The sequence below is a fragment of the Miscanthus floridulus genome, chromosome 14 (assembly GCF_019320115.1).
Source record: "Miscanthus floridulus cultivar M001 chromosome 14, ASM1932011v1, whole genome shotgun sequence".
Lineage (NCBI taxonomy): Eukaryota > Viridiplantae > Streptophyta > Magnoliopsida > Poales > Poaceae > Miscanthus > Miscanthus floridulus.
The window spans coordinates 35,412,997-35,485,085 of record NC_089593.1 but is presented as its reverse complement, the minus strand read 5'-3'; the positions used below and the strand labels follow the sequence as shown (position 1 = coordinate 35,485,085).

Here is a 72,089-nt window from a genome sequence, read left to right as displayed (position 1 = left end):
CTTGCATATATCAACCTCGCTACCGGATCCTCCTATACTAAGCCGTCTCCACGCCACCCGAGAGCACAGCACACCTCAAATCCGGCCACATTCCAGCCACGAGGGTACACGCTACTCCCGCCATCTCTCCACTCCCAGTGCGCGGGCATTCGTCTTAGTATCGGATTAGCCGAAGTAGGCTTACCGGAGTATGTGACCAGTACTACAAAGTGTCTCGTTCAGAAGATCCACAATGAGTGGCCTTTAAGCGACATAGTCGGCAACATTACCCAACATTCAAGATAAGTCACCCGACTAGTCTCTAATTCATTCTACATTCTTTCTTTCTTTGGCCAGTATGCCATCTTTGATTGTATCGAAACTTTTACTTTGAAAGCCTACCATAAAGCATACTAAGCATACTACGCCTTTATAAATGAAAACATCTTCAAGGATGGTAAACAATTATCAAGGTAGGTAATGCATCAAGTAGGTAACATTTGAATTAAACAACTTAATGCAATAAATAACATAGGTGATAAACTTTTCAAAGTAAACAAGGTAATGGCTTAATGCATAAACCGGGGCTTGCCTTCGTTGACGATTTCCGGTTCCGGATTAGTACCACAATTATCAAATCCCGTGACAACCGGGGATTCTTCCAGAACTTGCTCAACTAGAATCGTTTCGTTCTCGGGTTCTACACGAAATGATAACATATGCTTTAACATGATGATAATGTAAACATGATGCTTTCACGACACATGAAATGTAAAAACACCCGCAATGGATTTTATTTCACGGTACAGTTGCAAGCCAACAAAACCAACCTGTAACCCTATCATTAAGAACCACACATGTGACTTGACCTAATGGATCTTGGAACCCTACTAGTCACAAAACATGACCAAAACAAGATCCAACACTAATCAACACTTAGGGTTTCGACGAGTTAACTTGTTAATGACTTTTGTTATCACATGAAATGTCATTAAGATTTACTAATTACAAATTAGATATTAGTTCAAATACTAATTAAGGTACTAAGGATCATTATAAGTTAATGACCCAAGGTCAACAATCAATTCTAAAGTCAAACAAATCCTAATTGATTAAACATTAATTAAATGAATAATTAATTAAATAATTAAGTCTACATTAGGTATAAAATAAACTTTGTCCAATTAAGCTCAAATTTTTATGTAAGCTTCCTCATGATAAATTAGTGTACCAAAATAAATTTCATAATTTTTGGAGTTATATAGTGACCTACAAAAATCATGGAAATTGCATTTTTCAATTAATGGACAAATATTTGAACATTAAAAATTTATTCAAATTCCAAGTTTCAAATTTTTAAATCATACTAGAACATGTACAGAAGCTACACAAATTTTCAGAATTTTTGGATGTGTAAATAAATTCCTACAAAATTGCCAAATTGCTGCACTATTCAAAATCAGAAAAAAAAATCAGCACTGTTCTTCTCTCCTCAGCTCACTGACAGCCTGCCCGCGTCAGCGACACAACGAAGACGCACGGCGGCGCGGCCACTGGCCAGCAAAACGCGCCGTGGTGATCTCCGGCGACGGACTGCTCCTACATGATCTACACCAAGTCGCGCATCTATCCCAAGCCTCAGAACAGAGGACACACCGGAGGAACCGACGCCGGCCATGGCGGCTCGGACCCGACGGTGGTCGATGTAACTAGGGCTACGGCGCAGTAGAGTCAAAGGAAGAGTGAGCAACACTCAGGAGCTACAGTGATCATGATGGATCGGTGAGCGGAGATGGTCTGGAGCAGCCTGGCCACGGTGAGGCAGTCGCGGCGGAGCTCGACCGGTCACGGGGAAGACGGGTTGCGCCGGGCGATTCCGGCCAACACCAGCGACGAGAGCAAGTCGAGGAGGAGCACAAGACCAATGCGATCGCGTTGACGTAGCTGGGAACGACAGACGCGGCTCGACGAGGCCTACGGCGAGCGGCGGAGCTACGCGGTGGCGGAGCAGAGCAGAGGGAAGAATGGAGCGACGGCGGCGACGGTGGCTATTTATAGCCCGGAAGAGGCGTCCGGTGTCGCCAACGCACGGGCGGTTCGCCACGGTGACATCGTGCGTGTCACGCGGTGGAAAGCGGCGAGAAGGGCGGCGGCAAGCTGACCTCCGCGTGGCGCCGGCGGCAAGCAGTGAGGTGGAGGTGAATTTTTGAAATAATTACAGAACTGCCACTGCTTCCATTTCTCAAATTACTCCAAATTTTCTAAAGAAGTTGAAAATCTCCAAAAATGAAAGTTGCTCAACTTTTCAAGTACTACAACTTTGGTTTAAGAAACATTTTCAAATTCTGCCTCCATTTTGAAATTTCACATTTGGGGTACATTTAAAGATTTGAATCATTTCAAAATTACTCCAAATTTTGTATGTAAACTTGAAAAACTTTGAATACCAAAGTTGATCCTTATAAAATAATCTCCAACTTTGCTTTTTGCCTCAACCCCAAATTCCTCATGGATTTTGAATTAGTTAAAAGGGGCAAAAAGGACTTTTATAATTTGAATGTGAATTCAAATTTGATTTGTCTTCCTTTTACTTAGATTTTGATTTTTGACCAGTAACATGGCCCATTAGGGTTATTTGAGTCAAATGACACTATGGCCTCACATGATCACATGAAATTTGACCCTTGTGGTCATGATCTGTATTTAGGGTTTTTTGAAACACATCACATGAAATAACAACATTATGAAATAAACCTTATTTAGTGAATGCATTCAAAACTTTATACTATATGAATGCTTTGCAATGCACATGATGACATGTCAAATTTTAGTATTAGGTCAAAACACCAGAGGTGTTACAACCCTTCCCCCTTAAAGAAATCTCGTCCCGAGATTTAAAACTTAAGGCTAAGTAATGGAAAAGGAAATGTGTCAAGCTAACACATCATAACTTTATTCAAAAGGCTAGTGAGGGGGTTTTCCATTCTGTTAACAACAAGACAAGTTACAATATAGACAAGGTATTGCAACTAGATAGAAGCGAAGAAGTCAGGAAAGTTCTCTTCTAAGTAATCCTCGGACTCCCAAGTAGCTTCATCTTCAGTGTGTTGATTCCATTGTACTTTGTAGAACTTGATCGTACGTCTCCGAGTGACTCGATCTTTCTGATCTAAGACTCTAATGGGGTACTCGGCATAAGTCAAATCAGGTTCTAGTTCTACATCACCAAAGTCGATCTCTTGGTCAGGTACTTGAAGACACTTCTTTAACTGAGATACATGAAAGATATCATGCACCGCTGACATGTGATCTGGTAGCTTGACGCGATAGGCGACTGGTCCACATCGTTGTTGGATCTGAAAAGGACCGACATAACGGGGCGCCAACTTTCCCCGAATCCCAAAACGATGAACTCCTTTCATCGGTGATACCTTGAGGTAGACATAATCTCCCACTTTGAATTCTAGCGGTCGTCTCCTCTTATCAGCATAGCTTTTCTGTCGGGATTGAGCTATCTTCATATTAGCTTGTATGAGTTTAACTTTCTCTTCAGCTTCCTTGACCACATCCGGTCCAAAGAACCAACGTTCTCCAGCTTCTGACCAATTTAAAGGTGTTTGGCACCTACGGCCATACAGTGCTTCGAATGGTGCCATTTTAATGCTCTCTTGATGGCTATTGTTATATGAGAATTCAGCTAAGGGAAGGCATTCATCCCATTTAGCACCAAAGGAAAGAACACATGCTCTTAACATATCTTCAAGAATTTGATTTACCCTTTCAGTCTGTCCGTCTGTTTGCGGATGATAAGCAGAACTACGGATAAGTTTAGTTCCTAAAGACTCATGTAGACTTTTCCAAAACTTGGATATGAACAATGACCCTCTATCAGAGACAATGGTCTTGGGTGCCCCATGCAGACTGAAAATTCTATCAAGATAAAGCTTTGCATACTGCTCCGCTCGATATTTATCTCTGACTGGCAAGAAATGAGCTATTTTGGTTAGACGATCAACAATAACCCATATTGAATTGTAGCCTGCAGATGTCCTAGGCAACCCTACTATGAAGTCCATACAGATATCTTCCCACTTCCAAGATGGAACTGGCAACGAATGTAATGGACCTGCAGTCTTCATATGAACTGCTTTGACTCTCTGACAAATATCACACTTGGCCTACATATTGAGCTATTTCTATTTTCATTTTGGTCCACCAATATCTCTTTCTCAGATCATGATACATTTTGTTGCTACCCGGATGAATGGAGTATCTTGTAGAATGAGCTTCATCAAGAATCTGCTTTCGCAGCTCCGGATTTTTGGGTACTACCAACCTATCCTTGAACCATACGACATCTGATTCATCAATCTTGAAACATGTTGGTTTTCCAGATCTGACTTTATCCTTAATATGGGCTATGCCCTTACTTTTCTGTTGAGCAGCAATGATCTGATCTTTGATAGTGGACTCAACTACAATATTGGACAGGGAACCTTGTTCTATGATTTGTAAATTCAGATGCTCCATCTCTTGACACAATGTTCGCTGCATAGGTTCTACAATTAGGCAATGACAATGACTCTTGCGACTCAGGGCATCGGCAACCACATTAGCCTTGCCCGGATGATAATGCACTTCTAAGTCATAATCTTTGATAAGTTCTAACCATCTCCTTTGCCTCATATTCAGCTCTGACTGAGTGAAGATGTATTTCAGACTCTTGTGATCCGTATAGATATGACATATATTGCCCAATAAATAATGTCGCCAAATCTTGAGTGAATGGACAACAGCAGCTAATTCAAGATCATGGGTGGGATAATGTTCTTCATGCTTCTTGAGTTGTCTGGAAGCATATGCTATGACTCTGCCTTCTTGCATAAGAACACAGCCAATACCAATTCCAGATGCATCACAATAGATATCAAATGGCCTCTCGATATCAGGTTGTGCTAATACTGGTGCAGTTGTCAACAACTTCTTCAATGTCTGAAAGGCCTCTTCACATTCTGTTGACCATACAAACTTTGTTTGATTTTTCAACAGTCCAGTAATTGGCTTCGCAATTCTGGAGAAGTCAGGGATAAACCGACGGTAATACCCTGCCAACCCCAGGAAGCTACGAACTTGATGAACAGTTGTAGGTGCTTTCCAATTAAGGACTTCTTCTACCTTGCTCGGATCAACAGCTATACCTTCAGCAGATAGCACATGACCCAGAAATTGTACTTCCTCCAACCAAAATGCACATTTGCTGAATTTGGCATATAGTTGGTGATCTCTTAATCTTTGTAGAACAATACGGAGATGTTCCGCATGTTCCTCTTTGCTCTTAGAGTAGATAAGAATGTCATCAATAAACACCACGACAAACTTATCCAACTCAGGCATGAAAACTGAGTTCATCAGGTACATGAAATGAGCCGGGGCATTGGTCAGCCCAAAAGACATGACTAAATACTCATATAGTCCATATCGGGTAGTAAACGCTGTCTTTGGCACATCTTCACGTCTGATCTTAATCTGGTGGTAGCCTGATCTTAAGTCTATCTTTGAGAATACCTTAGCTCCCGCAAGTTGATCAAAAAGTAAATCAATTCGGGGTAAGGGGTATTTGTTCTTGATGGTGACTTCATTTAATGGCCTATAGTCAACACATAACCTTAAGGTTTGGTCCTTCTTCTTCACGAAAATAGCAGGACATCCCCAAGGTGATGAACTGGGTTGAATGAAACCCTTGTCTAACAACTCTTGTAGTTGCATTTTTAATTCTGCTAATTCTTTCGGTGGCATCCTATATGCTCTTCTGGACACTGGTGCTGTCCCTGGTTTCAGATCAATTCTGAACTCTACGTCTCGGTCTGGTGGCAGACCAGGCAGGTCATCGGGAAAGACATCCGTAAACTCACATACCACTGAAATTTCCTCGGCTCCTTCAACAATAGTTGCACAGACTGTCTCCACTGTACTCTTAGGAAAAGGAAGTTGGATGAGAAGTTGGGTTTTGCTGTCAGGTGCATTTACCCTTATTGTTCTATGCAGGACATCTATGATAGCCCCGTGTTGAGTTAGCCAGTTCATACCAAGGATCACATCTATATCTTGATCCTTTAATATCAGCATATTGGTAGGGAACTCATAACCTCCCAAATCAATAGGTACATGCTGAACTACCTCCCTTGTACAGATTCGTCCCCCAGGCGACTGTATATGATAGGGTTCTTTTGTTTCCCCAATAGCTATCCCATGCTTCACAACAAATGTACGATTGATGAATGTATGGGATGCACCAGAATCAAATAAGGTAATTGCAGGATGCTTAGCAATGGGAAACATACCCATCATAACTGGTTCTCCTTCTGGAATAGATTCCACTTGCGTATAGAATACCCTTCCAGTTTTCTTCTCAGCCGGACCCTTTTGATGGTTCTGAGCATTGCCCTTGTACTGATTTTGAGCTTGATTAACAGGGGCTTTGGTTGCATCAGGATTGTTCTTCCTAGGATACGGACATTCTCGGGAAAAATGCCCGGGTTTACCACAATTATAGCATGGAAAATTGTGATTCTGGGGAGTAGCATTGCGGTTTGCATTATTGGCATTGTTCTGCTGCTGTGGTGCTTGATGATGTATAAGGTGTATTAGTTGCAGGGCGAATGAAGATTTGCTGCCTGCTTTGGCCTTGTTGTGGGCGGAATGGCGTACGGCCATGATTCTGAGGATGGTATACTATCTTCTGACGCTTGCCACTTGATGATCCGGAAGCAAATATTTTCTTCTTCTTCGCCTCCTTGTGTCGGCGGTAATTTTCTTCCGAAGCGATAGCAATGTTGATTGTTTCATGGTAAGTTGCATTACCACAGGCTGCCATCATTGTCTGAAGTTTAGTGTTCAAGCCTCGAAGAAAATGATTCTTTTTCTTCCTGTCCGTATTCACATACTCAATAGCATACTGAGACAGGTGGTTGAAACGCCCAACATAATGCATCACCGGGTGCTCCCCTTGCTTAAGAGCCAAGAACTCTTCCAGCTTCATGGTCATCACACCGTCCGGAATATAATGTGCCCTGAAGGCATCCTTGAACTCCCTCCAGTTGATTTGGTGACCAACGGGCTGTACTGCTACCAAATTTGCCCACCAAGGCACCAGCAGCTCCTCGGAGTTGCTGTGCCGCAAACCTTGGTTTTTGAACCTCAGTACAGTGGATCAGCTCGAACTTTTGCTCTATTGTCCTAAGCCAATCATCAGCTTCTAAAGGTTCGTCTGCCTTAGAGAACACAGGCGGACTGTGTGTCAGTAAAATCCACATAGGTTGACTCGTCGTTTCCATTATTACGACGGCCACGATTAGGGTATGGTGCCTGCTGGTTCTGCGCCAACTCCCTTAACTAGCCTGGCATTCTCTGCCGTTGCGTTGACGAGTGCAGCTATGGCATCTGCCATAGTCGAGGGCATTGGTGGAGGATTTGGGCACTCATCATCATCATGCGAGCCACTAGCACCAGTTCGGGTGATAGGACGAGGCATCTGTTAGAGAAACACATTTACTTACATTATTCTTTATTGAAAGCTTTTAAAAGGTTGCATGCTACAAAGGGTTCTTATTTAATTACATGTCTTGTATCCCACAAGACAACCCTGGTTTTCTAGGAAAGCAGTAAAGGAACTACTACTACTCCAAGCTTTCAGTCTTCGGCATCCGTGCCCGTATCAGATGAAACCTCATCTTCATCTGAGAAGTACACTAACTCCTCAGGGTCCTCCTCCTCTTCTTCATTCTCGACTTCTCCTGGAGCTACAATCATTTCTTCATCGGTAACTTCACCATCCCCATGAGGAGGATGAAGTTGAGCATACAGCATATGGACATTCTCATGAAGGATGGCATTGTCCATCTCCAGGTCCTCTACATAGAACTCCAACTCATTGACGCGTTCATTGGCCGCATCTTCTCGTGTCCAGGCTTCATTCCGCAGCTCCATGGTCATGGTGATGCCCCTTTGCATTTCCGCCAGCTCTTCTTGGTCTTTGGCATGAGCTCGACGAAGAGTGTTGAGCTCCTTGTTAAGGTTCTCGACGTTGGCGGGGTTGCTCGAAGATCCTTCCTCTCCTAGGTTCTTGGAACTTCCTTCACCAAGCTCGTGATTTCTTGGCGCCAATTGGTGACGCGGGACTCCATGAGGTCCGGTGGACTTGCGTGCGGTTTTCTTGGTCTTTGCCATAGCCTGAAGAATTTAGGGTAGGACTATAAGAATAGCTTGAGGATAACGGAGGTTAGCAAGAATGGGATTGACATTACTTACCCAACCACTATTAAGGGGAATTATTATGCAATGTGCTCAAGCATGATGCATGAATCGATCTTACGAATCTAAGTACAAAAGATTAATATAATCATAAGTACTAGATTTTCATAATACATAGGACAAACCTAATCATATTATCCGCCACAAACTTTTCAAATAAGTCAGGATTGAGTCTAGATCAAAGGTAAGAAGAAAGAAATTGAACTTTCAAAATATCATGTTTACTTTCATTGATCCAAATCATTTTGAAGGTTTTCCAAAGTAACCTACAATGATCTTAGATGGGAACTGCTCTGATACCAGCTGTGGCAGAACCTCCTAAGGAATCGGGCCCACATGCACCTATCGTTGTCTTAACAGACCTCGGATAGCGTACACGAGTTCCCAACAACTCAACAGGTCTGTCGGGTGTCCTCGGGAAACCCGAATCATCCACGTTTCTCTTTTCAAACAGGATCCCAATCACAGTCATTGCAGATTACAACAGTTTATTCAAATATATATCAGAGTAAAAGATAGCGGAAGTCTTAAGATAGCATTATTACAAACCAGTTGTTTTCAAAGTTACAATACCATAAGTGTCATACAACCATAGTAGCGGGATAATATTACATTAACTTTATTTATCATACAAACTAGTGCCTTGTCCAAAGGCCATTCATTACTCCTCATCATCATCGTTGACTTCAAACACTGACATGCAGCAGGGACCAAAACAAGCCTGCGCATGCGACTCACCTGCAACAAGGGTTAACAAACCCTGAGTACAAAGGTACTCAACAAGACTAACCCGACGTAACGGGGTGTAAGACTTTAGAGATGCAGGGATTTGGGGCAAGGTAAGGATGTAGCAAGATTCAAAAGTTCTTTGCCAAAAGCTTACTATCCTTCATTCTATTTTCAAGTTTACCACTAAGTTCTTTTAGTTCATTATCTCAACTAAATATACATTTCCCATATTCCATTCCTTCTCATTCCATTCTTTTTCTCATATTTTAGTAATTCACCAGTACTACATTGCTTCTGTAATGAATCGAGTCTCCATATCCGCGGAGCACCGGCAATTCGAATTGATTCAAGTCCCAGCTGGGGATTCCTTATCACACGACATATGTAGAACTTAATCTTGCATATATCAACCTCGCTACCGGATCCTCCTATACTAAGCCGTCTCCACGCCACCCGAGAGCACAGCACACCTCAAATCCAGGCCACATTCCAGCCACGAGGGTACACGCTACTCCCGCCATCTCTCCACTCCCAGTGCGCGGGCATTCGTCTTAGTATCGGATTAGCCGAAGTAGGCTTACCGGAGTATGTGACCAGTACTACAAAGTGTCTCGTTCAGAAGATCCACAATGAGTGGCCTTTAAGCGACATAGTCGGCAACATTACCCAACATTCAAGATAAGTCACCCGACTAGTCTCTAATTCATTCTACATCCTTTCTTTCTTTGGCCAGTATGCCATCTTTGATTGTATCGAAACTTTTACTTTGAAATCCTACCATAAAGCATACTAAGCACACTACGCCTTTATAAACGAAAACATCTTCAAGGATGGTAAACAATTATCAAGGTAGGTAATGCATCAAGTAGGTAACATTTGAATTAAACAACTTAATGCAATAAATAACATAGGTGATAACTTTTCAAAGTAAACAAGGTAAGGGCTTAATGCATAAACCGGGGCTTGCCTTCGTTGACGATTTCCGGTTCCGGATTAGTACCACAATTATCAAATCCCGTGACAACCGGGGATTCTTCCAGAACTTGCTCAACTAGAATCGTTTCGTTCTCGGGTTCTACACGAAATGATAACATATGCTTTAACATGATGATAATGTAAACATGATGCTTTCACGGCACATGAAATATAAAAACAACCGCAAAAGATTTTATTTCGCGGAACAGTTGCAAGCCAAAAAAACCAACCTGCAACACTATTATTAAGAACCACACATGTGACTTGACCTAATGGATCTTGGAACCCTACTAGTCACAAAACATGACCAAAACAAGATCCAACACTAATCAAACACTTAGGGTTTCGACGAGTTAACTTGTTAATGACCTCGGTTATCACATGAAATGTCATTAAGATTTGCTAATCACAAATTAGGTATAAGTTCAATACTAATTAAGGTACTAAGGATCATTATAAGTTAATGACCCAAGGTCAACAATCAACTCTAAAGTCAAACAAATCTTAATTGAGTAAACATTGATTAAATGAATAATTAATTAAATACTTAAGTCTACATTAGGTATAAAATAAACTTTGTCCAATTAAGCTCAAATTTTTATGTAAGCTTCCTCATGATAAATTAGTGTACCAAAATAAATTTCATAATTTTTGGAGTTATATAGTGACCTACAAAAATCATGGAAATTGCATTTTTCAATTAAAGGACTAAATATTTTAACATTAAAAATTTATTCAAATTCCAAGTTTCAAATTTTTAAATCATACTAGAACATGTACAGAAGCTACCCACAAATTTTTAGAATTTTTGGATGTGTAAATAAATTCCTACAAAATTGCCAAATTGCTGCACTATTCAAAATCAGAAAACAAAAATCAGCACTGTTCTTCTTCTCCCTCAGCTTCACTGACAGCCTGGGCCCGCTGTCAGCGACACAACGAAGACGCACGGCGGCGCTGCCATACTGGACGGCCAAAACGCGCCGACGGCGAGTCTCCGGCGAAGCGGATAGCACCAAAATGATCTACACCATCATACGAATCTATCACAGTCCTCATAACGGCAGTAGGCACACCGGAGGGAGGCCCACGCCGGCCATGGCGGCTCAGACACGACGGTGGTCGATGTAACTAGGGCTACGGCGCAGTAGAGTCAAAGGAAGAGTGAGCATCACACTCAGGAGCTTACTGTGATCATGATGGTGGACTCGGTGAAGACGGAGATGGTCTGGAGCAGCCTAGCCACGGTGAGGGCAGTCGCGGCGGAGCTCCGACCGGTCATGGGGAAGAAGGGTTGTGCCGGGCGATTCCGGCCAACACCAGCAACGAGAGCAAGTCGAGGAGGAGCACAAGACCAATGCGATTGCGTTGACGTAGCTGGGAACGACAGACGCGGCTCGACGAGGCCTACGGCGAGCGGCGGAGCTACGTGGTGGCGGAGCAGAGCAGAGGGAAGGAATGGAAGCGACGGCGGCGACGGTGGCTATTTATAGCCCGGAAGAAGGCGTCCGGTGTCGCCAACGCACGGGCGGGTTCGCCATGGTGACATTGGCGTGTCACCGCGCGTGAAAGCGGCGGAGAAGGTCGGCGGCAAGCAGACTGCGTGGCGCCGGCGGTGAGCGGCGATGTAGTTTTTAAATTTTGCATTAATTACAGAACTGCCACTGAGTCTATTTTTCAAATTACTCAGAAATTTTCTAAAGAAGTTGAAAATCTCCAAAAATGAAAGTTGCTCAACTTTTCAAGTACTACAACTTTGATTTAAGAAACATTTTCAAATTCTGCCTCCATTTTGAATTTCACATTTGGGGTACATTTAAAGATTTGAATCATTTCAAAATTACTCCAAATTTTGTATGTAAACTTGAAAAACTTTGAATACCAAAGTTGATCCTTATAAAGTAATCTCCAACTTTGCTTTTTGCCTCAACCCCAAATTCCTCATGGATTTTGAATTAGTTAAAAGGGGCAAAAATGACTTTTATGATTTGAATGTGAATTCAAATTTGATTTGTCTTCCTTTTACTCAAATTTTGATTTTTGACCAGCAACATGGCCCATTAGGGTTATTTGAGTCAAATGACACATGGCCTCACATGAACACATGAAATTTGACCCTTGTGGTCATGATCTGTATTTAGGGTTTTTGAAACACATCACATGAAATAACAACATTATGAAATAAACCTTATTTAGTGAATGCATTCAAAACTTTATACTATATGAATGCTTTGCAATGCACATGATGACATGTCAAATTTTAGTATTAGGTCAAAACACCAGAGGTGTTACAACGACCCCGTCCCCTCGATTTTGAGGGACCCGGGCCGACCCAAATCTAAGCGAATATTCATCTCAGGGACGGACCCATCCCTCTTTGCCTGCGAACCAAACACCGTTAAGAATGGGTTCACCCCGTCTCGTCCTCGTCAATCCTTCCAACCAATCAGATGGTTAGGTCCTCCAGAATGTGGAGTGATGCTACAAAAATTGGGCCACCACGTCAAGAGAAGGCATCAAATCCTACATAGCTGCAGTGTTCTGTATATACTGGAACCGATGCCATTGTTTTGTGGGACCCACAGAGTAAAAAAAAGAAATAAAAAACAGATTCACACGCCTTCCTCTTGTAGTCTTGCTCTATCCTCTCTGGCTCTTTTCCCGACATGCACACCTGGGGAGCACGGTTTGCCATAGAAATAATATATTTTACTAACTGGGCATCGAGCGGGCATCGACGCAAGTAGGTGTGCCGCTCCCCATTTTGCCGGCACTGTGCTAGTTGTATTGGGAGGAGTGATGCTACAATCCTCTCTCTCTCTTTTGGGCATCACTCAAGGCATATAGTGTGGAGGGCCTTATCTTTTCATCGGGTCTTGTCTAGTCCATGTGTGTCCATTCAAAGCCGCAAGGTCGTAGGCACGCACGCAGGTTTCGCGAGGTGAGCGGCGAATGGCATCTAGCGGGCATCTCTCGGTGCCTTCATGAGAGTGCGAGCAACGTTTCAGGTGTCTACGCGGCGAAGCGGCCTGACGTGCACGAATCGAGCGTGGCTCCGACATCTCCCGGGCATGCGAGGGGCAGCTCTGGCGGATGGCAGCTCTGGCGCTTGCGAGTCAAGGTCAACCCTAGTGACGGCTCGTCGGTAGCTCTGGCGCATGTGAGTCAAGGTTAGCCCCAGCGACAGCTCGTTGTCTTCCTCCGATGTCCAACCCCCGTCGTCTTCCTTTGTCCTACTCGTACAAATCAAGCCACAGATTCGGCCGCATGCTCTCCATGTCGCTGAGATAGAGCTCCTTTTGGCCGCGTGCTCTCTATGTTGCCGAGATCGAGCTCCTCACGGTGCCCCCTAGGCAAACCTCATTGGCTCGCTGCACCGTAGGTTCCATTCACAAAGGTCGACCTTCTTTTTGTCGAGGACCGCCGTTGTTGGTCATGGATATCCTGCTCGTAACCCACCCTCACCGGTGGGATAGAATCACTGAGAAATGTTGAGTGCATTTCCCTATCCGTTTCCTTCTCTATTTTCCTTTCCTAAGAATCAAACATGGGATATGGTTTCCCATAGGGATGAAAATTGTATGGGAAAATCTCGTACCACCTGGCCGTACGAATGATCGAATACTCTTTACTTGGAAAAAATGAAAACAGAAAATTTCGTGGGAAAAATTTAGTAGAAACGGGAACAAATTCGGATGAACTATTTTAACGACCGTTTTCGCGCATCCTATATTTTAGCAAGAACGTTCCCATTATAGAATACCGTATTTGAGGTTCCTGATCCCAATGGCTCAGCAGCCCAGAGCTCAAGCCTCTGTGGGCTGTGGCCCAGCCCACTTAGGTGCCCCCTTGACTCCTTCGGCCTTCCCCAGCTGGCACTTTTCAACATTGTTAGGGTTCCCAGCCGCAGCCGCAGCCGCAGCCCCAGGCCGCACTGCCGCAGCCACCAGGCGTCCAGCCCCCCAGGTCCCCTGTTCGCCTCGCCGGAGTCGGTCCGTTGGAGCTCGCCCCTCGCCCCCAAATCCCGACCGCGCCTGGTGCCCGCCAGACGGCCTCGGCGGCTGCCGCGCCAGCCGCCAGCGCCAAGTGGTGGTGCGCACCTTTGTCCTGACCCGAGCCCCTCCCCTTCCTCCGCCTCACTCGCGCCTGGTGCCCACCTCCGCCTCGACCTGAGTCCTGACCCGAGCCCCTCCCGTTCCTCACTCGCGCCGCCTCGCGCACTCGCGCAGGGCGCAGGCAAAGCGCCGCCGCCGCTCAGCGCCGAGAGGAGCAGGGGATCCGAAGCCTCAATTTGTGATTATTTATTGTCCTTGCCACACGGGGCCTCAATGGGTGGATGCTGACCGTGCTGTCCCCTTCACGCGCGTGCCGCCTGCTTCGCGTCTTCTCTCATCTCGAAGCTAGGGTTTTGCCCGCCGCCGCCATCCGACTCTCCTCATCATCGTCCTCATCCTCATCTTCCCCAGCCGCAGCCGCCGCCCCGCCTCCGATGGCGCCGGCGTGGTCGGCCCTGCGGGTCCGCGAGCAGTTCATCACCTTCTTCGAGTCCAAGGCACACACGAGGTGGCCCTCGAGTCCCGTAGTCCCCGTCGACGACCCCACGCTGCTGTTCGCCAACGCTGGGATGAACCAGTACAAGCCGGTCTTCCTCGGCACGGCGGCGCCGGACTCGCCGCTCGGCCGCCTGCGCCGTGCCTGCAACACCCAAAAGTGCATCCGCGCCGGCGGGAAGCACAACGACCTCGACGACGTGGGCAAGGACACCTACCACCATACCTTCTTCGAGATGCTCGGGAACTGGTCCTTCGGGGACTACTTCAAGGAGGAGGCCATCGGATGGGCCTGGGAGCTTCTCACCCAGGTACGTACTCCTTTGCTGCCCAATTCATTCTAATTGAGTGTTGATTGCTTTGAGGGAGGCTAGTGAGTTGGATTTCCATGAGATTGTTCGAGGCTGCAGATAGATTTAGGAGGGAGCAGCTTATGGTAAGGAAAGTTGGGGCCAGTGCACGAAACATGGGTTTTAGTCGTATTTCAGGGTTTCAATGATTTGGTAGACACAGGATGATTAAAGTGGGGTTTTTTTATTTGTGTGGTGATCTGGTACTCCAATGGTCAGAGGCACTTTTCTGGACTCTATATGATTATATGAATATGAGAAATATAACAAGATGGACTTTTTTTTTTGTTATCCATGTACCGATTTGGAAACTTTTGTGATAGATGAATTGGTTGTTTAGAGCTGAAATTCCCACAAATTCATAAGAAGCATACTAATTTTCGCTGATTCTGAGCTTGGCTATCTCTGTTTAAATTTGAAAGGAAATCTGCTCTATTTTTGTCTGCGTGTAATGGTTTCAGTGATGGTGTTTCTGAGCTGATTGTGATGATCAAATTGCACTTTGAATGATTATAGTCCGTTATAAATAGGTAATTACAGGAGTGAGTACTATGGTCTCATTGAAATAGTATAGCCTTCGGTAGCAAATAAACTGGAAATTAAATGATGGGAGATTTGTATATGTACTCCCTCTGTTCCAATTTATAGGTCGTTTTGGCTTTTCTAGAGACACTACTTTTACTACGTATCCAGGCATACGGTATATCTAGGTGCATAGCAAAAGCTATGTACCTAGAAGACCCAAAACAACCTATAATTTAGGACAGAGGGTGGTACAAATTACCAACTGGTTTATGAAAATAATACCTCCCACCTTTTTATGACCTACTGATTGCTATGTCATGTATTCACAGGTATATAAATTGCCCACTGATAGAATTTATGCCACATACTTTGGTGGTGATGAGAAATCTGGTCTTGCTGCTGATACTGAATCGAAGAACATTTGGTTGAAATATCTACCGAAAGAAAAGGTTCTGCCTTTCGGCTGCAAGGTATAGTGCATGTGTTTATTGGTCACAGCGTTTTGCATTGTAGGCCTACCTCTTTTTATACTCTTTCCTCGTGCTACTGTTGGGTTTCATCTCTAGCCTAGCCCAACGTGCTTGGGACAAAAAGGTTTTGTTGTTACTAGTCTTAATATTATTTTTATTTTCTATTTGATTGATTCATAACAAACAATTGAAATGCATTGCTTGAACAGGACAACTTTTGGGAGATGGGTGACACTGGTCCTTGTGGGCCATGTACTGAAATTCATTTTGATCGTATTGGCAACCGTGATGCTGCTTCCTTAGTTAACAATGATGATCCAACTTGCATCGAGATATGGAACCTTGTATTCATTCAGGTCAATATGTCATTCTTTTATCTCTCTTATTTAAGCAGTTATCAATCCTCAGTGCCACATTTCATACTTCCTTGTTAGTTCTTTCTATGTACTGATGTAGTGGTTTTATTTTCAGTTCAATAGGGAGGCAGATGGCACATTGAGACTTTTGCCAGCAAAACATGTGGACACTGGGATGGGCTTTGAGCGTTTAACTTCTATCCTTCAGAATAAAATGAGCAATTATGATACAGATGTATTCATGCCAATATTTGATGCCATCCACCAAGTATGTTTCCCATCTGCATGCATCATACTTCAAGTTACTTTTATTTATGTTTATGCACAGGTGTGCATCTAGATATCGTATTCTATGGATATGCATTGATAATTTTGTACGAACATGTAAATGCAGTTGGCTGGTGATGGAATTCAGCCATACTCTGGTAAAGTAGGTTCTGATGATATTGGCAAAGTTGATATGGCTTACAGAGTAGTTGCTGACCACATAAGAACCCTTTCTTTCGCTATTGCTGATGGTTCTCAACCTGGTGTGTGAACTCATTCTTAAACACTTTTCCTTTTCCTATTTCAATTATGCTTCTAGGGCTTTGTTATCTATTGCAGAATGGTATTGCCCCTCTTAATATGAGTCCATCTATAGGTAATGAGGGAAGAGAGTATGTTCTGAGGCGCATACTTAGGCGAGCTGTTCATTTTGGTCATCAGAAGTTGAAGGCAAAGCAAGGATTTTTTAGCTCGTAAGAAACAAGCCGTTGATTTGTGTAATATGCCATGCCTTTATCTAGAACAATATGTTTGCATAACTCTATTTGAACACGGAATGCTACAAATATATGTTTAAGAGGGATGGATGTTGCCATATGGTATGACGACAAGGATAAGCTTTGTGCTCTTTATACAATTGGTAAAGTTACTATGTTTATTGTGAAGTAAGGCACTCAAGTGAAAGTAAGATTTTGGATGTTTGTGCACAAAAGTTTTCTGCCTTGTGATACTTTTACTCTTGGTTCAGGGTATGCATTTTTTGCCAGTGTTGTTTATTTTAGGTACTGGTGTTGTATTTATTTTATTCTTGCCCCAGGATAGTTCTACTGGTTGGAATATATTTTCGGAGACTTAGTAATGCCTTTTGTTTTGCCAATCTTATTTGCCGTAACTTGATTATATGTATAAGTTGATTAGCCCTCCACTTCCGTATTGAAAACAACACTATTTGTTACTGGATGTTGTATTCTTGAGTATCAAGAAAGCTACCTTTTTTATTTTGGACCAATTAATTACTAAATATATTCACCAGTTTTTATTCGGTGGTTGCTGTTTCTTGGGTGTACTGAGTACTGGCAGCATATATTCTGTAAATGTTTACTATATTTGACATCAATATCAAATTGAGGTGAAATGAGGTTGAAGGTTGATACATGATAATTAATTCATGGATGGTAGATGTATAGGTTCCTTTTCTTTGTGAAAAAAAAGATTTTCCCATATAAATCACTTGCTGACTGCAGTGGGTTATATTTTCAAAAATACAGTGCCGTAGCATTTGTGAGCTGTGATATGTGTCATGAAGGTGCAATAACATATAAGTATATGTTCAGTATTTGGAGTAGTTCTAGGATTTGAGCATCAGTATTAAGTATATTAGATATACATGTATGGACATAAAATAGCTAATGCTCCATATCACTATGTATTGTATATATATTACTTTGTAATGCTACTAAACCTGGAAAATGGATCTGTCTCTAATAAAACATCCAATCAACAGCTCTGCTTTAATTTTTTTTAATATGCATATCCCTTAGAGTGCTGACGTGATTTACTATTGAAATTATAATGTTCTTGAACAGGCTTGTAAATGTTTTTGTCCAATTGATGGGTGATGTATTTCCTGAGTTAAAAGACAATGAAAAGAAGATCAAAGATATTATTAGAGATGAAGAAGAAAGCTTTGAGAACACTCTAGCAAAGGTAATATTAGTTTCCTAATTTTTTTTTACTGACTATAACATCCGTTTATTATTTCATTAGAGCATGAATCTTCTATTTCACTAGAAGCATGAATCTTCTATTTCACTAGAAGCATGAATCTTCTATTGTAGGTTTTATTTTCTGGTATTGTTTGCCTCTATTACCACTAGTGCTGTTCGTGTATTTTTCAGGGTTATGAAAAATTTAAGAAAGCTGCAGATGCTGTTAAGGATAATGGTGGAACTGTACTTAGTGGCCAGGTAAGTGATTTTGGTTTTTGAATTTCAATGCGTTATTTGTTTTTATTTTCATTTTCATTTGAAGATAAAAATGCTTTGTTTTCTGAGGTAGGTGGGTAGGGCACCTCTATTCTGTTATACTATTTGCAGGGTTCTTCCTTCTGTGTTTTTACAACCTGTACTGGTTGCCCATTGTTAGTCTGCTGTAGCAACAGTTTGCACTGAATAACCCAAGACATCTAAATCGGTATTGTGGCATCATATTTAGTGCCTGTTTCTTTCAGCTGTAGATTGTGAAAAGCAGCTTCTAGATGGTGGAATTGCTAGATGTTACAGTGTGGTGTCTGGACTGTAATTTAGTATTGCAATGTGGGTGCTTGATTGGTTCTAGGGCTGTGAAAATCTAGCAATTGCAGGCTCAAAGCCTCAAACAGACAGGCCCTTAAGTATCACAGCTTGTGCCGTATGATCCCATGGGTCTCAGTGCAGCTTGCGCTAGTCCTTTTAATTAACTTTGTTAATTAATGCTTGAAAGTCCTTTTTGTGTGTGTTGGGGGCGGGGGGTGATGAAGGAGTTCCTTTCTTCTCATTGAATCAGATGCAAATGTTTCTAGAACTGTCATGCATACATCTTTTTCCATGGATGATAATCCAGTCTTATTTGTTAACTGCACACTGACAGCCCTGCCTGAACTATTTAAGGGTGTGATTTTCAGAATGAATTCATTAGCCTGGCCTGAACACCCAACTATCCCAACCCAAATCTATGGCTTGTGGGTGCATGTCCATGCTGTTTGGTGCAAGGCAGCCTGTGGTGTGAGTGATATCCATGTCGTATGAGTCGGATGTGTTGCGCCCATGCTGTTTGGGGCAAGGTAGCCTGTAGTGTGAGTGATAGCCATGTCGTATGAGTTGGATGTGTTGAGGGGTGCAGGCCTTTTGTATTTTTGCCTTGGCCCAATTGATGGTGTTTGGTGTGGTTACCCCCTAGTTTGAACCTTCTTTTTTTTCTTCTTTGGAATTTGGCTATGTCAGCATAGGTTTCTTGTGTTGGCTAATAATGGTGGAATTTATAACCGTGACTAGTTATTTTTACAATGTAACAACATTGCATAATTAGCATCAGTAAAAATCTATCAATCCAGAGTACATCACAAAAAGATTTAGGTATGCATTCATCCAGATTACAACATAATTAGCATATTTGATTTATGGACCCATTAAACCTGTTGGGCCAAGCTTGGGCAGGGGGGTGCTTCTTGCACCATTTGGGCAAGGCACATGCTTGTTTGGCAACTGAAAATTGTTGTGCTGCATGAGTGGACCTGGCTAGTGGCTAGGCATTCCTCCCTATGAAATGGTTCCTGAGTTTGGGTTGCCTTTACATTTGATGTACTTAAATAGTTCATTTATTCTTTCAGGATGCATTTGTTCTTTGGGACACTTATGGTTATCCAATTGATTTGACTGAGGTTAGTTTTACATTTGTTATTTATCTTTTAACCAGCTAACTTTGCTAGAACTTTTTTATGTTTATCATGTATTATTATTATTTCTTTGCGTAGGTCATGGCAATCGACTACGGGCTGACTGTTGATAAGGAGGGTTTTAATGCTTCTATGGAAGAAGCGAGGCAAAAAGCTAGAAATGCTCGTAACAAGGTTATTTTTACGTTTCTACTAAGTGTAGAAGTTAATCCTAAGAGTCTCTTGTGGTGCCATTTGTTATCCCATTATTCTTGCTGTTTGTGTTTCTATATTTGCTGATAACATTTTCCAATATCTATATGTTACTGGTATTGAAATCTGTTATCCATGTTTGTTCTTTGTTTATCTTTGAATTTCATGGTAACTGTTTTTCATCCCTTCAATTTTTACTATATATGTTTCTTTTTGCAGTCTGGAGGAAACTCTATTGCTATGGATGCGAATGCTACAGCGCATTTGCACAAACTGGGGCTTGCCAGCACGGATGATAGCCCAAAGTTTCTGTGGCCCAAGGTTAGTTACACCTTTTCTTATCTGACACATCTATACTTAGGTTCTATTTGAATCCTAGGGGATTCTAGAATCCGGATTCTAAAATCCAGATTTCTAGAATCCAGATTTTGGATAATAAAATCTCTAGCCGTACGAGACCTCGATTTTTAGTTATGGATTCTAGATATTTCAAAGAGTGTTTCTCCCAAATACCCCTCAGCATTGTGTTCAATTAGTAGAGTTGTTAAGAAAAGGAAAATGTAAGAACGTACAAAGTGCCTAGGTCCACGTGAATTGCATCTCATCTCCATCCCTGTTCCTGTTGGTTGCCGCACGCCCGCACCACCTCTGATCCGTGCCAGGTTTGCTTCTTGTCTCCTCCAAGTAACCCCTTCACCATCCAATTGCTCCTGCGTCCTGATCCACAATGTGTGTCCCGTACCAGGGCTCTCCATTGATCGACCATAACCACCAGCAGCCCAAGTCCCCATTCCCTGTCCGCTCTCCCTGGAGTGAGGAAGCCCGTAGAGTACATGTGGATGTCGTCGTCAATGTTGTAGAGTGTGAAGTGGTGGGCCCAGATCTGTAGAGGGGAAGGACGACAGAGGAAGCGTGTGCGTACCAGCGAGTAAATCTGAATTGCACCATCGCGTGATCTCACCCACGTAGGTGGCGCTGTGCCAGTCCCTCACCCACTGGGGCGTTCGCTTTCCCGTGATGCAGCTTGCCGGCGCCGGCGCCGCCACACATGGCCGTGAATACAGCTGCTCTGATGACCAATTGGATAGCATGGCTCTGACTGCCTGGGGATCCAACATGTGTGCTCGTCATGCCGTTGGTAGCTGTTGCGTACACCGCTCCGCGCCGCATCCAAAGTAGGCTCGAGGCTGCTCGTTCACGCTCCTCAACCTCGACGAAGCACCAATCAGCGGAGCCGAGTTCACGCTCCTCAACCTCGCCGAAGCACCAATCAGCGAAGCCGAGTTGCTTACTAGTGGCAGCGCTTGTGGCTGGGGCAGGGCGGAGGCGGCAAGAGCGGCTGCGTAGGTGATAACGATACAGGACGGCAGCCGACAGGGGAAGATAAGGGTAAGGGCAAATGTGACTTTTCGCATGTCCTATCCTACGTTATCTGGGTTTGGAGAGGTACAGAGATTTCCAGAATCCCAGCGTCGGATTCCCAGAATCCTACCCATAATCTGCCTTTTTTTTTATCTGGATCCTCAGAATCCCAATGGATTCAGACGGGCCCTTATTAGTTAGTTATACTCAACTTCTGGTTCTTCCCACACTTTTGATATTTGTAATCAACTATTAGGGTTATGCCAATGTTTACTATGCTTTTCTTGATCTTACCATTAAGATTTTGTAGGAACATGAAAGTGTGGTGAAGGCTATCTATACTGGCTCAGAATACGTTACTACAGCTACTGGTGATGAGGACTTTGGCCTTGTGCTGGAAAGTACAAGTTTCTATGCCGAACAGGGTGGCCAGGTACACCATGTCTATATCCATGCAATAGCGATATGAAATCTGGCATTAAGTGTTTTTAAATTCACACCATCAACTGTTAGCCTTGTTCAGTGTTTAGAAATATCAGCCTCGTCTGGCTGGCAAGTTCTCTTTAATTATTATTTTCAGGCAGTTCTTGGATAGTTAGTGCTGCCTTCTGGTATATTCGATCCAAATGTGCTGTTCTAGGACTTGTTTCAATTTGCCAAACAATTGTCATGTTAAAACATTTCTGTTTTTAACTTTATTTTATCTGTATCATTTCACCATTTGAAACACAAAGTTTGTACTGTCCCCAAAGTTCAGCTAGGCGCTAGGCGGAATCTAGGCGCTAACCCATTGCCTAGCGCCTAGTCGGGAGTACTCGGTCCTAGGCGCTCCTAGGCGTTTTGGCAATATAGCCATAAATTATATATATATATATATATATATATATATAACTAGTAGTTAGTAAATTAGTCAATAGACAGCTAGCTGTTCAAAAAAAAAAATAGAAAACACTAAGTTGTGACTTATCTGGATGATTTCAGCAGCCTCCCATCCATGAGCACACCATATCAGCAGCTGGTAATTACAATACAAATGGATAGGACAGTAATACAAGTGCATAGGGGCGGATCTGCAGCCCAGGCCTCTAGGGCCCAGGCCCTAGTCGTTGGGCCATCAACACCACATACCCCATGTAATTTCAGCCCAATAATGAAGGCCCAGGCAACAGCAAACCTAACCCTCCGCCTCTGCTCCTATCTGCCTCCCTCCGTCCCTCCCACGAGCGCGCAGCCGCACCCGCGCCGCCGCACGGGAGGAGGCGAGGAGCCTGCCAGCCGCCTGTCGGCGCCACCTAGCCGGACAGCGCTGCGCCGCACGCCATTCCGCGGCGCACCAAGCCCTCCTGCCGCGCCACTGCCCAGGCGCCCATCCCATCCTGGCCCCGGCATCCCGCAGGCGCAGGGTGCGGGCCACACCACCGCAGAGCGCCGCGCCGGCCATCCCTGCCCTCCAGGCTCCAGCTCCAGCTGGCTCGAGCCCAGCGCCGGCGGCCCCTGCCCTCCAACAGTCCAGCTCCAGGCCCCTTTGGCCGCCCTCCGCGCCGCCTAGCGCCGCGATGCGCGACTATGCCCCTAGTCGCGGCGACGGGCTTCGCCCAGCGACTAGGCGCGCATAGTCGCCGAGTAGTCGCCGCCTAGCCAAACTTTGACTGTCCCTCCTGATCTTGAGACTAGAATTGTAGCGAGGGAACATTGATGCATGGCTCTAAAGGTTCTCAACGTTACTTTTAATATTGAAACTTGAAACATAGTATATAATTGTTGGAAACAATCCTGTGTGTCTAGGTGCATGCTAGTGTCAAGGTTCATAGCATTTACTTTAGCTAAATTTCAACATGGAGTAATAGGATTAATAGGCTGATTATTTGGGTAATATTCTGCATTAATTAGGAGGCTATCACAGCCACAATTGTAGCTGACGGCTGCCTACATATGAGAGAGAAAAACAGAAAATGATAAGTCATTTTATAGCTACCAAATCCACTGTATTTGTGTGTGTGCTTGTGTGTTAGAGTTCTTTAGTATCCTGTTGTGGGCTATCTGCCTTTCAATAATTTCTATAGCTTGATGTCATTATATCACAGCAATAATATACTGCAGTTTACCTTCAAAGTTATCTGCTTTTTCAAATGTCATCACTGAGACATACATTTGCTAAATCTTTTGGATTAACATGGATTTTTTGGCTTCAAGATATTTGACACTGGAAGCATTGAGGGGTCTTTTGGAACTTTTAATGTGAACAACGTCCAAGTGTTTGCTGGCTATGTTCTACATATTGGCTCATTTACAAAAGGTTCCAAGGTTTTGTCTCTTGGTGATAGTGTGATATGCAAGGTGATACCTTTTACTAGCTACATTTTTGCACTAAATTAGTTCGTATGTAATTGATCGTATTTCAATATGGCAAAAACCCATTGGTAGGTTGATTACAACCGGCGCACACTGATTGCTCCAAACCATACGTGTACTCACATGTTGAACTTTGCTCTAAGGGTATGTTTCTACCTTGTCCAAAATTTACACAGTTGCTCTCTTTCTCTCCTGATGATTCTGCCATTGCATTTATAGGAAGTACTTGGTGATCATGTTGACCAGAAGGGTTCAATTGTTCTACCTGAGAAGCTGAGATTTGATTTCTCTCATGGTATTGTGGCTCCTTTGTATTCCACTGACTGAATTTTATGAGCTCGTTTACTCAGCTGTTAATTCATATAACAGGAAAACCTGTCCAGCCTGAAGATTTGAGAAAAATTGAGTCCATAGTGAACCAGCAAATAAAGGATGAGCTGGGTGTATATGCACTTGAAATAAAATTAGAGGATGCAAAGCGCATAAATGGTCTTCGTGCTGTGTTTGGTGAAGTAAGTTTTCTTGCTCATGGAATGTTGATATTTCTTGTTTGGCTAGTTATTAAAGGGGTTGGCATATTGATTTTGTAGATCTACCCTGATCCAGTAAGAGTTGTATCAGTTGGTCGCAAAGTGGAAGATCTGCTTGCAGATCCTGATAGCAAAGAGTGGTTATCCATATCGACTGAACTATGTGGAGGTTTGTTTTCAGCTCTCTGCTATGTAATTCTATGTTTCATGATTATGATATCTAAAATTTTGTGTATATATCAGGTACACATATCACAAACACAAGAGATGCTAAAGCATTCGCACTCTTATCTGAGGAGGGTATTGCAAAAGGTGTTAGGAGGATAACAGCCGTGACTGCTGGATGTGCCACCCAGGCTATGGTGTTGGCATCATCTATTGATTCTGATATCAATGAAGCATCTCAGTTGGAGGGAGCTTTGTTGGAAAAGGTATCAAGCTTCTATCATTTTTTAGGGATTGTCTCTCCTGGAGTTGCAGTGTTGACATAACATGATCAGTTGAGTGCTATAATAATGAACCAAGGCGTAGTCTTTTTCGTGGGAGCATAAGAAACAACATTAATAAAAGCTGTTCTGATGCATGTCTTACATTAGTAATGTTCTATTCTTTAATAACCACTAGCAAACATGCCAGTATGTTGTAATGGGATGTACAATTTGTTGCAGTCCTCATGCCAATGAAAATGAGCAAGCTATTTTTATTGGATTTAATTGGGCTTGGCCCAACCTTATAAATCAAATACTCCCTTTGTCCAGAAAAGATGCAATTGTAGCACAGTACCAAGTTAAAGTATCTTAAGTTTGACTGATAACTATATAGAAAAAAGTATCAATTAAGTATCATCAGATTTGTCATGAGATATTTTCATAGTATACTTATTTGGCGTTAGAAACATTAATATTTTTATCTATATATATTTGGTCCAACTTTTGGCACTTCAACCATTCTTTTTGGGATGGAGGAAGTAGATTCCATGGCCTTCAATTAATGTTAGTACTATAAAGTATTAATGTTAGTGCTATAAGAGCTTAGGAGTGTGGGTGTGTGTTGTAAGGGCTCTTGCCCCTTTTTTCTTCTTAATACAAAGATACACAGCTCTCTTGCGGGTTTCGAGAAAAAAAATAAAGTATTAATCCCACATTCGCATTTAAAGTGTTTATTATAGATCTAGTTGACACCATTGGGCAGGTTGAAGGACTGCATCTGTACATTACTCCTGTGGAATTGAAGACTTCTGTCTTTTCTGCTGAGATATATATCATTTCTAAGATTACCGTCTAATATCAATCTCCCTTTATCAGAAAATTGCTTCCATCAAGAGTGGGCTGGATGCAGCTGCTATCCCTGCTGCGAAAAAGGCTGATTTGAGAGGCAAGGTTTCAAAGCTAGAGGTCTGTAAATGTTTCTATTTCGGATTTCTTATATATGCTCATGTTTAAGAAAGAAGAATCACCTACGACATTTATGTTCTCTTTTTAATAAAAAGTTACCACCTAGTAATTTACTCTCTGTTCCAAATTGTAAGACATTTTTTCTTTTCTTTACATAGTGTATATTTAGGTGCGTAGCAAAAGCTATGTATCTAGCCAAAATGACCTACAATTTGGAATGGAGGGAGTAATAGTTTACTTTTATGATGATTATAACTGTTGCACATCTCAGGATGAACTTAGGAAGGCAAAGAAGAAAATGGGTGAGCAAAATAAACAAAAGGCTGTGCAGTCTGCAATGGATGCCGCAGACGCCGCTCTTTCAGGAAATAAGCCGTTTTGTGTTACTCATGTCGATGTGGGTCTTGATACCACGGCTGTCCGGGAGGCGGTTATCAAAGTCATGGACAAGGTACTTACATTGTTCATTTTCGCTTTATTGTTAAAATAATGTTAGTCAGTAAATTGCTATAGTATACATGGCATGTTGTAGTAGAACTATTTTATCCCATCTCAAGTCTTTAGATATCCTGGTGAACTTTTGGATGTCTTGGCCCAGGGTTTGCCTATAATGTTATTCAGTACTGATGAGGCATCAAACAAAGCTGTTATCTATGCTGGTGTGCCTCCCAATGCTCCTAGCGGCTTCAAGGTGCTTGGACTGGCTAACACCTTCAATTGCACCGCTCAAGGGAAGAGGGGGTGGCGGCAAGAACGGCATTGCCCAGGGCCAGGTGAGTGAGCAATCCATTCCTAGAATATTCTATGGTCTTGGGTTCAAGTCATCAAGTTATAAATGCCTAAATCAATTCTGCGATTCCTTCACTGCAGGGAAGTGACGCTTCTCAGCTCAAGGAAGCAATGGCACTTGCGAACAGCATTGCTTCAATGAAACTCTGCTGATTGGTGATAACTGGTGCACTCCCCATGGGGTCTTATGCGTTGCTGCTGTTGGATTACTCATCGCTTTTAGTTTTCCATTTACCCAATGTACTTAACAGAAGTTCAATGGTGTTCACAGTTTCATTTATACTCGCCATACAATTGGAAGCACATGGCATGTAATGTAACAGTGCAAAGCTGTCCAATTTAATGAAAGGTTCTATACAGGATGGCTTTGGTGCGCCACCGTTTAAATTTCGCTCCGGCCAGAGATGCCTTGACCAAATTGGTGCCGCTTGCTTCATGCTATCAGTCTCGCCTTCTCGGCGATTAATTTGCATAGGCTTCTGGTATGAGATATACAATTGAATCGGGTATGTGTGTGTGATATGCGGATGTGCTATCTTAACTCTCATCCACGAGGAAATCGGAAGCCTCACAGGCTGTGAGGCGCTGTTCTGCAATACTGTAGCTGACCCCACACCACACTGAACTAAATGCATCAGCGGTGTCTGTTTTTGGAGGCTTTTACACGTGTGCTGTTAAAAAAGTTTGTAATTTACACATAAGTCATTAAAAAAATTGACCACACACAGGTGCCATTGCTCTAAACTTGTTTGCCTTATAAGCTATTTCGTCCGTGTTCTGTTTGTTTTGTCGCTGGTGTGGGACCGGCCAGTGAAATTGTCTATATTACCCTTGGCGGTCCCACACCAACCAACGAAGAACCCTGGGGGAGAGAGAGCGCAGGGACGGCTCCGGCTCACGGTGACAGCGGCGTGCGGTGGACTAGGAGTGCCGGCGCCAGATCTGGCAGCGAGGCCGCCGGGGCACCTCCTTGCTTTCCCCGGGCGCGCGGCCTCCTCCCTCCCGGTGGCGCACACGTCGGCCCTTGGAGGCGACGTAGACGGCCTCCTGGAGCCACCCGTCGCCCTCGCGCCCCGCGCATCCTGGATCGCGGCCCCCTGTCACTAGAGCGCCGCGGCCACCCTCCTGGAGCACGCGCCGCTGGATCTGCTGACGAGGAACGGCGGCGCCCCTAGCTCCCCTCTCCACGACAACGAGCAGCGTGGCCACCAGGGCACCTCCTTGCTCTTCTCGGGCGGCGTCCACTTCCCCTTCCTATCCCCACCGGTGGGGCATCCAGCATCTTGGGCGCCGCGCGCCTGTGGCGAGTGCGCGACGAGGCTGGGGGACTGAGACGGTGACGGCGCCCTGGAGCTAGCGGCCGCGCGTGGGTATGGCTACGGTGGACGGCAATGGCAACGCGTGGTTGACGAGGAGCACAGCGGCAGATCTGGTGAAGGAGACGGCGCGCGGCGGGCGTGCGGTGGGGCAGCTACGAGCTTGCCCACGTTGACGATGACGGGGCGCAACGAGGACGACTAGGAAGCTCGGCCACGTGGACGGTGATGGGATCCAGGCAGGTGAGAAGTAGCCAGGCGCCGCTGGATCTGGCGACGTGGCGCGGCGGCGCCCCGACTCCCCTCTCCACAAGACAAGCAGCGAGGCCACCGGGTCCACCACGACGGACGACGGCGTCATGGCAGAACACAAAGCTTCTAAGCTCACTAGCAGTGCTCAATAACAAGGCAACTAATGCCAAATTAGAGAGCGCAAATTACTTAGCTACACAAACTAAGTAATGTGACTAACAAGGTTACTCAAACCGAATTAGTCATGCAAGGAAGCTGCTTCTATGCTACACAAGCAAGAAGGTAACTAGCAAGCTACACAAGCCAACTAATTACAAGAGCAACTACACAAGCACAATGTATGTGAAAGTAAATACAAGCTTGTGTAACGGGGATGCAAACCAATGGGAAGACAAGGATGACAAGATGATTTTATCCCGAGGTTCACGTGATTGCCAACACGCTAGTCCCCATTGTGTCCACCGCTCACTTGGTGGTTTGGTAACTAATTGGCATCATCCGCCAAGTCCGAACATCGGGCACCGCAAAAACCTACTCCGAAAGTGAGGGTAGCTTAATGACACGCTCAATTAGAGTTGTTTTTCACGATCCCCGTGGGGTGAGCACAATCCCCCTCACAAATCCGTCTCTGGAGCACTATACAATCTTCTCGCATGCTTCAACGGAGTCACAAGCCACCAAGCCATCTAGGAGGTGGCAACCTCCAAGAGTAACAAGCACCACCGGCTTGCAACACGATCACCTAGTGCTACTCGATGCAATCTTACGATGCAATCGCACTAGAATCGCTCACTCACTCGATCGGATTATCACTATCAAGCACAAGTGAGTTAGAGGGCTCCCAAGCACTCCCCAAGCATGGACACTTAGTCCCAAGGGTGCTCCACCAGCCAAATGCTCGAGCTCCACCCCTATTTATAGCCCTCAAGCCAAATAGAGCCGTTACCCCTTAGAGCTGCTTTCTGCGAGGGCACCGGACACGGCGGTGCGGTCACCGGACATGGGGTGGCGGTGCCCCCCAATGGTCAAATCCAATGGCTAGTTGATTGGTCAGGCGGTCACCGGATAGGTGGCGGTGGCACCAGACAGGGGGTGGCCATGCAACCCCCGCCCAACACCCCAAAATCCCCTTCTCTCTAGAAAATTAGGGCAGTGCACCGCCCAGAGGTGGCGGTGCCTGTGGCAGTTTCCCCTGCTCTCTATTGAAAAGGGGCGGCACCACCGGATAGGGTGGTGGTGCACCATCACGCCTGTGGCAGTGCACACTACCACTTCCGGTGCCAGCCCCAGCCCCAGCTCTCCTTGGCCACGTCCTGGTAGGCACCACCCTAGGGGTGGTGGTGCCACCGGACAAGGGGTGGCGGTGCCCCTAGAGCAACCCGCTGCTCTCGGCCTCCCAGCTAGCCATAGCCACAGGGGTGGCAGTGCACCGGACAAGGGGTGGCGGTGCCCCCGGGGCATCACTCGGAGCCTGGTTTCGCCTCCTTTCTTCACCTTTCGACTTCTCCTTTGCAAGTGTGCTAACATCACCAAGTGTTCACCAACTTGTGCACGTGTGTTAGCTTTTCACAAACTTTTTTCCAAAGGATTAACACTTTTTTCTCAATGCCACTCGATCCTAACACGTATGCAAAGTTAGATCGCTCAAGTGGCACTAGATGACCAATATGCAAACAAGTTTGCTCGTCTTAATAGTACGGCCACCTATCCTAAACCTGGTCATGCACTTCTCTACAAAACCTTTGACCGGTGAAATGAAATGCTCTACAAATATACCTTTGCCTTGCGCATTCCATTTCATCTCCTCCATCGTTGATGCAACACATGCACCAACCAATCACCAAATGATATGATCCACTTCATATCATCACGTGACCTTGTTGGTTCATCGATCTTGACCTCACTTGCTTTTCACCGTTGCCTTCGTCCATTGGCACCAAGTCTTGCTTGAGCTTCACCGCCACGCGGTCCATCGCTCTAAAGCCTCCAACTTACCATTCATGCTTGCAACCGGTCCATCAAGCCAAGTCATGTCTCGATCTTCTCCACCTTGATCACATGACTAAATGTCATGTCTTATGTGCAATGAGCTCTTTCATCATCACATGTGTGAGCTTTGCAACATCTTCGAGCCATCTTCACCGTCATGGCATGTATTGTTCACACACATGTACATGTGGATTAATCACCTGTGTATCTCATATAAACACAATTAGTCCACCAAAGGTTGTTATTCAATTACCAAACAAAACAAGGACCTTTTAGACGGGCATCATTTTATCTAAAAAATAATTTTTAAATACACAACACGAGAAACCGTGTACATGTGAAATACTTTTTAAATACGCAACATGAGAAACAGTGTACATGTGAAAGATCAAAGACCTTATGCCCAACTAATATAATCTTAGTGGTATCTTGCCTGGCATTAGTTGTAAGATAGTGAAGCTGCAGACATGTGTTTATCTAATATACTTCTTCAAGATCAGCATCTCCTTCATTTTCTTTTTCACTGGATGCCAGACAGTGTTTGCATCTTGATGCATACACAAAATTAAACATTAGATTTTACCCAGATGCATTAGTCTTGGGTTGGTTGGTTTATGGTTAATCATGCCTGACTCCATGATTGTCTTAGAATTAAATGACATGGCAATGTTCGGCGCAACAGCCGGCTCCTTTCTTATCATCATCGTCCAGGCCATTTACCTCCATGTCTAGCATGGGCCGACCATGTCCAAAGTCGACTGTAGTCCAAAGACCACACCAGAAAAATCCCTTCCCACTCTCTTAGGTACTCCAATTTCTTCCCCTTTTTTTTCTTTCTAATTTTGCTCTATCTCTCTGATTCCCCAAAATTGAACTCGTTTCGTATTCTAGGGTTGCCAGATCTAGTGCCTGTCTTTCAGCCCACTCCGTCCACTTGCCATGCCCAGGGAGATACTCCTAAACCTTTTCTTAGGATCTTATTGCTTTCTTTGTGAGGTCTTATTTGAATTGGTTGTTTCATGACAGCAAAAGAACATAGTGATATAAACATAAGTGAAAATGAATGTCTCCTAATTTTCATTTTTATATCTTCAGTTAATCTGTGCCCTCCCGTTAACCTGTTGCTAACATGTTTCCTTCTTTTCCATCTCTATTGTTTCGATCAACAACCTATTTTCTCCTTTTGCAGTTCCCTCTACCAAGATTAAACTATACATAAATGCATGGTTGAGGGCTCTATGAGTAGATAATAACTTTCTTACTCTCATTAGACTAGGCAGCCTGTCACACTCCAAAATTTCTGATTTTGGGTTGTGAATACAAAACACTAAATAAAATAAATGGTTTAAATATTTATATAAAACTTGACAAGATTAATTTAAGTTTTTGTCAATTTAGATACAGAAAAGTGTGTTTTTTCAAAAAATTAAATTAATTTGATGGGTTTTTGCTTGATGTGATGTTTGCTTGTTGCTTGAGTTTTGTGCTTTTGAGTGTGCTAAGTTTTAAAAAGTGTTTAGATGTCGTTCAGTCCTTCCTAGGAATTTTTCGAACTTTTCTAGAACCTTTTCCTATTTTTTCTAAAGCAAAATCCAATTTTTAGATGCTCTAAACTCCCTTTTCATGGTGTCAACACGGAAACGCGTCGACACACGAGCAAGCCGAAAGGGTCTGCTCGATGGAGCTGGAGATCCGCCTGGCTTCAACGCAGGGATAATCGATCCTGCGTATTCCTCCCAAGACGTGCCAGACAATTTGACCCTACAATTGACAAGGAGAGAAAGTTTATCAGTAATTTAAGGTGGAACGTGCCAGTTTAGTGCCCAGACAGTTCCAAGTGTGCCGCTTCGGGAGAAGCCATACGGGAAGAGCGATTAAATAGCCGATACTGCACATAAATCAGTTGTTACGAACTGTAAAGCTCGTGGGTAGCGATTAATTTCATATTGACAGGTACAATACTCATAAGTGTAAATGAGATCATCAGCTAGACAGATGTTATCAGTATAAAGCATTGAGCCGATGAATCTAACGATGATATAGCATGCAAGCAAATGGACCGTCTAAGACAAATGGACCTACAAACGCTCTGAATCTAATCTGTTACCACCAATAGTGAGGTTCGACCAGATCGATGGCAGCTATGATGATAGTAACAAACTAAAACCGAAGAATTCATAAAACCATCCATACTTTGACTGGCTTTTCGAAAGACATACTATACGTGAAGGCTCCAATGAATCGGCTAAAATAGCCGATTCAGGTGAAAAGGGACTACAGCGTGTGCACAATCAACTATTTCACATGGACAAACCTATGGACTTATCAGACCTAACTTGCTATCTCTAATAGTGGGGTTCGACCGGATCGATGCAGCCATAAAAAAGACAACAAATCAAACCTTTAAAGTAAACAGATCTATCCACATTTAATAGAATCATGTAAACATGTTGTAGGCCTTAACACACAAGCGATCGGCTATTTAGCCGATGCAGGCTTATCAAACAGTTAAGGTCACGCCTAATCAAGAATAGATCTACTAACTAGCATCCTTCAATCTACAGTGCTATTAGTGGGGATCGACCGGATCATTACAGCCATAATAGTAAACCGTAGACCAGATTTAACTAACCAGCAAACCTCTCTAAAATAATACGTGCCTTAACCGCGTACTATGCGCGACCAAGATCGAAATAGAACAGCCGATAAGACATAACCCGTCGTTCATTGTAAGAAGTATCGTGTTGTGACAAAGCAAACGACAGACCCAAAGGATACGAGGCCGATCTAAATCGATCTTGACCGGGCAGGTTGATGTTGCTGCAAACTAATGACAATGAGAACATCAGCAAGATCGATAACTTAATGAATCTACCAAAGATTGCCACTCTTACGTAGAGCCGATAACTTGACCTTAATCTAATTCGAGCAGTGGAGGTCGACCGGATCGATGCAGCCATACTTGAACTAGACAAGAGTCGATAACTAGCTTATACCAGAGTCGCATTGGAGGTCGACCGGATCGATGCAGCTGTATGAACAGAAGTATAAGCCATGACGGTACTTACAGACAAGCTAGAGGTTGGCCAGACCGATGCAGCCCTGCTCACTGAAGAACTCGTCGAGATCTACTCTACTCTTACTCCTAAGGGGTGGTCAGAGCCAAAAAAGTAAGTAACTTGTATTTGATTGATTGTGTGTCCTTTACAATAGCCGAGGTCCAATATTTATATCTGGAACCTAAACATGAATCCTACTCGAGTACGACTCATTACAATCTTTGATATAAAAACATTCCTATCTTAAGATAACTTGGACCCTAATCTTTCCCTTTTTGTAGAGTCCAATATGTATTTTTCGATGCCAACCGTAGCTCATTATCGTTATCTGCTGGCCCTATCTGAAGAGAGCCGATTCTAGTACTGCATTCGAATCAACTAATATCGACCTTTATGCAGTCGATTCCTTGATGACACGATCTTGGGAGCTTTTGAGTTCTTGTAATTCTTCTTCCCAAATTTTGGTTGTAAATACATGTCACCCAATTTTGGGATAAAAGTAATTTTATTCTAAAATTATCATGCCTGTACCCCCGATAGGTCTATAGTCACAGGTAGAGAATCTTGATATGGGGTCTACTGTCTATCACCGTCTTTGCTAGCTTATGAGCCTATGCTTCAAAACTTTATGAGAGCATCATTGCTTCATGGGCGCTTGGATCCATCTTTCAGGCCGACTATAAAATGTCTGTCCGACTCTGGCGAGAGCAATTCAGCAACTCAGTTATGTTTCTCTTCTGCCTGCTTTCTCGAGTGCCTCTGGCTCCGCCGGACCCTCCATGGTCTAATTCCTTGCTATGAGGATCTTGAGTGGTTAGAATAATTCTTGTGCATAGGGTGATTATGTCGCTCATCTTAGCGCCTTGTCGAGCAAGAGGATCAACTAATGCGGTTAGAAGAATTCTTGCGATATCACCTGAGTCTTCTCTCCATGATCGCAGAGCTATTCTAGTGTTTGCAAGGGCTAAAATATGTGGACATCTTCCCCTTGTTTGCTTCATCAAATGCCCATCGGGAAAACCATAGACTTCTTTCCCACAGGTTCCCAGTCACCGAGAAATCGGTTGGGCATCTTTTAAGCAGGCAGCCTTTCCCTTCTCCTAATGCAATTTTATCAACGGGCCGATGTGACTCGGTTCATGATGACCTTTGGCCTTGTGGGGATCTGGACTCCCTTCAATTCAAAGAAGCCTTGGTGGGTTGATCGCTGGTCAATGCAAACCTTTCGTATCCATCCCATGATATTTTGTTATTAGGGATAATTGGCCACGGGACATGCCAAATGAGCACCGACGGCTGGTGGACACCCCAAATCCGCAAAGTTGCTGCTGGACACTGTGTTTCCACTTTGAATTGCCAGAAGACACCGCGCCCGGTTTCAGCCAAGAAGTTGATGATTTGCCCAAATTGCCCTTGGCCCAACTGGTCAGCCCATTCTTCTTCCTCCCCCTTTCTTTCTCTGTGCCGGCCGCCGGCCCTCCCGCCGTTGAAGGAGAAACGGAGGAGAGGGCGCCGGCAGCAAGGCGAGCTCCGCGCGGACGCGTCATGAATTTGGGGCAAAGGAGGCATCGGAGCCCGCTGTTCCCGGCCAGAGGAGGCTTCCCGGCCGCGGTGGCGCACACATGCGCCCATGAGGCCATGGCGGAGCCGCAGCTCGCACGTGCGCCCATGAGGCCGCAGCGGAGCTGCTGCTCGCGCGCCCGGCGAGGCCATGGCAGAGCCGCAGCTCGCATGCGTGCCCATGAGGCCATGCGGACCGGCTGCTCGGTGCCGGCGAGGCCGCGGCGGAGCTGCTGCTCGCGCCGTGCCTGCGCGAGGCCACGGAGGAGCTGTGCTCGTGCGCCCGCGAGGACGCGGCGGAGCTGCTACTCGCGCGCGTGCCCGCGAGGCCGCGACGGACCGGTCGCGAGCGGCGGCGAGGCCGTGGCGGAGCGGCTGCTCGCGTGCGCCCGCGAGGCCACGGCGGAGCTACTGCTCACGAGCGCCGCCATGCGTGGCCAGCTCAACGGCGGCACGCGGCGCGGCCAGTTCGGGAGCGGCCAGCGTTCTCTCGCAGAGCTGCTCGGCTCGGCTGGAGGTGGTCCGGCGGCCACAGGCACTGGCGGCTGCGACCGCGTCCTCACCGCGACGGGCTAGCACCGGCGGCGACGACCGGGGAGGAGAGGCACGGGAGCTGCGATGCGCCGATAGGGAGGCATGGTGCGGTCGTACGGAGGAAGGGCGCAGCAGCGGCGCAACGGCGTGAGCTCGACGGCCGGCTGGGGGCAGCGAGGGTGGGTTCGTCTGGGAGGCTGTCTGGCTCGCTGATGAGGACCGCGTCGCGGCGGATGGAATGGGCTGACCAGTTGGGCCAAGGGCAATTTGGGCAAATCATCACTTTTCTTGGCTGAAACCAGGGCCGCGGTGTCTTCTGGCAATTCAAAGTGGAAACACAGTGTCCAACAGCAACTTTGCTGATTTGGGGTGTCCACCAGCCGTCGGTGCTCATTTGGCATGTCCCGTGGCCAATTGTCCCTTGTTATTATGGGAAGCAATAAGTCCAAATCTGTTATCCCTTCGTGATCCGTCCCCTGAATTTCTAGAGTGTTGATCTGTTTTCATATTTGACTTTAATTCCATAACCCCGATGAAGTCTATCCTCTCACCTTCCCAGGCTATATATACGGGCCATGGCTTGTGGATCAAAGAACAACCTGCTTTGTCCTAAACCTTTCGTGTCTTTGGTGCGATTTATGCTTTTCCATAGGTTTGAGATCATGGAGAACAGCAAGAGGTCTACTAAGGATGCCCTCAATGGATCTGCATCATCACGCTAGGGCCTTCGTCATCAGGAGGGTGCAACTCGGGATGCCCCCACCATCCCAGAGCATAGGGCTAACTCCGCTCAGCCTTTGGGGTCATCCTCGTCAATAGCTCGCTGCCAGCTCCCCTGCTATTCGAGGAGGTAGATCAACAATGACGATCTGCTTGCCTCCATCGATCGGGCTAGCTAGAATCTCACTGACTGCCTCTCCCTTGCAGAATCGGCTCTGGCCATGGTTCGATGCCGATCGCCTTCCGAGGCCAACCTAATAGAGGATAGGTTGGCCAAGGCTGAAGCCAGAATCATGGGTGAGATGCCTACCACAACTTTCTGTCTCTTCTTACTTTTGTCTTCAAGATCTTGATCATCCCTCCCTTGAACCTTGAAAGCATCTAGGCCCCTAGTTGGGTTTCGGTGATTAATGACAATACATGATTACTATGACTAACGTGTGTTTTGTAGAGGCAATTAAGTTAGGTCATGGTAATGGAGATCGATTGGGCTATCATGGTGGTCATGCCCCTACGATGGAAATCATTTCGGTTTTTCAAAGGATGGACGACAAGGTTAAGGATGGACTAGTTCTAAGTGTCGATTGGAGTGGAAGAGACACTTAGAGTAGTTTAGGACTTTGTTTTTCCTTTGGCCGTACTATTAAGGGGGTATGGATGGGTAGCTTGACCTAGGTGAGTCTAGTGAGTTAGGTGCGGTGCACACTTGCTAAACCTAGCACTAGGTAGCTCCTAAAAAGCCCTTAGACCATTGGAGCAAACTTCATTCACATATGGTTGAGAGTTGGAAGTGAATGGAGGATCAAATACTGACCGAACGCTGGCTCCGGGGTGACCGGACGCTGGCGTAGAGTCCGGTCAGCTCATTTGATCAAGGTGAAATCATCTGGTATGACCGGACGTTGAGAGGTGAAGTGACCGGACGTTGAGTCCTAGAGTCCGGTCGACTCTAGTAAGGTTCTAGAGAGGGAAAAATCATGACCAGACACGTCCGGTCATTGTTGACCGGACGCTGAGTCCCAGCGTTCGGTCGACTCCAGTAAGGTTCCAGAGAGGGAAAATCACGACCGGATGCATCCGGTCAGTGTTGACCGGACGCTGTCCAGCGCCCGGTCACATTTTAAACACTGGAGTTTGGAGAGAACTGACCAGAGCGTCCGGTCACCCCGTAGAAGCACATAACAGTTCGTTTTTCAGCCATGATTATTAATACTTTCTCTATTCATGTGTGGGGGTACTTTTGCTCATTCCAACAACTGAGAAACACCTTTGAGAGTGCCAAGAAGAGCAAGGTCCTAGTGAGGTGATTGAGATTTGATAATCCCAAAGAGAGCCCTCATTAGTGAGATCAAGAGTAGCAAAGTGTGCATCCACCCTTCTCATTAGGCTTGTCGTGGTCAAGTGAGAGTTCGTGCTTGTTACTCTTGGTGATCGCCATCACCTAGACAGCTTGGTGGTGATTGGGAGTTTGGTGATCATCTGGTGGAGCTTGTGGATGACCCAACTCAAGTTGTGAGCGGTTGTGGGTGATTCAATGCGACGGAGTGTCAAAGAATCAACCCGTAGAGAGCACTTGATCCTTGCGCAGATCAAGGGGGAGCGACACCCTTGCGCAGGTGCTCCAACGAGGACTAGTGGGGAGTGGTGACTCTCCGATACCTCGAAAAAATATCGCCGCGTTCCTCCTTCTCTTTTTACTTTGAGCATTTACTTTGAGCAATTCAATTTTTGTCATTTATATTCATAGAATTGCCTTGCTAGAGTAGGATTGGAACATAGGTTGCTAAACTTTTATGCGGTAGATCAATAGAAACACTTTCTAGGCACAAGGGGTTAATTGGGCTAACCATAGGACTTAATTATTGTAAAGAAATTTAGAATTAGCCCAGTTCACCCCCTCTTAGGCATCTTGATCCTTTCAATTGGTATCAGAGCCTCGTGCTCACATATTTAGGCTTAACCGCCTAGAGAAAGATATCTCACGGGGATGGACCTCTTCCTATCTTTGAGGAGGATGATTTTCCATATTGGAAAATCTACATGAAGGCGTATTTAGAAGCTCTAGATGTTGGAATACTTAGAGTCGCCTCACAAGGCTTCCCAAAACCTCGGGATGCTACACACCTACAAGGCAATGAGGTGAATTACGAAGAATGGAATGCAAAGGCTCGAAACACCATCTTTAGAGGTCTTTGCAAAGATGTGTTCAACCAAGTGAGGAACCACAAAGACGCCCATGCACTATGGTTGGACGTTTGTGCGCTCCATGAGGGAACAAAGAGTGAGCATAAGGAACGCTATCATCTTGTCATGAAAAAGCTTAACTCTTTTGAGATGCTTCCCAAAGAATGTGCTAATGAAAAGTATTCATGCTTGAATGTTCTTGTAGAGGAAGTCAATGGGCTTGGACTCACTCAACTGCAACCATTTGATGTTGTAAGAAAGATCTTGAGTGTCCTCCCCATTGATAAATATGGGCATATTGTGACCGTGCTTCATCAAGATGATCTTTCCACCACTACACCAACATAAATCTTGGAAAAGATCAATGCTCATGAGATGTACATGCACATCACACCACAAGATGGCTCATACTCTACTAAGAAGAAAGAAAAATACTTAGCATTCAAAGCTAGCCAAGAGAAGGGCAAAGCAAGGCTTGAGTATGAGAGCTCAAGTGATGATGAAGTTGATTGATGCAAGCCTTGCTCTCATGGTGAAAAGAACTGCCAAGATGCTAAAGAAGCTCAACAAGAGTGGCATCAAGTTCGATGGCAAGAAGAAGTTCTTCACAAGCTCTAGAAGAAAGCCAATCTCCGAGATGGATTACTACAATTGTGGAGAACTTGGTCATCTAGCACATCAATGCACAAAGCCCAAGAAAGATAAGTACAAGAACAAGTACAAGGGCAAGAAAGATGACTCAAGCAATGAAGAAGAAGATGAGACGAAGAAAAACAAGCCATATAAGAAGACAGATGGCAAGAAGGACTTCCACAAGAAGAAGAAAAGTGGAAAGGCATACATCATCGGTGATTGGCTCACGAACATTGATTCATCTAGTGGCTCATCCGATGATGATAGTGACAACAAGAAGGTAGTCGCCATTGTTATTGACTCTTCATCATCTTCACCACCACCACCGCCATCATCCCCTACACACCTATGCCTTATGGCCAAGGGTGATCGCAAGGTATCAAATGATGATAGTAGTGGTGATGAACATGCTAGCAATGATGATAGTGATAGTTATGATGATGAATATGAATCACCTTCTTATGATGATCTTGTTAAATTGATAAATCAATACACTAAGATCATTAGAAAGAGTAGAGCTAAAAATGAAAAGCTTGAGATTAAGAATGATTCTCTTTTAGCTAAATATGAGATAGCCGAAATGGCTAGTGTTGAGCTTAGAGAAGCAAATGATGCTATGTCATCCAAACTCAAGGAGCTCAAATCTTCTAAGAAAGAGCTTAAAGATAAACATGATAAACTTGAGTGGGTGCACAAAGAGCTCATCACTAGCCATAACAAGCTAAAAGATGAATATACTACTCTCTAGATTAATCATGACAATCCTGTTATTGCTCAAGATTTTTTACCCAATGAGCCACATGATGCTACTAACGATGTTGTTAAGATTGATATAGCTACATCATGTGATGACTTAATTGATGAGAGCATTGAGCAAGGATCTAGTGGCAAAGGCAAGCAAGTGGTTGAATGCAATGACTATGATGAGTATGTCAAGCTCAAGCATGACAATGAAAAGCTAAAGAAAGAGTTTGAAGAGTTCAAAATCAACAACACCATTGTGCTAGAAACTCTTGATCATGATGGTGACTTGATTCTTGAGAATGAGAAGCTAAAAGAAGAAAACAAGAAACTCAAGGAAGAGAGAAACAATGTTGCACTCAAGGAAGATAAAAGTAGTGATGCACTCAAGGAAGAGAACAAGAAGCTCAAGTTGGAAAGGAGCATCTTAGATTGGATTGAGCAAGTTCACTGGAGGCAAGCATCTTCAAAGTGAGCTTCTAATGAACACTATCATGAAGATGGATAGAAGTGGCATTGGGTACAAGGCAAACAAAGAGAAGAAGGCCTCAAGCTCAACAACAACAATCAAAGCCAAAGCCAAAGCCAAAGAGATGCTTTGAGTGTGGACAAGAAGGCCACTTTGCTCATGAGTGCCAAACTCCACCACCACAACCCTTGCCCAAGCATGCTAGACCCTTTTGCCTTCAATGCTCACTACATGCTTAGAAATGATTCTAGTGGAAAGATGAAAGTGATGTTCTTAGGTCCCTCCCAACAAGAATATGCCTAAGAAAATTTGGGTTGCAAAGTCACTTGTTGAGAAGGTGAAGGGCCCTCAACAAGTTTGGGTTCCTAAAGCTTGATCTCTTGTGTGTAGGTGAACTACAAGACAGGTGGAAGTCATTGGGTTATTGATAGTGGTTGCACACAACATATGACCGGTGATCCTCGTATGTTCACCTCACTAGATGAAGAAGTAGATAGACAAGAAAAAATCACATTTGGAGATAATTCTAAGGGCAAGGTTAAAGGATTGGGCAAAGTGGCAATATCAAATGATCATTCTATCTCAAATGTGCTCTATGTTGCTTCATTGAGCTTCAACTTGCTATCCGTTAGACAATTGTGTGATCTTGGCTTCCAATGCTTGTTCACCAAGAAGGAAGTTGTTGTATCTAAGAAGGATGATTGATCAAGTGATATTCAAAGGATTTAGATACAACAACCTATACTTAGTGGATTTTCACCTCTGAAGATGCTAACTTGAAAACATGCCTATTCACCAAAACAACACTTGGGTGGCTATGGGATAGAAGACTTGCTCATGTTGGGATGAGCTCACTCAAGAAAGCTAATGAAGAATGATTTGGTGAGCGGGTGAAGGATGTGAAGTTTGAGAAGGACAAGCTTTGTAGTGCATGTCAAGCCAGCAAGCAAGTTGCAAATACTCATCCAACAAAAGCTTTCATGTCAACCATAAGAGTGCTAGAACTCCTTCACATGGACTTATTTGGACCAACAACATACAAGAGTTTGGAGGAAATCTTTATGTCCTGTGATTGTTGATGACTATTCAAGATTACACTTGGGTTATTCTTCCTTCATGGACAAATCTGAAGTTGCATCTTGCTTCAAGAAGTTTACCAAGAGAGGCACAAAATGAATTTGAAGTGAAGCTCAAGAAGATTAGAAGTGACAACGGCAAAGAATTTGACAAACACAAACATAGAAGCCTATTGTGATGAAGTTGGGATCAAGCATGAGGTCTCCACAACATATACTCCTCAACAAAATGGTATTGTAGTTGAGAGAAAGAACCGGACATTGATCACTCTTGCAAGAACAATGCTAGATGAGTACAACACCCCGAAGCTCTATGGGCGGAAGCTATCAACACCGCATGCTATGCATCCAACCGCCTATTCCTTCAAAAGTTCCTTGGCAAGACACCTTATGAGTTGCTCAATGGGAAAGAAGCCGGACGTCCTCCTTCTTTAAGGGTGTTGGTTGCAAATGCTACATCTACAAGAAGCTGGCAACACCTCGGGAAGTTCACAAGACGTTGTGATATTGGTTTTCTTGTTGGTTACTCATCAAAGTCCAAAGCATATAGAATATTTAATCATGCCACCGGCTTGGTGAAGAAACATATGACTGGGAATTTGATGAATCTAAAGTCTACCAAGGAGCACATGAGAATCTTGATGATTGAGGTGATGACCATTGAGGGAGGCTATGAAGAACATTCCAGTTGGCAGAGACATCAAGCCCTAAAGATGATGAAGATGATGTAACAAATAATTGATCCACCTTGGGAAGGTTGACACCACACTATTCACCAAGAAGCTTGATGGGCACATCTTCATTTGTCAAGTGTATGTTGATGATATCATCTTTGGATCATCAAATGAAGATTCTTGCAAATAGTTTGGTGAATTGATGTCGACGGAGTTCGAAGATGTCAATGATTGGAGAGCTTACATTCTTTCTTGGTTTTCAAGTCAAGCAAATGAGAGAAGGGATTTTCATCTCTCAAGAGAAATATACAAATGATTTTCTCAAGAGATTCAAGATGGATGAATGTAAACCAATCAAGACACCAATGCCAACTAATGGACATCTCGACCTAGATGAGGGAGGTAACACGGTTGATCAAACTCTCTACCGCTCTATGATTGGTAGCTTGTTATTTTAACCGCATCTAGGCCCGACATCATGTTTAGTGTGTGCATGTGTGCTAGATTTCAAGCTAATCCTAAAGAAACTCATTTAATTGCCGTTTAAAAGAATCCTTAGGTATCTTAAGCACACACCAAGCATTGGCCTTTGGTATCCCAAAGGAGCTATATTTGAATTAGTTGGCTATTCCGATTTGGATTATGCCGGTTGCAAAGTGGATAGAAAAAGCACATCTGGAGGGTACTATTTGCTTGGTAGATCACTTGTGTCTTGGTCCTCCAAGAAACAAAATAGTGTGGCTTTGTCCACCGCCAAAGCAGAATACATTGCTGCGAGTGCTTGTTGTGCACAAATACTTTACATGAAACAAACTTTGCTAGACTATGGTGTAGTTCTAGAAAAAGTACCTCTTTTGTGCGACAATGAAAGTGCGGTAAAACTTGCAAATAATCCGGTTCAACACTCACGCACCAAGCACATGATATCCGCCATCACTTTCTTAGAGATCATGTTGCAAAGAATAATATTTCATTAGAAGGTGTAAGGATTGAGGATCAATTGGCGGATATCTTCACTAAACCGCTAGATGAGGCGACTTTTTGTCGATTGCAGAATGAGCTCAATGTTCTTGATTTTAGTAACTTCACTAAAAATAAGCTTGTGTTGTCCCTTGCATTGCATTATAATATACAACATGTTTACTCTTTATGGTAATGCATATAGGGCTTGTCTAACATGGTTAAGATAACCGCCGAAAGCGTGTGAAGAAGCTTAACCTTGGATCAAACTTGACAAGCAACTAGATTTACTTTCAAGTATTGCATTGCATATGCATAAATGTTGCTTTGTCGTTTATCTTCAATTGCCCTCTTATTGCCTATTTTCTTAAAAAGAATTATAGCCTAAGGCAAAATATTTTGAAAATTTGATGGTTTGAGAGAGGTCACTCACATCAGTCCCAATTGGTGTTTATTTAGATCTTACTAAAGTTGGGACTTCATGGGAACAGGCAGCATGAAGGACTTTGAAGATTTGCTAGAAAATAGGAGACCGGACGCTGCACTAGACTCTGATGTCCAGCGTTCGGTCAGTTCATAGGAGGTGAACTCTGTTGAGAAGGAGTGACCAGATGCTAAAACTGTGCTTTCCCAGCGTCCGGTCAGATGGTGATCCAGCGTCCGATCGATCGAAGATGAAGGAGACTACTTGCACCGGACTCTGGCTATGTTTGGTCGGGGTTCCCCGGACGCGTTCGATCGTGATTCCAGGGGTTTTGGACCTCTCTAGAATCAACTGGATGCTGGGTGACAGCGTCGGTCGCTGCCATCGGAGCATCCGGTCAGTAGAAAACATGCGGTTTCAAGACTTTCTCTTCGTTTCCTTTTCTGTCTCATCAGGGGCCACCATATAATCCAGCCGCCGTGACCTAAGGCCGCATCCGCGCCGTCTTCGCCATCCCGAGCCGCCGCTGCCTGCACTCTACTCTGTGCTGCTACCCACAGTCAAGCCACCATAGCCGTGCCACCACTGCCCACACCTCTGCTCCACGCTGCCTACCTACAGCCGTGTCGTCGCTCGCCCCATGCGCCTTGCCCAGCCGCCGTGCCGGAGTTCCTCCATCCGCCAGCAGCTAGCCACGCCACTGCACCAGTGCTGCCTCCCATGCCCTAGCTTAGCGCCGCCGCCCAGCTCATGCCCTCATTGTATTGCTCGGCCATCGAATCTCGCCGCAACCCTAACCCTAGCCTTGAAGTGCCAACCGGTGGTTCCCCGATTTGTTCCTTTTCTCATCGATTCATCGGTTCGTCAGGTAGCAAGCCCTCGTTTCCATTTCGCATCTAATTGCTTGCTTCTTAGGGTTTCATATCTCTAGATATATCATAATTATTCATATATCCTATCTATTCTATCATGCAGCGAGTCGGTGTCGTTTGGTTCCATTAGTAGTTGTCAGTTAACTCGGGGCTAAGCTCGCGAGTATGGATCGAGGCCAAGCCTCGGAAGTGACAGTTGGTTGTTGATCTTCATCAGCGATAGTTATTCTTTTTAGATCCATCAGATGCCTATCATGTCAAGAATGTCGCGTTGACGTAGCTGGGAACGACAGACGCGGCTCGACGAGGCCTACGGCGAGCGGCGGAGCTACGTGGTGGCGGAGCAGAGCAGAGGGAAGGAATGGAAGCGACGGCGGCGACGGTGGCTATTTATAGCCCGGAAGAAGGCGTCCGGTGTCGCCAACGCACGGGCGGGTTCGCCATGGTGATTGGCGTGTCAGCGCGTGAAAGCGGCGGAGAAGGTCGGCGGCAAGCAGACTGCGTGGCGCCGGCGGTGAGCGGCGATGTAGTTTTTAAATTTTGCATTAATTACAGAACTGCCACTGAGTCTATTTTTCAAATTACTCAGAAATTTTCTAAAGAAGTTGAAAATCTCCAAAAATGAAAGTTGCTCAACTTTTCAAGTACTACAACTTTGATTTAAGAAACATTTTCAAATTCTGCCTCCATTTTGAATTTCACATTTGGGGTACATTTAAAGATTTGAATCATTTCAAAATTACTCCAAATTTTGTATGTAAACTTGAAAAACTTTGAATACCAAAGTTGATCCTTATAAAGTAATCTCCAACTTGCTTTTTGCCTCAACCCCAAATTCCTCATGGATTTTGAATTATTAAAAGGGGCAAAAAGGACTTTATGATTTGAATGTGAATTCAAATTTGATTTGTCTTCCTTTTACTCAAATTTTGATTTTTGACCAGCAACATGGCCCATTAGGGTTATTTGAGTCAAATGACACATGGCCTCACATGAACACATGAAATTTGACCCTTGTGGTCATGATCTGTATTTAGGGTTTTTGAAACACATCACATGAAATAACATTATGAAATAAACCTTATTTAGTGAATGCATTCAAAACTTTATACTATATGAATGCTTTGCAATGCACATGATGACATGTCAAATTTTAGTATTAGGTCAAAACACCAGAGGTGTTACACGACCCCGTCCCTCGATTTTGAGGGACCCGGGCCGACCCAAATCTGAGCGAATATCATCTCAGGGACGGACCCATCCCTCTTTGCCTGCGAACCAACACCGTTAAGAATGGGTTCACCCCGTCTCGTCCTCGTCAATCCTTCCAACCAATCAGATGGTTAGGTCCTCCAGAATGTGGAGTGATGCTACAAAAATTGGGCCACCACGTCAAGAGAAGGCATCAATCCTACATAGCTGCAGTGTTCTATATATACTGGAACCGATGCCATTGTTTTGTGGGACCCACAGAGTAAAAAAAAGAAATAAAAAACAGATTCACGACGCCTTCCTCTTGTAGTCTTGCTCTATCCTCTCTGGCTCTTTTCCCAACATGCACACCTGGGGAGCACGGTTTGCCATAGAAAATAATATATTTTACTAACGGGCATCGAGCGGACATCGACGCAAGTAGGTGTGCCGCTCCCCATTTTGCCGGCACTGTGCTAGTTGTATTGGGAGGAGTGATGCTACAATCCTCTCTCTCTCTCTTTTGGGCATCACTCAAGGCATATAGTGTGGAGGGCCTTATCTTTTCATCGGGTCTTGTCTTAGTCCATGTGTGTCCATTCAAAGCCGCAAGGTCGTAGGCACGCACGTAGGTTTCGCGAGGTGAGCGGCGAATGGCATCTAGCGGGCATCTCTCGGTGCCTTCATGAGAGTGCGAGCAACGTTTCAGGTGTCTACGCGGCGAAGCGGCCTGACCGCGCACGAATCGAGCGTGGCTTCCGACATCTCCCGGGCATGCGAGGTGGCAGCTCTGGCGCTTGCGAGTCAAGGTCAACCCTAGTGACGGCTCGTCGGTAGCTCTGGCGCATGTGAGTCAAGGTTAGCCCCAGCGACAGCTCGTTGTCTTCCTCCGATGTCCAACCCCCGTCGTCTTCCTTTGTCCTACTCGTACAAATCAAGCCACAGATTCGGGCCGCATGCTCTCCATGTCGCTGAGATAGAGCTCCTTTTGGCCGCGTGCTCTCTGTGTTGCCGAGATCGAGCTCCTTCACGGTGCCCCCTAGGCAAACCTCATTGGCTCGCTGCACCATAGGTTCTATTCACAAAGGTCGACCTTCTTTTTGTCGAGGACCGCCGTTGTTGGTCATGGATATCCTGCTCGTAACCCACCCTCACCGGTGGGATAGAATCACTGGGAAATGTTGAGTGCATTTCCCTATTCCGTTTCCTTCTCTATTTTCCTTGTCCTATGAATCAAACACTGGATATGGTTTCCCATAGGGATGAAAAGTGTATGGGAAAATCTCGTACCACCTGGGCCGTACGAATGATCGAATACTCTTTTACTTGGAAAAAATGAAAACAGAAAATTTCGTGGGAAAAATTTAGTAGAAACGGGAACAAATTCGGATGAACTATTTAACGACCGTTTTCGCGCATCCTATATTTTAGCAAGAACGTTCCCATTATAGAATACCGTATTTGAGGTTCCTGATCCCAATGGCTCAGCAGCCCAGAGCTCAAGCCTCTGTGGGCTGGGCCCAGCCCACTTAGGTGCCCCCTTGACTCCATTCGGCCTTCCCCAGCTGGCACTTTCAACATTGTTAGGGTTCCCAGCCGCAGCCGCAGCCGCAGCCCCAGGCCGCACTGCCGCAGCCACCAGCGTCCAGCCCCCACAGGTCCCCTGTTCGCCTCGCCGAGAGTCGGTCCGTTGGAGCTCGCCCCTCGCCCCCAAATCCCGACCGCGCCTGGTGCCCGCCAGACGGCCTCGGCGGCTGCGCGCCAGCCGCCAGCGCCAAGGTGGTGCGCACCTTTGTCCTGACCCGAGCCCCTCCCTTCCTCCGCCTCACTCGCGCCTGGTGCCCACCTCCGCCTCGACTGAGTCCTGACCCGAGCCCTCCCGTTCCTCACTCGCGCCGCCTCGCGCATCGCGCAGGGCGCAGGCAAAGCGCCGCCGCCGCTCAGCGCCGAGAGGAGCAGGGATCCGAAGCCTCAATTTGTGATTATTTATTGTCCTTGCCACACGGGGCCTCAATGGGTGGATGCTGACCGTGCTGTCCCTTCACGCGCGTGCCGCCTGCTCGCGTCTTCTCTATCTCGAAGCTAGGGTTTTGCCCGCCGCCGCCATCCGACCTCCTCATCATCGTCCTCATCCTCATCTTCCCCAGCCGCAGCCGCCGCCCCGCCTCCGATGGCGCCGGCGTGGTCGGCCCTGCGGGTCCGCGAGCAGTCATCACTTTCTTCGAGTCCAGGCACACACGAGGTGGCCCTCGAGTCCCGTAGTCCCCGTCGACGACCCCACGCTGCTGTTCGCCAACGCGGGATGAACCAGTACAAGCCGGTCTTCCTCGGCACGGCGGCGCCGGACTCGCCGCTCGGCCGCCTGCGCCGTGCCTGCAACACCCAAAAGTGCATCCGCGCCGGCGGGAAGCACAACGACCATCGACGACGTGGGCAAGGACACTACCACCATACCTTCTTCGAGATGCTCGGGAACTGGTCCTTCGGGGACTACTTCAAGGGGAGGCCATCGGATGGGCCTGGAGCTTCTCACCCAGGTACGTACTCCTTTGCTGCCCATTCATTCTAATTGAGGTGTTGATTGCTTTGAGGGAGGCTAGTGAGTTGGATTTCCATGAGATTGTTCGAGGCTGCAGATAGATTTAGGGGGAGCAGCTTATGGTAAGGAAGTTGGGGCCAGTGCACGAAACATGGTTTTAGTCGTATTTCAGGGTTTCAATGATTTGGTAGACAACAGGATGATTAAAGTGGGGTTTTTATTTGTGTGGTGATCTGGTACTCCAATGGTCAGAGGCATTTTCTGGACTCTTATATGATTATATGAATATGAGAGATAATAACAAGATGGACTTTTTTTTTTGTTATCCATGTACCGATTTGGAACTTTTGTGATAGAGAATTGTTGTTTAGAGCTGAAATTCCCACAAATTCATAAAGAAGCATACTAAATTTTCCGTCTGATTTGATCGACTGGCTATCTGTTTAAATTTGAAAGGAAATCTGCTCTATTTTTGTCTGTTGTGTAATGGTTTCAGTGATGGTGTTTCTGAGCTGATTGTGATGATCAAATTGCACTTTGAATGATTATAGTCCGTTATAAATAGGTAATACAGGAGTGAGTACTATGGTCTATTGAAATAGTATAGCCTTCGGTAGCAAATAAACTGGAAATTAAATGATGGGAGATTTGTATATGTACTCCCTCTGTTCCAATTTATAGGTCGTTTTGGCTTTTCTAGAGACACTACTTTTACTACGTATCCAGGCATACGGTATATCTAGGTGCATAGCAAAAGCTATGTACCTAGAAAAACCCAAAACAACCTATAATTTAGGACAGAGGGTGGTACAAATTACCAACTGGTTTATGAAAAATAATACCTCCCACCTTTTATGACCTACTGATTGCTATGTCATGTATTCACAGGTATATAAATTGCCCACTGATAGAATTTATGGCCACATACTTTGGTGGTGATGAGAAATCTGGTCTTGCTGCTGATACTGAATCGAAGAACATTTGGTTGAAATATCTACCGAAAGAAAAGGTTCTGCCTTTCGGCTGCAAGGTATAGTGCATGTGTTTATTGGTCACAGCGTTTGCATTGTAGGCCTACCTCTTTTTATACTCTTTCCTCGTGCTACTGTTGGGTTTCATCTCTAGCCTAGCCCAACGTGCTTGGGACAAAAAGGTTTTGTTGTTACTAGTCTTAATATTATTTTTATTTTCTATTTGGATTGATTCATAACAACAATTGAAATGCATTGCTTGAACAGGACAATTTTTGGGAGATGGGTGACACTGGTCCTTGTGGGCCATGTACTGAAATTCATTTTGATCGTATTGGCAACCGTGATGCTGCTTCCTTAGTTAACAATGATTGATCCAACTTGCATCGAGATATGGAACCTTGTATTCATTCAGGTCAATATGTCATTCTTTTGTCTCTCTTATTTAAGCAGTTATCAATCCTCAGTGCCACATTTCATACTTCCCTTGTTAGTTCTTTCTATGTACTGATGTAGTGGTTTTATTTCAGTTCAATAGGGAGGCAGGATGGCACATTGAGACTTTTGCCAGCAAAACATGTGGACACTGGGATGGGCTTTGAGCGTTTAACTTCTATCCTTCAGAATAAAATGAGCAATTATGATACAGATGTATTCATGCCAATATTTGATGCCATCCACCAAGTATGTTTCCCATCTGCATGCATCATACTTCAAGTTACTTTTATTTATGTTTATGCACAGGTGTGCATCTAGATATCGTATTCTATGGATATGCATTGATAATTTTGTACGAACATGTAAATGCAGTTGGCTGTGATGGAATTCAGCCATACTCTGGTAAAGTAGGTTCTGATGATATTGGCAAAGTTGATATGGCTTACAGAGTAGTTGCTGACCACATAAGAACCCTTTCTTTCGCTATTGCTGATGGGTTCTCAACCTGGTGTGTGAACTCATTCTTAAACACTTTTCCTTTTCCAATTTCAATTATGCTTCTAGGGCTTTGTTATCTATTGCAGAATGGTATTGCCCCTCTTAATATGAGTCCATCTATAGGTAATGAGGGAAGAGAGTAGGTTCTGAGGCGCATACTTAGGCGAGCTGTTCATTTTGGTCATCAGAAGTTGAAGGCAAAGCAAGGATTTTTTAGCTCGTAAGAAACAAGCCGTTGATTTGTGTAATATGCCATGGCCTTTAATCTAGAACAATATGTTTGCATAACTCTATTTGAACACGGAATGCTACAAATATATGTTTAAGAGGGAATGGATGTTGCCATATGGTATGACGACAAGGATAAGCTTTGTGCTCTTTATACAATTGGTAAAGTTACTAATGTTTTATTGTGAAGTAAGGCACTCAATTGAAAGTAAGATTTGGATGTTTGTGCACAAAAGTTTCTGCCTTGTGATACTTTTACTCTTGGTTCAGGGTATGCATTTTTTGCCAGTGTTGTTTATTTAGGTACTGGTGTTGTATTTATTTTATTCTTGCCCCAGGATAGTTCTACTGGTTGGAATATATTTTCGGAGACTTAGTAATGCCTTTTGTTTGCCAATCTTATTTGCCGTAACTTGATTATATGGATAAGTTGATTAGCCCTCCACTTCCGTATTGAAAACAACACTATTTGTTACTGGATGTTGTATTCTTGAGTATCAAGAAAGCTACCTTTTTTATTTTGGACCAATTAATTACTAAATATATTCACCAGTTTTTATTCGGTGGTTGCTATTTCTTGGGTGTACTGAGTACTGGCAGCATATATTCTGTAAATGTTTACTATATTTGACATCAATATCAAATTGAGGTGAAATGAGGTTGAAGGTTGATACATGATAATTAATTCATGGATGGTAGATGTATAGGTTCCTTTTCTTTGTGAAAAAAAAGATTTTCCCATATAAATCACTTGCTGACTGCAGTGGGTTATATTTTCAAAAATACAGTGCCGTAGCATTTGTGAGCTGTGATATGTGTCATGAAGGTGCAATAACATATAAGTATATGTTCAGTATTTGGAGTAGTTCTAGGATTTGAGCATCAGTATTAAGTATATTAGATATACATGTATGGACATAAAATAGCTAATGCTCCATATCACTATGTATTGTATATATATTACTTTGTAATGCTACTAAACCTGGAAAATGGATCTGTCTCTAATAAAACATCCAATCAACAGCTCTGCTTTAATTTTTTTAATATGCATATCCCTTAGAGTGCTGATGTGATTTACTATTGAAATTATAATGTTCTTGAACAGGCTTGTAAATGTTTTTGTCCAATTGATGGGTGATGTATTTCCTGAGTTAAAAGACAATGAAAAGAAGATCAAAGATATTATTAGAGATGAAGAAGAAAGCTTTGAGAACACTCTAGCAAAGGTAATATTAGTTTCCTAATTTTTTTTTCCTGACTATAACATCCGTTTATTATTTCATTAGATCATGAATCTTCTATTTTACTAGAAGCATGAATCTTCTATTTCACTAGAAGCATGAATCTTCTATTGTAGGTTTTATTTTCTGGTATTGTTTGCCTCTATTACCACTAGTGCTGTTCGTGTATTTTTCAGGGTTATGAAAAATTTAAGAAAGCTGCAGATGCTGTTAAGGATAATGGTGGAACTGTACTTAGTGGCCAGGTAAGTGATTTTGGTTTTTGAATTTCAATGCATTATTTGTTTTTATTTTCATTTTCATTTGAAGATAAAAATGCTTTGTTTTCTGAGGTAGGTGGGTAGGGCACCTCTATTCTGTTATACTATTTGCAGGGTTCTTCCTTCTGTGTTTTTACAACCTGTACTGGTTGCCCATTGTTAGTCTGCTGTAGCAACAGTTTGCACTGAATAACCCAAGACATCTAAATCGGTATTGTGGCATCATATTTAGTGCCTGTTTCTTTCAGCTGTAGATTGTGAAAAGCAGCTTCTAGATGGTGGAATTGCTAGATGTTACAGTGTGGTGTCTGGACTGTAATTTAGTATTGCAATGTGGGTGCTTGATTGGTTCTAGGGCTGTGAAAATCTAGCAATTGCAGGCTCAAAGCCTCAAACAGACAGGCCCTTAAGTATCACAGCTTGTGCCGTATGATCCCATGGGTCTCAGTGCAGCTTGCGCTAGTCCTTTTAATTAACTTTGTTAATTAATGCTTGAAAGTCCTTTTGTGTGTTGGGGGCGGGGGGGTGATGAAGGAGTTCCTTTCTTCTCATTGAATCAGATGCAAATGTTTCTAGAACTGTCATGCATACATCTTTTTCCATGGATGATAATCCAGTCTTATTTGTTAACTGCACACTGACAGCCCTGCCTGAACTATTTAAGGGTGTGATTTTCAGAATGAATTCATTAGCCTGGCCTGAACACCCAACTATCCCAACCCAAATCTATGGCTTGTGGGTGCATGTCCATGCTGTTTCGGTGCAAGGCAGCCTGTGGTGTGAGTGATATCCATGTCGTATGAGTTGGATGTGTTGCGCCCATGCTGTTTGGGGCAAGGTAGCCTGTAGTGTGAGTGATAGCCATGTCGTATGAGTTGGATGTGTTGAGGGGTGCAGGCCTTTTGTATTTTTGCCTTGGCCCAATTGATGGTGTTTGGTGTGGTTACCCCCTAGTTTGAACCTTCTTTTTTTTCTTCTTTGGAATTTGGCTATGTCAGCATAGGTTTCTTGTGTTGGCTAATAATGGTGGAATTTATAACCGTGACTAGTTGTTTTTACAATGTAACAACATTGCATAATTAGCATCAGTAAAAATCTATCAATCCAGAGTACATCACAAAAAGATTTAGGTATGCATTCATCCAGATTACAACATAATTAGCATATTTGATTTATGGACCCATTAAACCTGTTGGGCCAAGCTTGGGCAGGGGGGTGCTTCTTGCACCATTTGGGCCAGGCACATGCTTGTTTGGCAACTGAAAATTGTTGTGCTGCATGAGTGGACCTGGCTAGTGGCTAGGCATTCCTCCCTATGAAATGGTTCCTGAGTTTGGGTTGCCTTTACATTTGATGTACTTAAATAGTTCATTTATTCTTTCAGGATGCATTTGTTCTTTGGGACACTTATGGTTATCCAATTGATTTGACTGAGGTTAGTTTTACATTTGTTATTTATCTTTTAACCAGCTAATTTGCTAGAACTTTTTTATGTTTATCATGTATTATTATTATTTCTTTGCGTAGGTCATGGCAATCGACTACGGGCTGACTGTTGATAAGGAGGGTTTTAATGCTTCTATGGAAGAAGCGAGGCAAAAAGCTAGAAATGCTCGTAACAAGGTTATTTTTACGTTTCTACTAAGTGTAGAAGTTAATCCTAAGAGTCTCTTGTGGTGCCATTTGTTATCCCATTATTCTTGCTGTTTGTGTTTCTATATTTGCTGATAACATTTTCCAATATCTATATGTTACTGGTATTGAAATCTGTTATCCATGTTTGTTCTTTGTTTATCTTTGAATTTCATGGTAACTGTTTTTCATCCCTTCAATTTTTACTATATATGTTTCTTTTTGCAGTCTGGAGGAAACTCTATTGCTATGGATGCGAATGCTACAGCGCATTTGCACAAACTGGGGCTTGCCAGCACGGATGATAGCCCAAAGTTTCTGTGGCCCAAGGTTAGTTACACCTTTTCTTATCTGACACATCTATACTTAGGTTCTATTTGAATCCTAGGGGATTCTAGAATCCGGATTCTAAAATCCAGATTTCTAGAATCCAGATTTTGGATAATAAAATCTCTAGCCGTACGAGACCTCGATTTTTAGTTATGGATTCTAGATATTTCAAAGAGTGTTTCTCCCAAATACCCCTCAGCATTGTGTTCAATTAGCAGAGTTGTTAAGAAAAGGAAAATGTAAGAACGTACAAAGTGCCTAGGTCCACGTGAATTGCATCTCATCTCCATCCCTGTGCCTGTTGGTTGCCGCACGCCCGCACCACCTCTGATCCGTGCCAGGTTTGCTTCTTGTCTCCTCCAAGTAACCCCTTCACCATCCAATCGCTCCTGCGTCCTGATCCACAATGTGCGTCCCGTACCAGGGCTCTCCATTGATCGACCATAACCACCAGCAGCCCAAGTCCCCATTCCCTGTCCGCTCTCCCTGGAGTGAGGAAGCCCGTAGAGTACATGTGGATGTCGTCGTCAATGTTGTAGAGTGTGAAGTGGTGGGCCCAGATCTGTAGAGGGGAAGGACGACAGAGGAAGCGTGTGCGTACCAGCGAGTAAATCTGAATTGCACCATCGCGTGATCTCACCCACGTAGGTGGCGCTGTGCCAGTCCCTCACCCACTGGGGCGTTCGCTTTCCCGTGATGCAGCTTGCCGGCGCCGGCGCCGCCACACATGGCCGTGAATACAGCTGCTCTGATGACCAATTGGATAGCATGGCTCTGACTGCCTGGGGATCCAACATGTGTGCTCGTCATGCCGTTGGTAGCTGTTGCGTACACCGCTCCGCGCCGCATCCAAAGTAGGCTCGAGGCTGCTCGTTCACGCTCCTCAACCTCGACGAAGCACCAATCAGCGGAGCCGAGTTCACGCTCCTCAACCTCGCCGAAGCACCAATCAGCGGAGCCGAGTTGCTTACTAGTGGCAGCGCTTGTGGCTGGGGCAGGGCGGAGGCGGCAAGAGCGGCTGCGTAGGTGATAACGATACAGGACGGCAGCCGACAGGGGAAGATAAGGGTAAGGGCAAATGTGACTTTTCGCATGTCCTATCCTACGTTATCTGGGTTTGGAGAGGTACAGAGATTTCCAGAATCCCAGCGTCGGATTCCCAGAATCCTACCCATAATCTGCCTTTTTTTTTATCTGGATCCTCAGAATCCCAATGGATTCAGACGGGCCCTTATTAGTTAGTTATACTCAACTTCTGGTTCTTCCCACACTTTTGATATTTGTAATCAACTATTAGGGTTATGCCAATGTTTACTATGCTTTTCTTGATCTTACCATTAAGATTTTGTAGGAACATGAAAGTGTGGTGAAGGCTATCTATACTGGCTCAGAATACGTTACTACAGCTACTGGTGATGAGGACTTTGGCCTTGTGCTGGAAAGTACAAGTTTCTATGCCGAACAGGGTGGCCAGGTACACCATGTCTATATCCATGCAATAGCGATATGAAATCTGGCATTAAGTGTTTTTAAATTCACACCATCAACTGTTAGCCTTGTTCAGTGTTTAGAAATATCAGCCTCGTCTGGCTGGCAAGTTCTCTTTAATTATTATTTTCAGGCAGTTCTTGGATAGTTAGTGCTGCCTTCTGGTATATTCGATCCAAATGTGCTGTTCTAGGACTTGTTTCAATTTGCCAAACAATTGTCATGTTAAAACATTTCTGTTTTTAACTTTATTTTATCTGTATCATTTCACCATTTGAAACACAAAGTTTGTACTGTCCCCAAAGTTCAGCTAGGCGCTAGGTGGAATCTAGGCGCTAACCCATTGCCTAGCGCCTAGTCGGGAGTACTCGGTCCTAGGCGCTCCTAGGCGTTTTGGCAATATAGCCATAAATTTTACATATATATATATATTATGTATATAACTAGTAGTTAGTAAATTAGTCAATAGACAGCTAGCTGTTAAAAAAAAAATAGAAAACACTAAGTTGTGACTTATCTGGATGATTTCAGCAGCCTCCCATCCATGAGCACACCATATCAGCAGCTGGTAATTACAATACAAATGGATAGGACAGTAATACAAGTGCACAGGGGCGGATCTGCAGCCCAGGCCCTAGTCGTTGGGCCATCAACACCACATACCCCATGTAATTTCAGCCCAATAATGAAGGCCCAGGCAACAGCAAACCTAACCCTCCGCCTCTGCTCCTATCTGCCTCCCTCCGTCCCTCCCATGAGCGCGCGCCCGCAGCCGCACCCGCGCCGCCGCACGGGAGGAGGCGAGGAGCATGCCAGCTGCCTGTCGGCGCTACCTAGCCGGACAGCGCTCGCCGCACGCCATTCCGCGGCGCACCAAGCCCTCCCGCCGCGCCACTGCCCAGGCGCCCATCCCATCCTGGCCCCGGCATCCCGCAGGCGCAGGGTGCAGGCCACACCACCGCAGAGCGCCGCGCTGGCCACCCCTGCCCTCCAGGCTCCAGCTCCAGCTGGCTCGAGCCCAGCGCCGGCGGCCCCTGCCCTCCAACAGTCCAGCTCCAGGCCCCTTTGGCCGCCCTCCGCGCCGCCTAGCGCCGCGATGCGCGATTATGCCTCTAGTCGCGGCGACGGGCTTCGCCCAGCGACTAGGCGCGCGTAGTCGCCGAGTAGTCGCCGCCTAGCCAAACTTTGACTGTCCCTCCTGATCTTGAGACTAGAATTGTAGCGAGGGAACATTGATGCATGGCTCTAAAGGTTCTCAACGTTACTTTTAATATTGAAACTTGAAACATAGTATATAATTGTTGGAAACAATCCTGTGTCTAGGTGCATGCTAGTGTCAAGGTTCATAGCATTTACTTTAGCTAAATTTCAACATGGAGTAATAGGATTAATAGGCTGATTATTTGGGTAATATTCTGCATTAATTAGGAGGCTATCACAGCCACAATTGTAGCTGACGGCTGCCTACATATGAGAGAGAAAAACAGAAAATGATAAGTCATTTTATAGCTACCAAATCCACTGTATTTGTGTGTGTGCTTGTGTGGAGTTCTTTAGTATCCTGTTGTGGGCTATCTGCCTTTCAATAATTTCTATAGCTTGATGTCATTATATCACAGCAATAATATACTGCAGTTTACCTTCAAAGTTATCTGCTTTTTCAAATGTCATCACTGAGACATACATTTGCTAAATCTTTTGGATTAACATGGATTTTTTGGCTTCAAGATATTTGACACTGGAAGCATTGAGGGGTCTTTTGGAACTTTTAATGTGAACAACGTCCAAGTGTTTGCTGGCTATGTTCTACATATTGGCTCATTTACAAAAGGTTCCAAGGTTTTGTCTCTTGGTGATAGTGTGATATGCAAGGTGATACCTTTTACTAGCTACATTTTTGCACTAAATTAGTTCGTATGTAATTGATCGTATTTCAATATGGCAAAAACCCATTGGTAGGTTGATTACAACCGGCGCACACTGATTGCTCCAAACCATACGTGTACTCACATGTTGAACTTTGCTCTAAGGGTATGTTTCTACCTTGTCCAAAATTTACACAGTTGCTCTCTTCTCTCCTGATGATTCTGCCATTGCATTTATAGGAAGTACTTGGTGATCATGTTGACCAGAAGGGTTCAATTGTTCTACCTGAGAAGCTGAGATTTGATTTCTCTCATGGTATTGTGGCTCCTTTGTATTCCACTGACTGAATTTTATGAGCTCGTTTAGTCAGCTGTTAATTCATATAACAGGAAAACCTGTCCAGCCTGAAGATTTGAGAAAAATTGAGTCCATAGTGAACCAGCAAATAAAGGATGAGCTGGGTGTATATGCACTTGAAATAAAATTAGAGGATGCAAAGCGCATAAATGGTCTTCGTGCTGTGTTTGGTGAAGTAAGTTTTCTTGCTCATGGAATGTTGATATTTCTTGTTTGGCTAGTTATTAAAGGGGTTGGCATATTGATTTTGTAGATCTACCCTGATCCAGTAAGAGTTGTATCAGTTGGTCGTAAAGTGGAAGATCTGCTTGCAGATCCTGATAGCAAAGAGTGGTTATCCATATCGACTGAACTATGTGGAGGTTTGTTTTCAGCTCTCTGCTATGTAATTCTATGTTTCATGATTATGATATCTAAAATTTTGTGTATATATCAGGTACACATATCACAAACACAAGAGATGCTAAAGCATTCGCACTCTTATCTGAGGAGGGTATTGCAAAAGGTGTTAGGAGGATAACAGCCGTGACTGCTGGATGTGCCACCCAGGCTATGGTGTTGGCATCATCTATTGATTCTGATATCAATGAAGCATCTCAGTTGGAGGGAGCTTTGTTGGAAAAGGTATCAAGCTTCTATCATTTTTTAGGGATTGTCTCTCCTGGAGTTGCAGTGTTGACATAACATGATCAGTTGAGTGCTATAATAATGAACCAAGGCGTAGTCTTTTTCGTGGGAGCATAAGAAACAACATTAATAAAAGCTGTTCTGATGCATGTCTTACATTAGTAATGTTCTATTCTTTAATAACCACTAGCAAACATGCCAGTATGTTGTAATGGGATGTACAATTTGTTGCAGTCCTCATGCCAATGAAAATGAGCAAGCTATTTTTATTGGATTTAATTGGGCTTGGCCCAACCTTATAAATCAAATACTCCCTTTGTCCAGGAAAAGATGCAATTGTAGCACAGTACCAAGTTAAAGTATCTTAAGTTTGACTGATAACTATATAGAAAAAAGTATCAATTAAGTGTCATCAGATTTGTCATGAGATATTTTCATAGTATACTTATTTGGCGTTAGAAACATTAATATTTTTATCTATATATATTTGGTCCAACTTTTGGCACTTCAACCATTCTTTTTGGGATGGAGGAAGTAGATTCCATGGCCTTCAATTAATGTTAGTACTATAAAGTATTAATGTTAGTGCTATAAGAGCTTAGGAGTGTGGGTGTGTGTTGTAAGGGCTCTTGCCCCTTTTTTCTTCTTAATACAAAGATACACAGCTCTCTTGCGGGTTTCAAGAAAAAAAATAAAGTATTAATCCCACATTCGCATTTAAAGTGTTTATTATAGATCTAGTTGACACCATTGGGCAGGTTGAAGGACTGCATCTGTACATTACTCCTGTGGAATTGAAGACTTCTGTCTTTTCTGCTGAGATATATATCATTTCTAAGATTACCGTCTAATATCAATCTCCCTTTATCAGAAAATTGCTTCCATCAAGAGTGGGCTGGATGCAGCTGCTATCCCTGCTGCGAAAAAGGCTGATTTGAGAGGCAAGGTTTCAAAGCTAGAGGTCTGTAAATGTTTCTATTTTGGATTTCTTATATATGCTCATGTTTAAGAAAGAAGAATCACCTACGACATTTATGTTCTCTTTTTAATAAAAAGTTACCACCTAGTAATTTACTCTCTGTTCCAAATTGTAAGACATTTTTTCTTTTCTTTACATAGTGTATATTTAGGTGCGTAGCAAAAGCTATGTATCTAGCCAAAATGACCTACAATTTGGAATGGAGGGAGTAATAGTTTACTTTTATGATGATTATAACTGTTGCACATCTCAGGATGAACTTAGGAAGGCAAAGAAGAAAATGGGTGAGCAAAATAAACAAAAGGCTGTGCAGTCTGCAATGGATGCCGCAGACGCTGCTCTTTCAGGAAATAAGCCGTTTTGTGTTACTCATGTCGATGTGGGTCTTGATACCACGGCTGTCCGGGAGGCGGTTATCAAAGTCATGGACAAGGTACTTACATTGTTCATTTTCGCTTTATTGTTAAAATAATGTTAGTCAGTAAATTGCTATAGTATACATGGCATGTTGTAGTAGAACTATTTTATCCCATCTCAAGTCTTTAGATATCCTGGTGAACTTTTGGATGTCTTGGCCCAGGGTTTGCCTATAATGTTATTCAGTACTGATGAGGCATCAAACAAAGCTGTTATCTATGCTGGTGTGCCTCCCAATGCTCCTAGCGGCTTCAAGGTGTTGGACTGGCTAACACCTTCAATTGCACCGCTCAAGGGAAGAGGGGGTGGCGGCAAGAACGGCATTGCCCAGGGCCAGGTGAGTGAGCAATCCATTCCTAGAATATTCTATGGTCTTGGGTTCAAGTCATCAAGTTATAAATGCCTAAATCAATTCTGCGATTCCTTCACTGCAGGGAAGTGACGCTTCTCAGCTCAAGGAAGCAATGGCACTTGCGAACAGCATTGCTTCAATGAAACTCTGCTGATTGGTGATAACTGGTGCACTCCCCATGGGGTCTTATGCGTTGCTGCTGTTGGATTACTCATCGCTTTTAGTTTTCCATTTACCCAATGTACTTAACAGAAGTTCAATGGTGTTCACAGTTTCATTTATACTCGCCATACAATTGGAAGCACATAAAGCTGTCCAATTTAATGAAAGGTTCTATACAGGATGGCTTTGGTGCGCCACCGTTTAAATTTCGCTCCGGCCAGAGATGCCTTGACCAAATTGGTGCCGCTTGCTTCATGCTATCAGTCTCGCCTTCTCGGCGATTAATTTGCATAGGCTTCTGGTATGAGATATACAATTGAATTGGGTATGTGTGTGTGATATGCGGATGTGCTATCTTAACTCTCATCCACGAGGAAATCGGAAGCCTCACAGGCTGTGAGGCGCTGTTCTGCAATACTGTAGCTGACCCCACACCACACTGAACTAAATGCATCAGCGGGTGTCTGTTTTTGGAGGCTTTTACATGTGTGCCGTTAAAAAAGTTTGTAATTTTACATAAGTCATTAAAAAAATTGACCGCACACAGGTGCCATTGCTCTAAACTTGTTTGCCTTATAAGCTATTTCGTCCGTGTTCTGTTTGTTTTTTGTCGTTTGGTGTGGGACCGGCTAGTGAAATTGTCCATATTACCCTTGGCGGTCCCACACCAACCAATGAAGAATCCTGGGGGAGAGAGCGCGGGGACGGCTTCGGCTCACGGTGACAGCGGTGGACTAGGAGTGCCGGCGTCGGATCTGGCAGCGAGGCCGCCGGGGCACTTCCTTGCTTTCCCCGGGCGCGTGGCCTCCTCCCTCCCGGTGGCGCACACGTCGGCCCTTGGAGGCGACGTAGACGGCCTCCTGGAGCCACCCGCCGCCCTCGCGCCCCGCGCATCCTGGATCGCGGCCCCCGTCACTGGAGCGCCGCGGCCACCCTCCTGGAGCACGCGCCGCTGGATCTGCTGACGAGGAATGGCGGCGCCCCTAGCTCCCCTCTCCACGACGACGAGCAGCGAGGCCACCAGGGCACCTCCTTGCTCTTCTCGGGCGGCGTCCACTTCCCCTTCCTATCCCCACCGGTGGGGCATCCAGCATCTTGGGCGCCGCGCGCCTGTGGCGAGTGCGCGACGAGGCTGGGGGACTGAGACGGTGACGGCGCCCTGGAGCTAGCGGCCGCGCGTGGGTATGGCTACGGCGGACGGCAATGGCAACGCGTGGTTGACGAGGAGCGCAGCGGCAGATCTGGTGAAGGAGACGGCGCGCGGCGGGCGTGCGGTGGGGCAGCTACGAGCTTGCCCACGTTGACGATGACGGGGCGCAACGAGGACGACTAGGAGCTCGGCCACGTGGACGGTGATGGGATCCAGGCAGGTGAGAAGTAGCCAGGCGCCGCTGGATCTGGCGACGTGGCGCGGGCGGCGCCCCGACTCCCCTCTCCACAAGACAAGCAGCGAGGCCACCGGGTCCACCACGACGGACGACGGCGTCATGGCAGAACACAAAGCTTCTAAGCTCACTAGCAGTGCTCAATAACAAGGCAACTAATGCCAAATTAGAGAGCGCAAATTACTTAGCTACACAAACTAAGTAATGTGACTAACAAGGTTACTCAAACCGAATTAGTCATGCAAGGAAGCTGCTTCTATGCTACACAAGCAAGAAGGTAACTAGCAAGCTACACAAGCCAACTAATTACAAGAGCAACTACACAAGCACAATGTATGTGAAAGTAAATACAAGCTTGTGTAACGGGGATGCAAACCAATGGGAAGACAAGGATGACAAGATGATTTTATCCCGAGGTTCACGTGATTGCCAACACGCTAGTCCCCATTGTGTCCACCGCTCACTTGGTGGTTTGGTAACTAATTGGCATCATCCGCCAAGTCCGAACATCGGGCACCGCAAAAACCTACTCCGAAAGTGAGGGTAGCTTAATGACACGCTCAATTAGAGTTGTTTTTCACGATCCCCGTGGGGTGAGCACAATCCCCCTCACAAATCCGTCTCTGGAGCACTATACAATCTTCTCGCATGCTTCAACGGAGTCACAAGCCACCAAGCCATCTAGGAGGTGGCAACCTCCAAGAGTAACAAGCACCACCGGCTTGCAACACGATCACCTAGTGCTACTCGATGCAATCTTACGATGCAATCGCACTAGAATCGCTCACTCACTCGATCGGATTATCACTATCAAGCACAAGTGAGTTAGAGGGCTCCCAAGCACTCCCCAAGCATGGACACTTAGTCCCAAGGGTGCTCCACCAGCCAAATGCTCGAGCTCCACCCCTATTTATAGCCCTCAAGCCAAATAGAGCCGTTACCCCTTAGAGCTGCTTTCTGCGAGGGCACCGGACACGGCGGTGCGGTCACCGGACATGGGGTGGCGGTGCCCCCCAATGGTCAAATCCAATGGCTAGTTGATTGGTCAGGCGGTCACCGGATAGGTGGCGGTGGCACCAGACAGGGGGTGGCCATGCAACCCCGCCCAACACCCCAAAATCCCTTCTCTCTAGAAAATTAGGGCAGTGCACCGCCCAGAGGTGGCGGTGCCTGTGGCAGTTTCCCCTGCTCTCTATTGAAAAGGGGCGGCACCACCGGATAGGGTGGTGGTGCACCATCACGCCTGTGGCAGTGCACACTACCACTTCCGGTGCCAGCCCCAGCCCCAGCTCTCCTTGGCCACGTCCTGGTAGGCACCACCCTAGGGGTGGTGGTGCCACCGGACAAGGGGTGGCGGTGCCCCTAGAGCAACCCGCTGCTCTCGGCCTCCCAGCTAGCCATAGCCACAGGGGTGGCAGGTGCACCGGACAAGGGGTGGCGGTGCCCCCGGGGCATCACTCGGAGCCTGGTTTCGCCTCCTTTCTTCACCTTTCGACTTCTCCTTTGCAAGTGTGCTAACATCACCAAGTGTTCACCAACTTGTGCACGTGTGTTAGCTTTTCACAAACTTTTTTCCAAAGGATTAACACTTTTTTCTCAATGCCACTCGATCCTAACACGTATGCAAAGTTAGATCGCTCAAGTGGCACTAGATGACCAATATGCAAACAAGTTTGCTCGTCTTAATAGTACGGCCACCTATCCTAAACCTGGTCATGCACTTCTCTACAAAACCTTTGACCGGTGAAATGAAATGCTCTACAAATATACCTTTGCCTTGCGCATTCCATTTCATCTCCTCCATCGTTGATGCAACACATGCACCAACCAATCACCAAATGATATGATCCACTTCATATCATCACGTGACCTTGTTGGTTCATCGATCTTGACCTCACTTGCTTTTCACCGTTGCCTTCGTCCATTGGCACCAAGTCTTGCTTGAGCTTCACCAGCCACGCGGTCCATCGCTCTAAAGCCTCCAACTTACCATTCATGCTTGCAACCTGGTCCATCAAGCCAAGTCATGTCTCGATCTTCTCCACCTTGATCACATGACTAAATGTCAGTGTCTTATGTGCAATGAGCTCTTTCATCATCACATGTGTGAGCTTTGCAACATCTTCGAGCCATCTTCACCGTCATGGCATGTATTGTTCACACACATGTACATGTGGATTAATCACCTATGTATCTCATATAAACACAATTAGTCCACCAAAGGTTGTTATTCAATTACCAAACAAAACAAGGACCTTTTAGACGGGCATCATTTTATCTAAAAAATAATTTTTAAATACACAACACGAGAAACCGTGTACATGTGAAATACTTTTTAAATACGCAACATGAGAAACAGTGTACATGTGAAAATCAAAGACCTTATGCCCAACTAATATAATCTTAGTGGTATCTTGCCTGTCATTAGTTGTAAGATAGTGAAGCTGCAGACATGTGTTTATCTAATATACTTCTTCAAGATCAGCATCTCCTTCATTTTCTTTTTCACTGGATGCCAGACATGTGTTTGCATCTTGATGCATACACAAAATTAAACATTAGATTTTACCCAGATGCATTAGTCTTGGGTTGGTTGGTTTATGGTTAATCATGCCTGACTCCATGATTGTCTTAGAATTAAATGACATGGCAATGTCGGCGCAACAGCCGGCTCCTTTCTTATCATCATCGTCCAGGCCATTTACCTCCATGTCTAGCATGGGCCGACCATGTCCAAAGTCGACTGTAGTCCAAAGACCACACCAGAAAAATCCCTTCCCACTCTCTTAGGTACTCCAATTTCTTCCCCTTTTTTTTCTTTCTAATTTTGCTCTATCTCTCTGATTCCCCAAAATTGAACTCGTTTCGTATTCTAGGGTTGCCAGATCTAGTGCCTGTCTTTCAGCCCACTCCGTCCACTTGCCATGCCCAGGGAGATACTCCTAAACCTTTTCTTAGGATCTTATTGCTTTCTTTGTGAGGTCTTATTTGAATTGGTTGTTTCATGACAGCAAAAGAACATAGTGATATAAACATAAGTGAAAATGAATGTCTCCTAATTTTCATTTTTATATCTTCAGTTAATCTGTGCCCTCCCGTTAACCTGTTGTAACATGTTTCCTTCTTTTCCATCTCTATTGTTTCGATCAACAACCTATTTTCTCCTTTTGCAGTTCCCTCTACCAAGATTAAACTATACATAAATGCATGGTTGAGGGCTCTATGAGTAGATAATAACTTTCTTACTCTCATTAGACTAGGCAGCCTGTCACACTCCAAAATTTCTGATTTTGGGTTGTGAATACAAAACACTAAATAAAATAAATGGTTTAAATATTTATATAAAACTTGACAAGATTAATTTAAGTTTTTGTCAATTTAGATACAGAAAAGTGTGTTTTTTCAAAAAATTAAATTAATTTGATGGGTTTTTGCTTGATGTGATGTTTGCTTGTTGCTTGAGTTTTGTGCTTTTGAGTGTGCTAAGTTTTAAAAAGTGTTTAGATGTCGTTCAGTCCTTCCTAGGAATTTTTCGAACTTTTCTAGAACCTTTTCCTATTTTTTCTAAAGCAAAATCCAATTTTTAGATGCTCTAAACTCCCTTTTCATGGTGTCGAACACGGAAACGCGTCGACACACGAGCAAGCCGAAAGGGTCTGCTCGATGGAGCTGGAGATCCACCTGGCTTCAACGCAGGGATAATCGATCCTGCGTATTCCTCCCAAGACGTGCCAGTACAATTTGACCCTACAATTGACAAGGAGAGAAAGTTTATCAGTAATTTAAGGTGGAACGTGCCAGTTTATGCCCAGACAGTTCCAAGTGTGCCAGCTTCGGGAGAAGCCATACGGGAAGAGCGATTAAATAGCCGATACTGCACATAAATCAGTTGTTACGAACTGTAAAGCTCGTGGGTAGCGATTAATTTCATATTGACAGGTACAATACTCATAAGGTGTAAATGAGATCATCAGCTAGACAGATGTTATCAGTATAAAGCATTGAGCCGATGAATCTAACGATGATATAGCATGCAAGCAAATGGACCGTCTAAGACAAATGGACCTACAAACGCTCTGAATCTAATCTGTTACCACCAATAGTGAGGTTCGACCGGATCGATGGCAGCTATGATGATAGTAACAAACTAAAACCGAAGAATTCATAAAACCATCCATACTTTGACTGGCTTTTCGAAAGACATACTATACGTGAAGGCTCCAATGAATCGGCTAAAATAGCCGATTCAGGTGAAAAGGGACTACAGCGTGTGCACAATCAACTATTTCACATGGACAAACCTATGGACTTATCAGACCTAACTTGCTATCTCTAATAGTGGGGTTCGACCGGATCGATGCAGCCATAAAAAAGACAACAAATCAAACCTTTAAAGTAAACAGATCTATCCACATTTAATAGAATCATGTAAACATGTTGTAGGCCTTAACACACAAGCGATCGGCTATTTAGCCGATGCAGGCTTATCAAACAGTTAAGGTCACGCCTAATCAAGAATAGATCTACTAACTAGCATCCTTCAATCTACAGTGCTATTAGTGGGGATCGACCGGATCATTACAGCCATAATAGTAAACCGTAGACCAGATTTAACTAACCAGCAAACCTCTCTAAAATAATACGTGCCTTAACCGCGTACTATGCGCGACCAAGATCGAAATAGAACAGCCGATAAGACATAACCCGTCGTTCATTGTAAGAAGTATCGTGTTGTGACAAAGCAAACGACAGACCCAAAGGATACGAGGCCGATCTAAATCGATCTTGACCGGGCAGGTTGATGTTGCTGCAAACTAATGACAATGAGAACATCAGCAAGATCGATAACTTAATGAATCTACCAAAGATTGCCACTCTTACGTAGAGCCGATAACTTGACCTTAATCTAATTCGAGCAGTGGAGGTCGACCGGATCGATGCAGCCATACTTGAACTAGACAAGAGTCGATAACTAGCTTATACCAGAGTCGCATTGGAGGTCGACCGGATCGATGCAAGCTGTATGAACAGAAGTATAAGCCATGACGGTACTTACAGACAAGCTAGAGGTTGGCCAGGACCGATGCAGCCCTGCTCACTGAAGAACTCGTCGAGATCTACTCTACTCTTACTCCTAAGGGGTGGTCAGAGCCGAAAAAGTAAGTAACTTGTATTTGATTGATTGTGTGTCCTTTACAATAGCCGAGGTCCAATATTTATATCTGGAACCTAAACATGAATCCTACTCGAGTACGACTCATTACAATCTTTGATATAAAAACATTCCTATCTTAAGATAACTTGGACCCTAATCTTTCCCTTTTTGTAGAGTCCAATATGTATTTTTCGATGCCAACCGTAGCTCATTATCGTTATCTGCTGGCCCTATCTGAAGAGAGCCGATTCTAGTACTGCATTCGAATCAACTAATATCGACCTTTATGCAGTCGATTCCTTGATGACACGATCTTGGGAGCTTTTGAGTTCTTGTAATTCTTCTTCCCAAATTTTGGTGTAAATACATGTCACCCAATTTTGGGATAAAAGTAATTTTATTCTAAAATTATCATGCCTGTACCCCCGATAGGTCTATAGTCACAGGTAGAGAATCTTGATATGGGGTCTACTGTCTATCACCGTCTTTGCTAGCTTATGAGCCTATGCTTCAAAACTTTATGAGAGCATCATTGCTTCATGGGCGCTTGGATCCATCTTTCAGGCCGACTATAAAATGTCTGTCCGACTCTGGCGAGAGCAATTCAGCAACTCAGTTATGTTTCTCTTCTGCCTGCTTTCTCGAGTGCCTCTGGCTCCGCCGGACCCTCCATGGTCTAATTCCTTGCTATGAGGATCTTGAGTGGTTAGAATAATTCTTGTGCATAGGGTGATTATGTCGCTCATCTTAGCGCCTTGTCGAGCAAGAGGATCAACTAATGCGGTTAGAAGAATTCTTGCGATATCACCTGAGTCTTCTCTCCATGATCGCAGAGCTATTCTAGTGTTTGCAAGGGCTAAAATATGTGGACATCTTCCCCTTGTTTGCTTCATCAAATGCCCATCGGGAAAACCATAGACTTCTTTCCCACAGGTTCCCAGTCACCGAGAAATCGGTTGGGCATCTTTTAAGCAGGCAGCCTTTCCCTTCTCCTAATGCAATTTTATCAACGGGCCGATGTGACTCGGTTCATGATGACCTTTGGCCTTGTGGGGATCTGGACTCCCTTCAATTCAAAGAAGCCTTGGTGGGTTGATCGCTGGTCAATGCAAACCTTTCGTATCCATCCCATGATATTTTGTTATTAGGGATAATTGGCCACGGGACATGCCAAATGAGCACCGACGGCTGGTGGACACCCCAAATCCGCAAAGTTGCTGCTGGACACTGTGTTTCCACTTTGAATTGCCAGAAGACACCGCGCCCGGTTTCAGCCAAGAAAGTTGATGATTTGCCCAAATTGCCCTTGGCCCAACTGGTCAGCCCATTCTTCTTCCTCCCCCTTTCTTTCTCTGTGCCGGCCGCCGGCCTCCCGCCGTTGAAGGAGAAACGGAGGAGAGGGCGCCGGCAGCAAGGCGAGCTCCGCGCGGACGCGTCATGAATTTGGGGCAAAGGAGGCATCGGAGCCCGCTGTTCCCGGCCAGAGGAGGCTTCCCGGCCGCGGTGGCGCACACATGCGCCCATGAGGCCATGGCGGAGCCGCAGCTCGCACGTGCGCCCATGAGGCCGCAGCGGAGCTGCTGCTCGCGCGCGCCGGCGAGGCCATGGCAGAGCCGCAGCTCGCATGCGTGCCCATGAGGCCATGCGGACCGGCTGCTCGCCCGTGCCGGCGAGGCCGCGGCGGAGCTGCTGCTCGCGTGCCTGCCCGCGAGGCCACGGCGGAGCTGCTGCTCGTGCGCCCTGCGAGGACGCGGCGGAGCTGCTACTCGCGCGCGTGCCCGCGAGGCCGCGACGGACCGGCTGGTCGCGCGCAGCCGGCGAGGCCGGTGGCGGAGCGGCTGCTCGCGTGCGCCCGCGAGGCCACGGCGGAGCTACTGCTCACGAGCGCCGCCATGCGTGGCCAGCTCAACGGCGGCACGCGGCGCGGCCAGTTCGGGAGCGGCCAGCGTTCTCTCGCAGAGCTGCTCGGCTCGGCTGGAGGTGGTCCGGCGGCCACAGGCACTGGCGGCTGCGACCGCGTCCTCACCGCGACGGGCTAGCACCGGCGGCGACGACCGGGGAGGAGAGGCACGGGAGCTGCGATGCGCCGATAGGGAGGCATGGTGCGGTCGTACGGAGGAAGGGCGGCAGCAGCGGCGCAACGGCGTGAGCTCGACGGCCGGCGGCAGCGAGGGTGGGTTCGTCTGGGAGGCTGTCTGGCTCGCTGATGAGGACCGCGTCGCGGCGGATGGAATGGGCTGACCAGTTGGGCCAAGGGCAATTTGGGCAAATCATCACTTTTCTTGGCTGAAACCAGGGCGCGGTGTCTTCTGGCAATTCAAAGTGGAAACACAGTGTCCAACAGCAACTTTGCTGATTTGGGGTGTCCACCAGCCGTCGGTGCTCATTTGGCATGTCCCGTGGCCAATTGTCCCTTGTTATTATGGGAAGCAATAAGTCCAAATCTGTTATCCCTTCGTGATCCGTCCCCTGAATTTCTAGAGTGTTGATCTGTTTTCATATTTGACTTTAATTCCATAACCCCGATGAAGTCTATCCTCTCACCTTCCCAGGCTATATATACGGGCCATGGCTGTGGATCAAAGAACAACCTGCTTTGTCCTAAACCTTTCGTGTCTTTGGTGCGATTTATGCTTTTCCATAGGTTTGAGATCATGGAGAACAGCAAGAGGTCTACTAAGGATGCCCTCAATGGATCTGCATCATCACGCTAGGGCCTTCGTCATCAGGAGGGTGCAACTCGGGATGCCCCCACCATCCCAGAGCATAGGGCTAACTCCGCTCAGCCTTTGGGGTCATCCTCGTCAATAGCTCGCTGCCAGCTCCCCTGCTATTCGAGGAGGTAGATCAACAATGACGATCTGCTTGCCTCCATCGATCGGGCTAGCTAGAATCTCACTGACTGCCTCTCCCTTGCAGAATCGGCTCTGGCCATGGTTCGATGCCGATCGCCTTCCGAGGCCAACCTAATAGAGGATAGGTTGGCCAAGGCTGAAGCCAGAATCATGGGTGAGATGCCTACCACAACTTTCTGTCTCTTCTTACTTTTGTCTTCAAGATCTTGATCATCCCTCCCTTGAACCTTGAAAGCATCTAGGCCCCTAGTTGGGTTTCGGTGATTAATGACAATACATGATTACTATGACTAACGTGTGTTTTGTAGAGGCAATTAAGTTAGGTCATGGTAATGGAGATCGATTGGGCTATCATGGTGGTCATGCCCCTACGATGGAAATCATTTCGGTTTTCAAAGGATGGACGACAAGGTTAAGGATGGACTAGTTCTAAGTGTCGATTGGAGTGGAAGAGACACTTAGAGTAGTTTAGGACTTTGTTTTTCCTTTGGCCGTACTATTAAGGGGGTATGGATGGGTAGCTTGACCTAGGTGAGTCTAGTGAGTTAGGTGCGGTGCACACTTGCTAAACCTAGCACTAGGTAGCTCCTAAAAAGCCCTTAGATCCATTGGAGCAAACTTCATTCACATATGGTTGAGAGTTGGAAGTGAATGGAGGATCAAATACTGACCGAACGCTGGCTCCGGGGTGACCGGACGCTGGCGTCAGAGTCTGGTCAGCTCATTTGATCAAGGTGAAATCATCTAGGTATGACCTGGACAGTTGAGAGGTGAAGTGACCGGACGTTGAGTCCTAGAGTCCGGTCGACTCTAGTAAGGTTCTAGAGAGGGAAAATCATGACCAGACACGTCCGGTCATTGTTGACCGGACGCTGAGTCCCAGCGTTCGGTCGACTCCAGTAAGGTTCCAGAGAGGGAAAATCACTGACCGGATGCATCCGGTCAGTGTTGACCGGACGCTGTCCAGCGTCCGGTCACATTTTAAACACTGGAGTTTGGAGAGAACTGACCAGAGCGTCCGGTCACCCCGTAGAAGCACATAACAGTTCGTTTTTCAGCCATGATTATTAATACTTTCTCTATTCATGTGTGGGGGTACTTTTGCTCATTCCAACAACTGAGAAACACCTTTGAGAGTGCCAAGAAGAGCAAGGTCCTAGTGAGGTGATTGAGATTTGATAATCCCAAAGAGAGCCCTCATTAGTGAGATCAAGAGTAGCAAAGTGTGCATCCACCCTTCTCATTAGGCTTGTCGTGGTCAAGTGAGAGTTCGTGCTTGTTACTCTTGGTGATCGCCATCACCTAGACAGCTTGGTGGTGATTGGGAGTTTGGTGATCATCTGGTGGAGCTTGTGGATGACCCAACTCAAGTTGTGAGCGGTTGTGGGTGATTCAATGCGACGGAGTGTCAAAGAATCAACCCGTAGAGAGCACTTGATCCTTGCGCAGATCAAGGGGGAGCGACACCCTTGCGCAGGTGCTCCAACGAGGACTAGTGGGGAGTGGTGACTCTCCGATACCTCGAAAAAATATCGCCGCGTTCCTCCTTCTCTTTTTACTTTGAGCATTTACTTTGAGCAATTCAATTTTTGTCATTTATATTCATAGAATTGCCTTGCTAGAGTAGGATTGGAACATAGGTTGCTAAACTTTTATGCGGTAGATCAATAGAAACACTTTCTAGGCACAAGGGGTTAATTGGGCTAACCATAGGACTTAATTATTGTAAAGAAATTTAGAATTAGCCCAGTTCACCCCCCTCTTAGGCATCTTGATCCTTTCAATTGGTATCAGAGCCTCGTGCTCACATATTTAGGCTTAACCGCCTAGAGAAAGATATCTCACGGGGATGGACCTCTTCCTATCTTTGAGGAGGATGATTTTCCATATTGGAAAATCTACATGAAGGCGTATTTAGAAGCTCTAGATGTTGGAATACTTAGAGTCGCCTCACAAGGCTTCCCAAAACCTCGGGATGCTACACACCTACAAGGCAATGAGGTGAATTACGAAGAATGGAATGCAAAGGCTCGAAACACCATCTTTAGAGGTCTTTGCAAAGATGTGTTCAACCAAGTGAGGAACCACAAAGACGCCCATGCACTATGGTTGGACGTTTGTGCGCTCCATGAGGGAACAAAGAGTGAGCATAAGGAACGCTATCATCTTGTCATGAAAAAGCTTAACTCTTTTGAGATGCTTCCCAAAGAATGTGCTAATGAAAAGTATTCATGCTTGAATGTTCTTGTAGAGGAAGTCAATGGGCTTGGACTCACTCAACTGCAACCATTTGATGTTGTAAGAAAGATCTTGAGTGTCCTCCCCATTGATAAATATGGGCATATTGTGACCGTGCTTCATCAAGATGATCTTTCCACCACTACACCAACATAAATCTTGGAAAGATCAATGCTCATGAGATGTACATGCACATCACACCACAAGATGGCTCATACTCTACTAAGAAGAAAGAAAAATACTTAGCATTCAAAGCTAGCCAAGAGAAGGGCAAAGCAAGGCTTGAGTATGAGAGCTCAAGTGATGATGAAGTTGATGATGCAAGCCTTGCTCTCATGGTGAAAAGAACTGCCAAGATGCTAAAGAAGCTCAACAAGAGTGGCATCAAGTTCGATGGCAAGAAGAAGTTCTTCACAAGCTCTAGAAGAAAGCCAATCTCCGAGATGGATTACTACAATTGTGGAGAACTTGGTCATCTAGCACATCAATGCACAAAGCCCAAGAAAGATAAGTACAAGAACAAGTACAAGGGCAAGAAAGATGACTCAAGCAATGAAGAAGAAGATGAGACGAAGAAAAACAAGCCATATAAGAAGACAGATGGCAAGAAGGACTTCCACAAGAAGAAGAAAAGTGGAAAGGCATACATCATCGGTGATTGGCTCACGAACATTGATTCATCTAGTGGCTCATCCGATGATGATAGTGACAACAAGAAGGTAGTCGCCATTGTTATTGACTCTTCATCATCTTCACCACCACCACCGCCATCATCCCCTACACACCTATGCCTTATGGCCAAGGGTGATCGCAAGGTATCAAATGATGATAGTAGTGGTGATGAACATGCTAGC

The 72,089-nt window shown here is 45.0% G+C and overlaps 1 protein-coding gene and 2 pseudogenes across 1 annotated transcript; all 3 read left to right on the top strand.

Annotated features, from left to right (window-relative positions):
• The first annotated feature begins 13,886 nt into the window (after positions 1 to 13,886).
• On the top strand, positions 13,887 to 26,954 carry LOC136502683 (alanine--tRNA ligase-like; annotated as a pseudogene).
• Positions 26,955 to 47,519: 20,565 nt separating this feature from the next.
• Positions 47,520 to 49,806, top strand: LOC136503335 (alanine--tRNA ligase-like; annotated as a pseudogene).
• Positions 49,787 to 59,780, top strand: LOC136505058 (alanine--tRNA ligase-like). Its single transcript, XM_066500148.1, has 17 exons — positions 49,787 to 49,883; positions 50,997 to 51,117; positions 51,309 to 51,377; positions 52,777 to 52,827; positions 52,920 to 53,015; positions 53,253 to 53,354; positions 54,706 to 54,828; positions 56,571 to 56,714; positions 56,802 to 56,873; positions 56,948 to 57,023; positions 57,098 to 57,240; positions 57,319 to 57,427; positions 57,502 to 57,689; positions 58,564 to 58,653; positions 58,925 to 59,104; positions 59,252 to 59,425; positions 59,523 to 59,780. The coding sequence occupies exons 2-17, from the start codon at positions 51,022 to 51,024 to the stop codon at positions 59,592 to 59,594; spliced, it is 1,785 nt and encodes a 594-aa protein (XP_066356245.1). The 5' UTR covers positions 49,787 to 49,883; positions 50,997 to 51,021; the 3' UTR covers positions 59,595 to 59,780.
• Positions 59,781 to 72,089: the final 12,309 nt, after the last annotated feature.

Excerpts from the sequence above, each read along its gene's own strand:
- LOC136505058 (XM_066500148.1), top strand. The coding sequence starts at position 51,022 with ATGGGTGATGTATTTCCTGAGTTAAAAGACAATGAAAAGAAGATCAAA. Across the intron at positions 56,715-56,801 it reads GTGATAGTGTGATATGCAAG|GTTGATTACAACCGGCGCAC; the intron begins GTGATACCTTTT and ends ACCCATTGGTAG. Across the intron at positions 57,024-57,097 it reads GAGATTTGATTTCTCTCATG|GAAAACCTGTCCAGCCTGAA; the intron begins GTATTGTGGCTC and ends TTCATATAACAG.